The sequence below is a fragment of the Esox lucius genome, chromosome 9 (genome assembly GCF_011004845.1).
Source record: "Esox lucius isolate fEsoLuc1 chromosome 9, fEsoLuc1.pri, whole genome shotgun sequence".
NCBI classification, from domain to species: domain Eukaryota; kingdom Metazoa; phylum Chordata; class Actinopteri; order Esociformes; family Esocidae; genus Esox; species Esox lucius.
This window is the reverse complement of record NC_047577.1, coordinates 21,695,867-21,763,270: the sequence shown is the minus strand read 5'-3', so window position 1 is coordinate 21,763,270 and position 67,404 is coordinate 21,695,867. Positions and strand designations below refer to the sequence as shown.

The 67,404-nt window shown below is 39.5% G+C and overlaps 1 protein-coding gene and 1 long non-coding RNA gene across 2 annotated transcripts; both read left to right on the top strand.

Moving 5' to 3' along the window:
* The first annotated feature begins 17,297 nt into the window (after positions 1–17,297).
* Positions 17,298–26,468, top strand: rrp36 (ribosomal RNA processing 36). Its single transcript, XM_010873062.5, has 8 exons — positions 17,298–17,510; positions 18,118–18,559; positions 20,019–20,154; positions 21,728–21,794; positions 21,902–22,006; positions 22,154–22,231; positions 23,471–23,588; positions 26,016–26,468. The coding sequence occupies exons 2-8, from the start codon at positions 18,124–18,126 to the stop codon at positions 26,156–26,158; spliced, it is 1,083 nt and encodes a 360-aa protein (XP_010871364.2). The 5' UTR covers positions 17,298–17,510; positions 18,118–18,123; the 3' UTR covers positions 26,159–26,468.
* A 12,147-nt stretch (positions 26,469–38,615) lies between these two features.
* On the top strand, positions 38,616–40,104 carry LOC105012321. The gene is made up of 4 exons (XR_828147.3): positions 38,616–39,117; positions 39,418–39,508; positions 39,600–39,719; positions 40,085–40,104. It is a non-coding gene; the product is annotated as an uncharacterized LOC105012321 (long non-coding RNA).
* The last annotated feature ends 27,300 nt before the right edge of the window (positions 40,105–67,404 follow it).

The following is a 67,404-nucleotide window of genomic DNA, read 5'->3' as shown; positions in this document are numbered from 1 at the left end:
AATGGAAGAGGTTTAGAACCACCGACATTCTTCCTAGAGCTGGCTGCCCAGCCAAAATGAGCAATCAAAGGAGATGGAATGGGAGTCCACACTTATGGTACAGGAACCTCTCCTCAGTAAAAGGCACATAACAGCCCGTTTAGTGTTTGCAAAGAGGCACCTAAAGGACTAGACCATGAGAAACAAGACTTGGAGGTTTGATGAAACCAAGATGCCAAGCATCACATCTGGAGGAAAGTAGACACAGCTCATCACCTGGCCAATACAATCCATACGGTGAAGAATTGTGGTGGCACCATAATGCTGTGGGGTTGTTTTTTAGTGGTAGGAACTGGGAGACTAGTCAGGATCGAGTGAATGATTGATTACAGACAGATCCTTGATGAACACCTGCTTCAGTGCACTTAGGATCTTAGACTGGGGGGAAGGTTCAACTTTCAAAAGGACAAAAACCCTAAGCGCAGAGTCAAGACAACACAGGATGGCCCAGTCACAGCCCAGACTTCAACCCAATAAAATATTTCTGGAGAGACCTGAAAATGGCTGTGCAGTGACATTCCCCATCCAACCAGACAGAACTTCAGAGAATCCGCAGAGAAGAATGTGAGAAATTCCCCGAAATACAGTTTTGTCAAGCTTATAGTATCATACCCAAGAAGACCCAAGGCTGAAATAGCAGCCAAAGGTTCTTCAACAAAGTGGAGGGGTCTGAATACTTATGCAAATGCGATAGTTCTGTTTGTTTTTGCCAGACCGCTTAAGCGGAGCCAACTAAGAAGAGCGAATGTCTCTAATAGAATGAGTGAGTAAGTGACTGACTGACAGACTACCCCTTGTTAAATAGCGTAGTGGTTAGAAAAGTGGACTTGTGTAATTAAGGTCCCGAGTTTGTATCTCCTCATAGGCAAAGTGAAGTACGCATTATGAATTATTCCGTATAAACAATAACTTAGCTGGCTAAAACCGTTAGTATCTACAATATAGTAAGCCAGAAATAAAACAGTTTACGGTGGATTTTCGAAGTATGCATCTGTGCATGCGTTTTGGGTCAAGATAGCAAACACATTTGCTGCCTTAACATACAGTAGTTACATTATAGTAAGCCTTAACTGAAACTGTATACGGTTATATTGGGACTGTTTCTGGCATGGAAAAGTTCATCTTCAGTCTTGCTAGCAACTGCACAATTCTTATGATTATTCCTTTGGAAGTTAGTAGATACTAGTAAGCTTATAACTGGCAAAAGCAGTTCACAGTTCATAGACGCTATGGTGGAGGTAAACATAATAGGAAACATTAGTCAGTTTAACACAATCCTCAGTGGAGACTAGCCACTGCTGAAACGTGTAATGCCGTGGCATAGTAGTTAAAGACATATGCCTCTCATGTGGAAGATCTAAGTTCAAGTCTATTGAGAGCAACAACATTAATTAATTCTGGTAAATTCCACGATTCTCTTGTCTTTTCATGATAACTAACTACAAAGTTACAGTGGGGAGAACAAGTAAAAAATCCCGATAATCACACTGTATGATTTTTAAGTACTTAATTAGCATTCTTTTGCATGACATAAGTATTTGATACATCAGAAAAGCAGAACTTAATATATGGTACAGAAACCTTTGTTTTGCAATTACAGAGATCATACGTTTCCTGTAGTTCTTGACCAGGTTTGCACACACTGCAGCAGGGATTTTGTCCCACTCCTCCATACAGACCTTCTCCAGATCCTTCAGGTTTCGGGGCAGTCACTGGGTAATACAGACTTTCAGCTCAAAGATTTTAAAAATATTTGTATTGGGTTCAGGTTTGAAGACTGGCTAGGCCACTCCAGGACCTTGAGATGCTTCTTACGGAGTCACTCCTTAGTTGCCCTGGCTGTGTGTTTCGGGTCGTTGTCATGCTGGAAGACCCAGCCACGACCCAACTTCAATGCTCTTACTGAGGGAAGGAGGTTGTTGGCCAAGATCTCGCGATACATGGTCCCATCCATCCTCCCCTCAATACGGTGCAGTCGTCCTGTCCCCTTTGTAGAAAAGCATCCCCAAAGAATGATCTTTCCACCTCTATGCATCACGGTTGGGATGGTGTTCTTGGGGTTGTACTCATCCTTCTTCTTCCTCCAAACACGGCGAGTGGAGTTTAAACCAAAAAGCTCTATTTTTGTCTCATCAGACCACATGACCTTCTCCCATTCCTCCTCTGGATCATTCAGATGGTCATTGGCAAACTTCAGACGGGCCTGGACATGCGTTGGCTTGAGCAGGGGGACCTTGCATGCGCTGCAGGATTTTAATCCATGACAGCGTAGTGTGTTACTAATGGTTTTCTTTGAGAATGTGTTCCCAGCTCTCTTCAGGTCATTGACCAGGTCCTGCCGTGTAGTTCTGGGCTGATCCCTCACCTTCCTCATGATCATTGATGCCACACGAGGTGAGATCTTGCATGGAGCCCCAGACCGAGGGAGATTGACCATCATCTTGAAATTCTTCCATTTTCTAATAATTGCGCCAAAAGTTGTTGCCTTCTCACCAAGCTGCTTGCCTATTGTCCTGTAGCCCATCCCATCCTTGTATTATCCCTGATGTCCTTACACAGCTCTCTGGTCTTGGCCATTGTGGAGAGGTTAGAGTCTGTTTGATTGAATGTGTGGACAGGTGTCTTTTAAACAGGTAACGAGTTCAAACAGGTGCAGTTATTACAGGTAATGAGTGGAGAACAGGAGGGCTTCTTAAAGAAAAACTAACAGGTGTGTGAGATCCAGAATTCTTACTGGTTGGAACGTGATCAAGTACTTATGTCATGCAATAAAACGCAGATACCTGATGTACTTATGATAAAAAATTACAGACCTCTATATGCTTTGTAAGTAGGTAAACCTGCAAAATCGGCAATGTATCAAATACTTGTTCTCCCGACTGTAGTTATTGTCGCCTTTTTGTTGATAGTTACTGTATAAATGTCATTCACGAATGAAAGAAAAAAGTACATTGTTTTGCCATGATTGAAAAAATTTGTTCTTATGCCATGAAATGAAATAGCTTTGGCAGAATCGCTAGCAATTGCTCAATTATTATGACTATTCCAGTAAGTTAGTAGATACCAGTAAAGCTTATTACTGGCTAATACGCTGTTAAAACGGCCAGTGGCAAACATCATACATAGACGCTATTTGTGGTGGATGTAAACTCAGTAAGACACGTTAGTCAGTTTAACTGTATCAGTATCATTCATGAATGACCAATTAACTATTAAAACGGCCAGTGGCAAAAGAGGATTTGTTCAGGATATACAGATGCCAGGTGTAAGTATAGACAAGAGACTATACTGACAGGTGGCAAATGTACAGTTAGGTGATGTAGTGGTTAACGACACAGCATTTCATGTGGCCGACCCGGGTTTGAATCTTGAGGCGGATTGGCTACAACAGCAGAAGACCCCACCGGGTACCACTGATCTCCACTACAAATAGGAAAAGAGGCTACAATTTGCACGAGCTCACCAAAATTGGATAGTTGAAGACTGGAAGAATGTTGCCTGGTCTGATGAGTCTCGATTTCTGTTGAGACATTCAGATGGTAGAGTCAGAATTTGGCGTAAACAGAATGAGAACATGGATCCATCATGCCTTGTTACCACTGTGCAGGCTGGTGGTGGTGGTGTAATGGTGTGGGGGATGTTTTCTTGGCACACTTTAGGCCCCTTAGTGCCAATTGGGCATTGTTTAAATGCCACGGCCTACCTGAGCATTGTTTCTGACCATGTCCATCCCTTTATGACCACCATGTACCCATCCTCTGATGGCTACTTCCAGCAGGATAATGCACCATGTCACAAAGCTCAAATTATTTCAAATTGGTTTCTTAAACATGACAATGAGTTCACTGTACTGAAATGGCCCCCACAGTCACCAGATCTCAACCCAATAGAGCATCTTTGGGATCTGGTGGAACGGGAGCTTCATCTCCTGATAATTGGACACCGGATATAATAATGAATGTATTTCATTGTCACTTCCCAGGGAAGGCAGGACACCTGGAGCAGAGTGCACAGGAAAAAGTCCTTTATTACTACTGTCAACAGATAACAACATAATAAAGAAGAGACTGCTCACGTGAACTGACGCAACACAGCACACAATGAACCACAAAAGAGAAGGCAAACCAGGGTAACTTAAATAGGATCCACAATCAGAGGCAATAGGGAGCAGCTTAGGGGGATGCACATAGAAATGACAAGAGGCACCTCTGCCGTCAGGCCCTGGCTGTGCCCTCCAGGCACGAAGAGATGCCTTGAGGCACCCCAGCCATGACCTGACATTCCTTTGTTATTGATTGTTATGATAGATACAGATTTATACAATCCAAATCTACACCAAGTTTTGCTTAAGTTGAAAAGACTGGGGAACGATTGAACGATTTCTTCAATTTAATGGTTCATTTTTGTAACATTTCCCCTGGAGCTGCTCCCTCTCCTGGCTCCGGCGTTCCACGTCACCCCCACCTCACATTATTTGTTTTCCTTTTATAAATAAAGTCTGTCTCGTCATTATCCCACACTCCCGATCATCATTTCCTAATTGTCATGTGTTTAAGTGCTTCTCAACCTCTCAAGTCTTTGTGTGTTATTGTGTTTGTACTGTATGCTGTGTTAAGAGCTGCTGCTAATTCTTTACCGGCTACGTGTCACCATATTTTTTCCCAGAAACTGAAGTTAGTTTGCTGTTGTATTCTGAGCTTTGTGCGTCTGCGGTCTACAAATACACTCCTGACTCCTGCAACTTGATCCTTTACTGCGTTAACACAATACACATTTAAACCGCTGGTATGTTCGTTCGAACACCTGGCAGCAGAGTTTTAAAACATTACTGGTATGATTTAAACGTTGTTGTCCAGCTCATTTCAAAAGACTTGAAAGCTATAAAGTGACTTGTTTAATTTGATCATTTGTTGGCTTTATTGTATTGCGACAGAATACGATATCACTTGCAGGATTCAGTGTAGTTCAGGGCATCAACCAATAACTTGTCTCACGTATGCAGAGAAAAACAGATTGATCTGCAGGGAACAGTCAAAAACAAGAAACCAGGCGAGCCTAGTTCAGCCGGCCCGCAATAAAAAGTAATTGTTTTTATTGCCCTCCCTGGATTCAAACCCAGATCACCCACACAAGAGGCTGTGTCTTTAACCACTACACCACAGAGCAATACAGTGGCAAGAGTTGGTATAGCATATATAGGGATTTTGAATATTTCGTTAGACACCATTAACCATCGTGTTAAACTGAGTAACGTTTCTTATTGAGTTTAACTCCACCACAAATAGTATCTATGAACTGTATGACTTTTGCCACTGGCCATTTTAAAAGCTTATTAGACAGTAATATATCACTAGACACCATTACACATTGTGTTAAACTGACTAATGTTTCTTATTAAGTTTACCTCCACCACAAATAGCATCTATGACCTGTATGGCTTTTGCCACTGGACGTTTTACCAGCTTACTAGCCATTCGTGAATGACATTGATACAATAACTATCAATATACAATACAAAAACTGACTTTTTCATCAAGTGAGTGTGTAGCCAGCGAAGTTTTTGCCTATTCTGAACATATCAAAAATCCACCAAAAATAGTCGCAATATAACAGTAAACAGTTTTATTTTAGGCTTCCTATAACATAGGTACTGAAGGTTGTAAACAGCAAAGTTTTTGTCTATTCTGAACAAATCCTCTTGCCACTGGCCGTTTTAACACCTAATTAGCCATTTGTGAATGACGATGATACAGTATCTACCTACATAGGTGATGATAACTTACTTTTTCATCAAGTGAAGTGTTTGTCTATCCTGAACAAATCCTAATATCCATCAGAATATGTTTCATTTTAGGCTTCCTATAATGTAGCCACTGAAGGTTGGAGCCACTGACGTTTTTGTCTGTCTTGAACAAATCCTAAGGCATAATGTGTTGTGACTGACAGGAGTCAAATGCAGGACTTGTTGTTTCATAGTCTGCATCTCTAACCACGACACTATTTCACAAGTCAGTCAGTCAGTCAGTAGGAGACATTCCCTCTTCTAGGCCAGCTCCGCTTTCGTGGTCCAGCAAAAAATATACTTTTATGACAAATAACTGGACACAGGATGCAGTACATACATCCCATTATTGATTACCGAATACTAAGATAAACATAGATTTATAGAACTTACAAACAGAGCCACTGCTTGAATAAAAAATATTTTTGAATTATTTAGTGTTTTTTTTCAATATAATTTTTGGTTTGAACAATGAGCAATTTATTAAACTTCGGTTGGGATTTGTGGCAGGGTCTAAAGCAGCTTCAGTCCCACAGACCCACTACTCAATTTAAACTCAGTTTTGTCATTTCCCTTACATCTCCCAATTCGTTATTTCCTGAGGCAGTTAGTTGCAGCCCTGCCTCTCACTAAAACAACTCTGTCAATATTACACATACATCATTAGATAATACATAAATATACATAAATCATACATTTCCACTCAGAAATTAGTAAAAGGATGTCACGTTTGCATATAGAATTAATTTGCCCACAAACAATATCCCGTGAACCATTTAAGATAGACACACTAAATTACAATTAATATAAACTCTCCATGTGACAGTGCGAGTGCAATTTGGCAAAAGGGAAAGAAACCCCAAAACAATATCTCTTAAACTGTTCCAGCTACAGACCAAACCAACTTTGTTTCACAGGTTTAGAGTATTCCAATTAAAAATTTGTAAACTCTTTAGTGTGTGTATAAATAAGTGTATATGTGTACATGTACAGTTGTGCTCAAAAGTTTGCATACCCTTAAAGAATTGGTAATATATGTACCATTTGTAAAGAAAACATGAGTGAGCAGGCAAAACACGTCTTTTATTTCTTATGGGATTCATATTCAACTTTAAGTTAAACAGAATGGCATACATCAAATGAACTGACCCCTGTTCAAATGTTTGCATACCTTTACTTCTTGATACAAATTGTCTGCCAGTATTTTCTGCTAAAATGATTTCACCTTGCCATCAATTTTCACAAGATTCCTTGTGCCTTTAGAGCTCACACCCTCGCAAAACATCAGAGAGCCACCACAATGCTTCACAGTGAGGATGGTATTCTGTTCACTTTAGGCCTTGTTGACCCCTCTCCAAACATAGCACTTATGGTTTGACCATAAAGCTCTATTTTGGTCTCGTCACTCCAAATTATAGTGTGTCAGAAGCTGTGGAGCATGTCAAGGTGTTTTCGGGCATATTGTAACCAGACTTTTTTGTGGTATTGGCGCAGTAAAGGTTTCTTTCTGGCAACTCAACCATGCAATACAATTTCTTTAATGCACACTCACTAAAAAAGTACAAATCTATTGCATCTAACATTTTCTCTACAAGCTGTGACATTTAAAGAAGACTTCAGTGGATTTAAAAAATGGAAACTATTACATAATTGTAGGTTAAGGCCAATCATAGAAAAGTAGACATTCCCACCTAAGGTCTCCTGCACGTCAGCTTGGTGAGATAGCGGGTGAGCATCTTTAATGGAGCAAGCAATTAGCCAACAGAAGCCTGTACAGAGTCTCAGGCCTCCAAGCAATTAGCCAACAGAAGCCTGTACAGAGTCTCAGGCCTCCAAGCAATTAGCCAACAGAAGCCTGTACAGAGTCTCAGGCCTCCAGGCAATTAGCCAACAGAAGCCTGTACAGAGTCTCAGGCCTCCAGGCATTTAGCCAACAGAAGCCTGTATAGAGTCTCAGACCTCCAGGCAATTAACCAACAGAAGCCTGTACAGAGTCTCAGGTCTCCAGATTTCCTCCAGACAATGTGAGGCCTACTCACTACCATACATGCATATGACTTCATGTTCCTCTAATGCTTGCTTGAGCTTCTCATACTGATTGGGTGAAAAGTGTCGGCATGGCCATATAACACAGCACACCTTCAGAGGTCTAGTGGAGTCCATGCCTCAACTGGTCAGGGATGTTTTGGTGGCAAAAGGTGGACTTACAGAGGACAATGAGTTCATAGCAACATCATGGTGTCGCCTATAATGTATGCTCAGTTCCCAAAGATTGTGAAGACTAATGCTGACTAATTTAAATTTAAAAAAAATTTGGGATCGTAGAATTTGTGTGTTATTGCTGTTTCAATGTAGACAGTTATACAGTATGGCTATTTAAGCGATTGATGCATTTGTCTATTACATACAATAGAGTAAACTCTGACAGCCTATTCGCCAACTGTCATAAGATGTTTTTCTACCAGTACTTCAAAACTATGATCGTAAAGAATAGTTTTGCTTTGTATTTTATTATTTCTTAAGATAATTCAAATGTTCAAAGAAATAGTCTTTATCTCGGTGTAGGCTATTGGTGTATTTCTTTAATAAAACATTTTGTAATTATATCAGTGATAAAGTTACAAATAGAAACATTTTGCTTTTAAATTCGTTATAACCTGTTATTTTAGGAGAACATTGTGAACATTGCGTGTACTGTTGTTAAGAAAACGATTTTCGAGAATGAATAGCATTTTCAGCGTTCTAGCTCCCCCATGTGTTTGGGATAGTGCAATCACAGTTTGACACAATCTTTGATGTGTTTTCTGAAGTGATGAATCACACTTCGCTATCTGACAGTCTGTTGGACAAGTCTATGTAGGGCGGATGCCAGGAGAACACTACCTACCGGAATGCATCGTTACTGTTACGTTTGGTGGAAGAGGGATAATGGTCTGGGGCTGTGTTTCAGAGTTTGGGCTAGTCCCCTTAGTTCCAGTGAAGGGTTATCTTCATGCTACAGGATACAAAGACATTTTAGACAATTTGGTGTTTCCAATTTTTGTGACAACTGTTTGGGAAAGGCTGTTTCCTGTTCCAGCATGATTGTGTCCCCGTGCACAAAGTGGGGTCCATAAAGACATGGTTCGATGAGGTAGGTGTGGAGGAACTCGAGTGGCCTGCACAGAGCCTTGGCCTCAAACCAATTGAACATCTTTGGCATGAACTGGAACGGAAATTGCGAGCCTGGCCTTTTTGTCCAACATCAGGGCCTGACCTCACAAATGCTCTTTCGGCTGTATGGGAACAAAGAGACACTCCAAAATCTTGTGGAAAGCCTTCCCAGAGGAGTGGCAGCTGTCATATCTGCAAAGGGCAGGGGGCAACTCCATATTGCTGCCCATGGTATTGGAATGGGATATCCAACAAGCTCATATACAGTGGATATAAAAAGTCTACACACCCCTGTTAAAATGCCAGGTTTTGTGATCTTAATGAATGAGACAAAGATAAATCATGTCAGAACCTTTTCTCCTTTAATGTGACCTATAATGTGACCTACGTATAAGGCCTGGCAGAGCCCCCACAGGGAAGATACATAGACAAAAATCGGGAAATAAATCGGGTTTCATGATTGTCCCCGGCGGTCACTGTCCATCCTGTTTAAGTCCTATTAAAAAAAAATTATAATAAATCCCAATTACATCACTCTCATGTGGTGACATCACATCAGTGGAGGGAAATTAAACTGTGGTAAGCGTCACTTACAGATTTTTATGTTTTTAAGTGAGTTGTTAGGCCTAAATATATAAGAAATCAATCAAATTGAATCATGTTAAAACATGTTTTTGAAAATATATTCAAGATCATGCGAGCCATTACGCTAACACAGGAAGGCTAAAAGCTAACTTTAGCTCCAAATGTCCACCCTGTTAGTGTCCATCCTGTTAGCCTTATTCAAATAACTGGGTGGACAACAACCTAACAGGGTGGACATTTATATAGTAATGTTGACAAGATTTGTTGCCATATGCAGTGTTTCCCCAACATGCATTCAACAGCAAAGATTTTTGATCGTTATTTGATATTTCATAATCAACCAGGGCCAACCCAGGGCCCACTGCACCAGCCTAAGGTCTGACGATGGGTCTGAGGATTTCATCCCGGTACCTAACAGAAGTCAGGTTATCGTTGGAAAGCATGTGGAGGTCTGTGCGACCCTCGAAGGATATGCCTCCCCAGACGATCACTAACGCACCACCAAACCGGTCATGCTGGATGATGTTGCAGGCAGCATAACGTTCACCACGATGTCTCCAGACTCTTTCACGTCTGTCACATGTGCTCAGTTTGAACCTACTCTCATCTGTGAAGAGAACTGGGTGCCAATGGTGGACATGCCAGTTCTGGTGTTCTCTGGCGAATCCCAATTGAGCTGCACGGTGCTGGTCTGTGAGCACAGGTCCCACTAGAGGACATCGGGCCCTTGTGCCTCCCTCATTGAGTCAGTTTCTGACAGTTTCCTTAGAAAACATGCACACTAGTAGCTGCAGGTCATTCTGTAGGGCTATGGCAGTGCTCCATCTGTTCCTGTTGACTTGGTGTTATACTGTGTTCATTAAGTGTTCCTTTAACATTTTTTGAACAGTGTTGTTACACAGACTAGCCCAAAAAGGTTGCAATATTTAGTTGGACCGCCTTTAGCTTTGATTACAGCGTGCCTTTGCTGTGGCATTATTTCGACAACCTTATGCAACATCGCATTTATTTACAGCCAGAGTTGCATTAATTTTTGAGATCTTGTATTGACGAGAGGAAAGTCAAACCACTCTGTCAAGTCATCTCCAGCACAAACTTTCAGTGGGGCTAAGGTCAGTGCTCTGTATTGGCCTGAAAATTATTCCTCATGCTCCCTGAACCACTCTTGCACAATCTGAGTCCAATGAATCCTGGCACTGGCATTGGCATCTTAACATGACACGCCCAACAAGTGGTTTTCTTGCAGCCACACAGCTGTTTACTACTGAGTTCTCGTTGCAAGTGTGTGTATGGAAATGCTCCTACTTTCACTAATAAACATGGCCATTAGTTCTAATGCTGATTTTTTTATGGCTTCACCAAGCCACTTCAACAAGCGTAAGTAATCTTTGATTACAGTCATTCAAGATTCTTTTCTGGCCACATTCATTCCGAGAAGTTGACAGTTTACCATTATCCTTCCATTTTAAAAATGTGTTGGACAGCTCTTAACCCAATTCCAGTAATTTCAGCACTCTCCTGAGTTTTCTTTGCTTCATGCAGGCCAATAATTAATAATATATAACACAGTAACATCTTTTCCACAAGCAATGAGAAGTGAAGAAATTAGAAATGTTATGTCCACTCTGTTATGCTACTGTCCACTCTGGTAGACCTCTGTCCAGCCTGTTATGTTGGTATTTTTTGATCATAGATGAATGAAATGACCAAATATCAAGTGTGTATTTGTAGTTACACACTGATATAGAAGTGGTTGATTATACATGCTAGAAACTGAGTAATCTTTACCATATATATATATTTTTTTTAAGAAACAATGTGGATTCATTTGTCCCGTTCTCATAATGTGCACTTGTTTTTTTCAATATATGTTGTTAAAAATTATTTTATTGTAAAAAATAATATCTTATTAGATTGAGAGACATACGATTCCTATAAAAAAAGTTATTTTAATAGCAACCATGAACTTAAAACGAATTTAAACAATTAAGTCTATTTCCTTAACAGGGTGGACATATCCCGAATGTCACATGTTGTTTATATATTTAAGTATAATAAAATGTAGGTGCCTGAGCTCGACCAATATGTTTTTCAGCACGTTAGATTTGTCCTTTATATAACAGAACATTCAAATATAGGTAAATCAACTATTTATTTATCCCAAGTTATGTTCAAATGGCACCCTATAATTTTTTTTAACAAATAATAGAAAGCCACTACCCCTCCAAAAACCTTTCACTAGCACAATAAAAATATACTACAGAAATAAGACAGCGAAGTATAAGAACAATTGTGAACAGATTAACAGTGAAATTCAACAATCATTAATGAAAATTGAGATGGTATTTCCCTCTAGTGGCGATAGGGGTCAAAACAGCCCAACCTTATTCTAACAGTCTTTGCGGCAACAACAATAACCTTCTGAACTGCTCTGAACAGCTGTTTCAACGTACAATTCAGAAGAACATTCACGGCACAGTATTCTTCTTCTGGCATTGGGTTCAGTGTTCAATGAGGACTCCAGCATCTACCACCTGTGATTATTTTATTCTGCATGGAAATCGGATATAGGAATGCAGAGAATTCTGTCATGTAAGTCACAGTTGACAATCATCCACTCTGTGAACATGCTATTTATAAAATAAATAAAACCCTCCGTAAGATCTGCATACCCCCATATGGGTAGCTTGCATTACCTACAATTGGCCAACTGTAAGTGCTATAATTGTGAAGTGGAAGCAACATCAGCATGACCCTTATTTTTTAGGGGGACAGCTACAAAGATGATATGATACCATATCAAAATACAAAATGATGTTTGCAAAATGTATCTTAATCACTTAGCAAGCCACCACACACATCTACATGGGTTGCATATTGCACCATTGGTTATTTAACTGAGAATACTCATTGGTGTACCCTCAATGAGTTCTAATGATTTTGGTGTAAAGCGCATTACTGAGGATTGAAAACACGATGCCATCTATGAAGAAGGAAAATCATAGCTAGGAGCCTAGCTAAACCCTTTGTTGGTATTTTAATTTCATCAGATTGATATTAAATACAGTATAATGTGAGCTGTTTAGCTGTTTAGCAGTATAATGTGTACTGAATTAACTAGCTAAGGATTAGTGATGTGCAGTTCGGGAAGGATTTGTTCTTTTTGAAAAAATATTTTAGTGACTCTGGACTCATGAGTCCAGGATGGTGTTATTCTAAAGGGGAGACCTAAGAGTGTTCCATGATTTCAGTGGTGTGATTTGGATGTTCCAACAAATATAGATCTATATATCTGGAGTTTGCCCTAACTTCATGCCTGTCTCATGGCTAGTGATTTAACCTTTTGACTTTCTGAAGTTTGGCTGAGGTGTCTTCATAGTTATTAACTTTAGTCATGCCTTCTCCATGGCATTATTAAAACAGCTACATGAATTATGCTGTTAGACCCTAGCCCAGCACCAAGATTAAAAACAAGTTATTTTTAATGTAAAGTCAAACAACAGCAGCGTACCTAGCTTTCTAACCATTTTTGCAGTCTGCAATGTAAGACAAAAGTTACTGTTTACACGTGCTTCCTCCCACAGAGGTAAAAATTCAACAGACATTCGCCAACAGCCATTTATAGCTTTGAAAATCAATAACTTATTCATCGATTATCAAAAAACATCTGATTTATTCTATAATAGCCTGGCATTCCTTTACAACCTTTGTTTTCAATAGAAATTCTACTTAGGATTTAGTATAAATTCCTGAAATCAGCAATAATGCAATTACAGCTTTGAAAATAACTTATTCACTGATTGACATATACACCTCAAATAACGTCAGATGAATTCTGGAAATGCCTGGCATACTTTTACAACTTTTACAAATAATTATTTAATTTAATTCATAGAAATACATACAAGTACTTCTTGATAATGACTGATAATGGTCTTTCTGTGTGAGTTGTATTATGGACATCAGAAGGTTGATACCCTAGGCTTTAATCTATATAGTGTACCTCCCCTGGTAGGGATCTGCTCAAAAGTATTGCACAATATAGAGTGAACAGTGTGGCATTTTCGATGTAGTAATGTAATGAAAATGTAGATGGTATTTCCCTCTAGTGGTGATAGGGGTCAAAACAGGCCAAACTTATTCTTACACACTTAGCTGTGCCTCATGACCACTAAGCTGTAGGCTGCTAGGACTAAAGTGAGATGTTTTTGAGGGTCTGATGCAATCCAGTGGCAGAAGCGATACTTTTAATTCAGGATATCATGTAATCTCACCTGATGCTCACTTAGAATTACTAATAAATTACATTTAAAAAAATATTTTGTGAAAGAATCTAAGCAAAACATCGGAACGTTACACCATTTGTCTTCCCCATTTCTTGGTTTGACATAAATCATAACAATACTGGTAATTCCAAAAATTACTACATACTAAAAAAGATCAAATGAAATTCCTCTTGTTGGTATGTAGGTAATTTATTGTCACATGGCTTATATTTACATGCACATTTATATGCATGAAAGGTTTCTTCTTTTTTTGTTTACAATAAATGTTATGGCAAAGAGGCCACTTCCACTGCTTGTTTTGCTGTGGTGAAGTGTCTCTTGCTCATTTCCAGAGGTGTGGTACCATCTCTGGCATTTCGAAAATTGTATCTGCAAAATGAATCACAGAAACCCATATAACTGACAGAACATACACAGTACATTCTGTACATTTCTGTCTTTTTGAGATTATGATATATGTGACATGACACAACTCTACCAACCAAAATGACCATTAAATAACATGTGACAGAAATGTGTAAATTAAAACTAGGTGTGACATAATTGTGGATCCATGATTCAGTATTGAATCTCTGTAGAAATGACAGTATTCCAGGGATAACATGGCCACTTCCATTACACCATCTGAGGTATTCACCGCTCAGTTTTTCCATTTCATTCAGAGAGACCAACAACCAAGGTCATAATGATGCAAAAACTGTTTATACTTGTGTGGTACCAAAACTGTTTTTTATAGTTTTTTTATAGTTTTGTAACAGTATATGACAGTATATGACAGTATATGACAGAAACAGCAATAACCCATTGGGTGAATCTTTGGGAATCTCCTTTTGGATCATTGCTTGCACAAATCGAGCAGTCTTGACTTGCATCAAATACTAAAAAGATAAAACACATCGGAATGACCACCTTTTAATATGTTATTTACAAAATTAGAGATATAGATTATTATACACTCAGCTAAAAGGATTATTAGGAACACATGTTCAATTTCTCATTAATGCAATTATCTAATCAACCAATCACATGGCAGTTGCTTCAATGCATTTAGGGGTGTGGTCCTGCTCAAGACAATCTCCTGAACTCCAAACTGAATGTCAGAATGGGAAAGAAAGGTGATTAAAGCAATTTTGAGCGTGGCATGGTTGTTGGTGCCAGACGGGCTGGTCTGAGTATTTCACAATCTGCTCAGTTACTGGGATTTTCACGCACAACCATTTCTAGGGTTTACAAAGAATGGTGTGAAAAGGGAAAAACATCCAGTATGCGGCAGTCCTGTGGGCGAAAATGCCTTGTTGATGCTAGAGGTCAGAGGAGAATGGGTCGACTGATTCAAGCTGATAGAAGAGCAACTTTGACTGAAATAACCACTCGTTACAACCGAGGTATGCAGCAAAGCATTTGTGAAGCCACAACACGCACAACACGAACCTTGAGGCGGAAGGGCTACAACAGCAGAAGACCCCACCGGGTACCACTCATCTCCACTACAAATAGGAAAAAGAGGCTACAATTTACACAAGCTCACCAAAATTGGACAGTTGAAGGCTGGAAGAATGTTGCCTGGTCTGATGAGTCTCGATTTCTGTTGAGACATTCAGATGGTAGAGTCAGAATTTGGCATAATCAGAATGAGAACATGGTTCCATCATGCCTTGTTACCCCTGTGCAGGCTGGTGGTGGTGGTGTAATGGTGTGAGGGATGTTTTCTTGGCACACTTTAGGCCCCTTAGTGCCAATTGGGCATTGTTTAAATGCCACAGCCTACCTGAGCATTGTTTCTGACCATGTCCATCCCTTTATGACCACCATGTACCCATCCTCTGATGGCTACTTCCAGCAGGAGAATGCATCATGTCACAAAGCTCGAATCATTTCAAATTGGTTTCTTGAACATGACAATGAGTTCACTGTACTGAAATGGCCCCCACAGTCACCAGATCTCAACCCAATAGAGTATCTTTGGGATGTGTTGGAACGGGAGCTTCGTGCCCTGGATGTGCATCCAACAAATCTCCATCAACTGCAAGATGCTATCCTATCAATATGGGCCAACATTTCTAAAGAATGCTTTCAGCACCTTGTTGAATCAATGCCACGTAGAATGAAGGCAGTTCTGAAGGCGAAAGGGGGTCAAACACAGTATTAGTATGGTGTTCCTAATAATCCTTTAGGTGAGTGTATATTGATAGTTATTATATCAATATCATTCACAAACAAAAGAAAAATGAATGTTTTTGTGCCATGAAATAGCTTTGGCTGTGTTAAGTTCATATTCAGTTTCGCTAGCTCATTAAGAGTCCCCGATCACGCCTGCGTGATCAAATCACATAACTGGTTTAAAATGTCGAAGCATAGAAACAAAGTCACGTTGAGCACTGCCGTTGAAAGTGCTGGCTTGAAACTCCATTCTAGTTTTGGTTTTATGTTGATAGACCAAGTAAAAAATGGCAATAGGATCATTTACATTTGATATAAAAAATTTATTTATGCATAAAAGAATGCAAGTTGGGATGGAAAAGGTGTTGCATTTATTTTAATATATTCGTCATTTTTTGTCATAAAACCAAACCGAGAAAAATGGCTGAAAATAAATCCTTTTTTAAATCAGATTTTGTGTTTTAGGGTGTTTTTGTGTCAAGTATGTTTTACAAAAGTGAAAAACTGATTGTCAGGTCATATAGGCTGACAAAAGAGGATTCCAAACATTGGTATGGTAAAAAAAAAATGTATGTAGTATATAAAGGCATGATCAAAAGTACTTCAAAATTGCCAAAATAGCACAACACTCATAAGACAGCCACTCACGTGGGAGATCCGGGTTCGAGTGCAACAACATTTATCACTTTAAATTGCGGGCAGGCTGAACTAGGCTAGCCCGGTTTTTATTTTTTGAATAGATTCCTATAGAGATGACATATACGTCACTTGTATTTTGGTCACTGGCCTTTAGATTTGCCATTTAAAATGTTGGTGATTTTATCAGAATTTATCCTTCTATACAATATTTTTTTAATAGCTCACTATCCATATGAACCACAGATTTACAAACACGTGTTGTGCATTCTTTTACCTCTCTTCTGAAAGGTACACCTCTTATTTATTCCAAATTAATTATCTTTATTTTATTAATTTAAATATTTGTGTTATTATAACTCCAAAAAAATTTAATAGCTTGCTATCCAGATGACAAGTACCTCGAAAACCACTTGCATTTTGTTCACTGACCTTCCTTGTTTAGTACTATAGTACGCCATTTTATTCGGATCGAGAAAGGTGCGTTGAATTTGCAGACTGCTGTATTGTACATTTCAGATAGATTGTACTACAAACAGCAAGGTTGTTGGTGTTACAGCGACGTCCTATCGAATTGATTATGTCTCAGTATACGTCATAGGGTTGTTCCTTCATTCCGCAAAAAAACGTTGTATTTACTTCAACAGAAGTAGGGTGTGAACATTTCGTCAGATTGTCTGTTGGAAAGAAGTCAGTTCCGTTTGCCTCGGTTGAAGAAACGTTTCGCACGTGAAAAGTTTTGTTTGGTGGAATGAATACAGCCCGTACGCTAGTGATTTGTACTGTAACTTCAACATGAGCCCACGTGAAGTGCATTTTCTGTTGGGTGTTTGCTAGTGTAGTTTTTCTATAAGGATACCCGTATCGCTGTAAGTTCCCACTTAATTTGTTAAAATAAAAAGACCCACGCATTGTACAGTGCTTTATCGATTTGTCTAGCTATTTGTGATACTTGCGATCTAGCCGTTAGGACACATTTGTTAGTTGGCTAGCTGCTAACGCCAATGCAACATAAGCGGGCCTACTTAAAGCCTTGGACTCGAGTTGTTTTATTCAAGGGAGCAGTCTCTACTCAGGTTGAACATTTTGTTTTCTGCATTATATCAAACCGCTTACTGTAAATAGGCGTACTAGTTAACTACCAAACAAATATTCCATTCAGGACTGGCTTTGTGCTGGTCAGTACTTTTGTTTGTATTCTCTGTAGAGGTATTATTCGCCTAAATGTTTTGACTTAAAATTAGCTAGCTTGCTGTTAACAAGCTACGTCCCTATAATGCTTCTACTTTTCTGCCCATTGTTGTTTCTGCTATCTGACAGTGTAGAACGTACAGCTGTGGGTGTTTTACCCTTTGTTATTGTTAAAATTCCTTAACTTGGTTATAGAACTAGGCTAAATATATTTTAGACCGTAGTGACTTTGATTTACACAAAACCACTGCCAATAACAACTCTCTTTTTTTCTTTTTACATTAGCACACTATGTCATCAAGGCAGAATGCAACAATTAAGCAAAAGCAACAAGAAGTAGCTGGCTTTGTCTCTTGTGTCAGTAACAAGTCAGAAAAGAGCAAAAGCCTATCAAATAAAGCCATTGATAGCAGTGATGAAGACTCTGAGCTAGACCAAAATTTTGCCCTACTCAGTCGAAAGAGATCTTCAGGTATTACAGATGAAGACCAAGAAGAGTCTAGAAGTGAGGAAGAAGATGATGTTATGAGTGGCGATGGTCTTGAAGAGGATAGTGATGATGGTGTTGATGAAGATGCAGAGGGTGATGATACTGATGATGGTGATGAAGATGCAACAGGATCAGGTTGTGACACTCGTGAGGATGAGGAGGATGATGATGATGATGCAGCAAAACCGGCAACTGAGAACAGTGGTGAAATACAAACCGAAGAAGACATAAAAAAAGGTTAATCATTTATTTAATTTCAGCTTAAAGGGATTGTTCGACCTAGATTTATATTGGTGTGAAATTTGGTTAGAGTTGTTCTTGAAGGCCTATGGAGTGATTTCTCTCAATAAGCGGTTATTCACCTTTGTTCCAGCCTGGAAAACTGACCGGTAAACATAAGGAACATCATATTGGTCGGAAAGGAGATTTATAAAGTCAAAATGAAAGGAATGAGGCTTCCAATTTTTCAAAGCTAGCCATCCAAAAAAAGGAACTTTTCCCCAATGTAATTTTTATTTTTTTTATGCACCTGTATGATTCTAGGTCTAAATATCCCTCTAATACCAAATGTTAGGCCTTTCATTCATCTTTTAGTACACATTTTGTAACTGTTCTGATCTATGTAGCATCGGGTAGGACCCCCTTTTGCCTACATCCACATCAAGGTTTGACGGCCTATGCATTTAGATATCCCTTTCTGCATACCACTGTCATAAAGAGAGTTTGCGTGAGTATTTGTGGCCTTTCTGTCAGCTTCAGTCAGTCTGTCAATTATTTGACCTTTCTAACAAGGTGGTTTTGCACACAAAACTGCTGTTGCGTGGTTGGACTGTGCATTAACATAGCACTATAATCACCACCAAACCGGTGCTCTACGAGCGCACAGCAATCATTCAAATGTATGTTATAAAGACATTTTTACATTAGCAGTTGTCACAAAGTGCTCCTATAGATACCCAGTTTGAAACAACAAGCAACAACAAGACATGCACTTTGTTTAGGTCCGTGTTTCTCAACACTGCTCCTGGACACCCTCCTGCCCTGCATCTTTTAGATCTCTTCCTGCCCTAACATACCTGATGTAGCTCATGAAGGACTTGATAATGAGCTGATCATTTGAATCCGGTGTGACAGAGCAGGGAGAGATCTAAAATATGCAGGGCAGGGGGGCACCCAGGAGCATGGTTGAGGTACACTGGTTTAGAGCTGCGCCAAGTACTGTAACTAACAGCGTTAGGCTTACTGATCAGGCAATGATGGTTAGAGTTAGAGTGCAAATTCTATATTTATCCCCAATAGCATCTTTGGGGGAAAATGCCTCCCTGGTCAAACCATTCATTATAACCATTCCCTGTTTATACTTAGTCTCTATATTTTATGGTTTAATTAAGCACACCATGGAATTATGGATATATTTTAAAATTATGAATAAAACTGCTATTATACATTATTTTGGTTAGAGGCCTTGTGTAAGAATTGAAATAAAAATGAAAACATCAGTAAATGAAACACCTGCATTTAATGCTAGAATGTTTTTTGTACCTGATTAATCAATGGACAAATTGATTATTGAAGTAGTCGTTACTTTTCGCTAGTAACTTTTTTTGTTTATTGCAAAATTATCTGTAAGCCCAAGTGACTGCAGTGTTCCAAGGTCAGCTGTTTCCTCATTTGTTATATTTGTTATTTTTTACAGAGCTCTCAACAATGTCTTTTGAGGAAATCATGGCACTTCAAAACAAGGTGGGGACGAAGGTCTATAATGAAATAGCTTATGGAAACACAAAGTTAAAAAATGCTCCTGCAAAGAAGAAACGCCTAAACAAGAATAGGTAAGTCCAATTGTCCTTTAACTTTCATGCATTACAAAAAAATTACTTGATTTTTGTGTTATTGTTGCTTGATTCTATTGTGAATAATATTATGTATAATATTCATGATATTGTCAGGTCACAAAGTGTTGCACTCAGGCATGATGATCAGTATATGATGTCATGATGTCTATATCAAATAAATAATCCAAATACTGAATTATAGGCATGTAATGATGCATTCCGAGCCCATTGAAAATCGATGAAAATGTGACGATTCAAGTCTATGGAGATGTTAAATGAACCGCGAGAAACCTTTTAAAAAGAAGGGGTGCTGAAGCTTTATACTTTGACCTTGGTTTACAGGCACGATAAGAGCGAGAAAATTGTAGCGTTAAACCGTCGCAAACATGGAGGCGGCAAGTGTGAATGTTGAGTACGTGCAGAACTGAAACATCCATTTCCCTCTTCAGCTGTCCACTCAAGTGGTGGAAATAATACAACTTGGTTTACTTATTTACAGCCAATTATTTTACTAAGCCTTTTTTTAATGTTTGTTGGGATTGAGGTGAATGATGCGAACGGTTTTAGACTATTCCGCAGTCCAGAATCTTTGCAGATCCTTGATATCTATCTGTGCAGGACCATATTCTACAGTTCAATTCACAGGTTTGCAAAAGGTTTCGAGTCATAGATTGAAATTGCATTTGCAAAATTCAAACCCCAAATCCACCAATGGTGTGCAACAGCCAAGGAGCTTTATATTAATGTAATTTCAACATAGCACCTTTTATCAGACTCCAGGAGCTAGAGCCTAATGCAAATCCTAGAGTCTTAACGTGTAGATGTATGTAGTGTTAACACGATAAAGCTGTCCCTTTTTAGTCAACTGTTTGATTGTTTGGCTGTTATCAACTGGCTTATTTCTTGAGGAGAATGTTAGTCTGTCACTAGGCTAGGTTTGCGAGAGGAAACTTTCTGCATCTCGACTAGCCATCAGCATAGGCGTGCAAACTTTTGTGCCTACCCAGATTAGTGACAATAACTCACTTGCTTTTCCCTTTGGTATGGCCTGACAAAAATTGATTTGAAAAAGAACTGTCAAATTGCCGGTTTTCCAGTGGTCTCAGCCATTGCTTCCGATGCACATTGACTGCTTCATTGTGAATAAAAATTCAACCTACTGCACTCTTTTGTCCAATAAAGCAAAAATGTCATTTATTTGTCAGGGACAGCCAAAACACGTTTTTGAGAAATGAGGCTACATGATATTCTTGCTTGAAACCTGCCTGCCACTCCCTGGACCCTGAGTCTCTTGGATCTTACATCAAGACATCAAGATATTCCCAAGTGCACATGAAATACCTCTAAAAGTGTTCACCAATTTCATAAAACTTTGAGAACTGTTTTGTGCCTTAAGACTTAGAAGGAGATGGGTGCTGAAATTCTGAAATGGGGAAAAATGTTATGGCAACCAATCTTCTGAAATACTTTTTAACTTTGTCTGCCAACAAGTGAAAGCTCTCAACTTTAAAGTTGTTTATCTATTAAAACTCAAAATACCCCTCTCTCAAATATTGTATTTCCCTTTTAGGCCCATGGAAATATCAGCCAAGAGGCCTGCCCCATTTCTCAGACAAGTGGTTCAAGTCAAAAAAACAGTAAGCAACCTCTGAAGTCTTATGTAGATTAATTTAATTGCCAATTTGTTGCTGTTGACCATACAACCTGTCTTTGTCCATACACTTATTGTCTTATTTATTTCCAGGTGTCTAGAGACCCAAGATTTGATGATCTTTCTGGTGAATACAAACCTGAGATCTTTGAGAAAACATACAGATTCATCAATGACATCAAACAGCGTGAAAGAGAGGTACACAAACTATCACATTTGTGTTTGTCTTATCACTAGATTGTTTTCATTTAGACACCCTTGCTGCTGTTTTTTTTTTTGTCTTCAGGTGGACGTTACCTGATTAGACCATCACTAAATGTAACTGCTATTGTTTGTGGTGTATAGGTAGTCCAGAAAAGGCTAAAGAAACCCATAAAGAGTGTGCAGAAGAAAGATGAACTTCAGTTCCTGTTGAAAAGAATGGTGAGTTTACGTTTGCATAATTTAACAGGTGTTTTTCTCCACATGAATTCTTATTTAGATGGCTAGCTGAAAATCCCATATTACTGTCATAGTAATTTCTTAAAGAAAACTAAGCTTTCAGTCTTGATGGAAGATGACGACTCCTGTTTGAGGAAAGGTTCTGAAGATGTTGTAGAGCATTTACCTGCAGCAGAAAGTTACTCCTTTTAGTGAATAACCCTACATAAGGAAATGGCATTCTGTTTATTTACATTTTAGAAATGGTTTCAAAGTTACATGTCTTTGGTGTGATTTATTAACTTTGCATACCTCTATCATTTAATGAGGTTGGATCCTAGCTCAAATATCCATGTGTCCAAACCGAGAGCTCAGAATGCCCATCCCTAATTTTGACATGCTTTAGAATGTAATAATAGTAGTCATGTCAATGCAGGTGCCGTTGGGAAGGTCTTGGGAGAAAGTCTTAAAGTGCATATTGTTTTGGAGACTTTGCATATTCTTTCATTTTTCAACAAAAATGTAATTGTGGTCCTTGAAAAGTGCAATTTAGTGCTTGAAATAGTCATTAAGTCTGTTAATTTGACTATTTCATGAAGCTTTGCCCATAGGGGCTTCACTCCTATTGGTTTAACCCCTCTGCCAATCGGCAGAGACTAAAATTTAAATATGGAAATTTCACCCCTCGTGCACAGGGTTCAATTTTTTTTTCATTTAATTGATTTGCCATAGTTTCTTGTTCCCTTTTCAGTTGCTGCTATGAAATGCATATGTGTTTCAAATATACATTTTTAAGGGCCAAAATAAGATTTTTACTGCACTACTAGCATAAAATCAAGCAAATATGACCAGTAGACATTTGCGGTTAATGTTTTAACTAATATATTTCTGCAAAATTAATCATAATGACATTACTTGTTAAAACTTTCTCACCGGTCTATATATACTTGCTTTAGACACACTCCGTACTATCCTTCCCACTCTAAACCACACTGGACTAGCTAGTGTCTCGTTTGGAATGGGAAGGTGAGGAGACAAGTCGTGGTATTGTTTAGAGGCAGGTTTCTACACAGTACCCTTTAAGAAACATTACAACTATGATCTATCCCTATAGGCACATGATTTCCCGTGAGTGGAATGGGTTAAATGAGTAGAACTTACACCAAATAATTGGTATATTTGTATTCCTTGCATGGTGTTTTAATAACTTACTCACTTCTATTCCATGTTTTCCATTTTCAGGAGAACCAGGAGCGTGCCAGGAAGACCCGGGAGGAGCAGAGGGAGAAGGAGCTGGAGTTCAAGAGGAAACAAAGAGAGATGGCAGGACAGGGACTTAAACCCTTTTTCCTGAAAAAATGTAAGTGTATTGCCAGTCAGGATGTAAAGTATAAAGAATTGTTTTTATGGGTAATTTAGGGCCCTATAAAATCTGTTTTATTTTTTGTCCAATTCCGTTATAATTTTCCCCATAAAATGTTTCTGTGGTTACATTTTATTGTTGAAGAACAACAAAAAAATTTTAAGAAACCAAAAAGAATAATAAAAATAAACACTTATTGCATCTCATCTACCTGCCTGCAGTGATGAGATGCATCCTCTATCTACCAAGCAGCTGAAGCTTGCACATTTTTCTCTATGAATTCTCTCCTTGCATCACTAGATTTTACACTGTATGGGATACTCGTTTAAAGGGGCAAGATGTATTCCTTTCCTTGTTTTTCGTGTTTGAGGTGATTGCTACAGATATTTTTTCTTACCCCATCGATAGTGTGGTGGCAAAAAATGAGGCCATTGGCTTTGTGAAAATCATTACGGTATTACTTTTCTCTAATCTTCGCCGTTGATGTACAGTTGCATAGTTTTTTGGCACATGTTCCTGACTCGTGTTAAGTCACTAAAGTTACGTTATGCACAGAGTTCCACAAGACACGGCCATACAACCACCAGGGAATCTGTGCGTGCACACTGCATTTACAGCTACCAGAGCCTGAAGTTCTTTCAGATCCATTGCACTTCTAGAGTAGGCAAAATGCTGTGATTATTATTAGTAATATTAGGGCAATATTATGATTATGTAAACAAATTAGGTTTTTTAATCTTTCAATTCTGAGAGTTTGTCTGAATTCTGCCCTACTAATTGCTCTACTGCAAAGTATATTTTACTATGATGTAATTATTCAGTGTAATGTAATCTAAAAGATAAGCCTGGAAAAAGGCCAGATGACCCGGTGCCCATAATAACACGTGTCCAGCATGTGGCTCTCATCAGTCAATCTTCCTATGGGCTGGTCATTTTCTCTTTGCATTTTCAGCTATAAATGTATTTTCTGTTGTAGTCTACCATTGAGAATTGTTGAAAACAAATGACTAAATACACTTCCACTTCCAAACATCTCTATAAATAATGCAAAAGGAAAGCCTTGCATTCATACTTGCTTAACTTGTTGTGTGCTGTTGCTGGTAGAGGTACACCTGTTCGTATTCAGGTGTCCAAAGAGCAACATTGGCAAGTCTCACAGATCAGCGTGTCTACTGCTACCCTGTGCACATGAAAGAATTAACCTGAGATTCTCGCTGTCAACAAATACAGAAAAGAGCAGCTGTTTGTATTACTGAGTTACTCAGCAACATCACAGAATTGGTGAATGTTAGAGACCTTGTGCTATGCTTGGCCAGCTTGGTCGACCATGACGAGGCCTGTTCTGAGTGGAACCGGTCCTGTTAAACCGCTGTATGGTCTTGGCCGCCGTGCTGCAGCTCAATTTCAGGGTCTTGGCAATCTTCATATAACCTAGACAATCTTTATGTAGAGCAACAATAATTTTTTTCAGTTCCTCAGAGAGTTCTTTGCCATGAGGTGCCAAGTTGAACTTCCAGTGACCAGTATGAGGGAGCGTGAGAGCGATGACACCAAATTTAACAAACCTGCTCCCCATTCACACCTGAGACCTTGTAACACTAACGAGTCACATGACACTGGGGAGGGAAAATGGCATATTGGGCCTGATTTGGACATTTTCACTTAGGGGTGTACTCACTTTTGTTGCCAGCAGTTTAGACGTTAATGGCTGTGTTTTGAGTTATTTTGAGGGGACAGCAAATGTACACTTATACAACCTGTAGACTCACTACTTTACATTGTAGCAAAATGTGAGGGGTGTACTCACTTTTGTGAGATACTGTATGCCATAAAATTACTTTTCCACTCATGCGTAATCAGCACTGCAGCTTCATGCGTAGCAAAATGTATTGATAGGCTTGTGGGGTTAATATCAACAGCTTGTGTGCGTTTTAATAAGTAATATTTTAGTTTCTCTGGTTATTGTGGTAGTAATAGTATTTTGGGCAAGCTGCAGAAATAATACGCTGCAACAGGATTTTCTCATTTCAGGCCCCTTATTTTAGTCACGCTCAAGGAAGGGACGTAGTGTTGAGTCAATATTCTTTTATAATCAATTGGGCTTTGGCCTGCAGTCTACTCCTCAAACTTCTTTGCTGTAGAACATTTATAATGTAATGTCAGGTTTTCCTGGCTCAAAATTAGTCAACGGTGGTAACTATTACAGTGGTAAATCTGCCCTGCTGTCCATGTCCACTTAAACTGCTAATGCACGCTACAATTACCTCCCTAATAGTAACCAAAATACAAGCAATGTATTTATTCTTTAATTTTTTCTATACATTTGTTCTTATTATTTAGACACTTTTTTGACAGAATCAATATCCAAATGTCCATTATTGTCATCTTAATTCACCTAATGACCTGTTATTAACCCTCTCACAGCTGACAAGAAGAAGCTCGAGCTGGCAGAGAAGTATAGCGAGCTGAAGAAGAGCGGCAAGCTGGAGAACTTCCTGAGCAAGAAGAGGAAGAGGAATGCTGGCAAAGACCGCAGGAAGCTGCCTTACCAGAAGAAGACTCAGTGACCGTCCTGATTATGAGGGGACTTGATGTTTTCTTTGTCTTGTTGATGAAAATTGAAAACATTTTGCAGGAGTTGTTTGTCCTGATGAGACAAAATTTGTCTTCAGTGGGACAGTTTACATTGTTTTCACAAAGGGACATTCTCAAGGCTTTTCTTATTGAGAGGAATGCTGGGAACAATAACATTGTCAAAAACCCCAATGACAATTTAAGATTCATGTCCAGGTTGCCAGTGTGAGTCCTGCATTCTTTTGTATGTATGACATTGGTATACACAAGGTAATTTTATATTAAATTTAATGTATAATAGCATCATATCGTTGAGTGTAATGCCTCTCCTCAATCAAACCTTTGGCTAGCGTTGATGTAACCTCATCCCAAGGCTGTTCCAGATTCTGCTTGGAACAATCATTTGGTCTTCAATCAGTGGGGAGAACAAGTATTTGATACACTGCTGATTTTGCAGGTTTTCCCACTTACAAAGCATTTAGAAATCTAATTTTTATCATAGTTTGAATATAATATCAATATTAATATCTAAAAGATGAAAGCAGCACAAGAAAAATTTATCAAAAAAAAATGATATTGTATAGATCATTCTGAGGTCACTCAGCCCTCCAACATGCTATAAAAAAAATTCACTCAAAATATGCTCAATCGTTTGTGCCGGGTACAATATAGTTTTTGCAACGTTCTTACGAAATCAGTTGAAGTAATGAGCTATAGTGGAAAGAGTGAAGCCAAAGCACAATCCAGTAGAAAATGTGGTTATATCAGAAATGAATGCGTATCCTGTGTATTTAGCCAATGACAGATATTCCAGATTTGATCACATGGCCTAGACGCTTCAAATCACTCTTATAATTTTCAGAGGGAAGGCTCACACACTGCACTGCCTTTGGTATCCCAGTTAAGCACCTACACATTTTTAGGGAAGCATTTGAAAATTATAAATGTCAATAGCTTTCTCAGAATGAGACTGAGACACAATTTTCATGCTAGATTATTCCCTACATAGGGCAACATGTTGCACAGTCTTTAATTTTCCCAAAATAAGGATCCAGTTTTTTTTCCAAAACACATCAATGACAAAATTGCTTGTAAATTCAATAGCTCCCTGATCACATGACCTAGATGCTTCAAAGCACTGTTATAATCTTCAGAGAGATGGCTCACACATTGCACCCCATTTTTATTTCTTCTTGAACGGTTTAACACTAGTTTGAGGTTTGTAGGTGATATAGCCAAAGAGTTGTTGAGATTTGAAAATGTTGATGATGCACTTTGTTGACGCTCCCTTTGGTTGTGGGCAGACCGACTTTAATGTCACCATAAATTTCTCCCGCAGTTTGAAAACCACGATTGGAATCGAGCAAACGAGACCTGTGTGGTGTTTTTCCAATATATTAACATAATCACTCGTTTAAATGGGGTTTTGTTGTTAGTTTTTATATTAAATTAAACATAATGTGACAATTAGGACTTTTAAAAATAGGAAATGCAGACTTCTCGAGTGAGCAACGGATGGTATCCTCCGCCGGCTTGCATTACACAACATCACTCATCACCGTCCGTACTGCTCAACATTGTTGAGATAAATGAAGTTTAACTAATGCTGATTTAATAACCATGTATTTCTAGGTTTTTGTTGTATTAAATTGTATGCTGCAGTCAGGTTAGGAAAATATGATACAATAACCATCAAAGTTTAAAACTCAATGCTTTTGTAATTCTCACTCCTTGTCCCTCTCTAACTAAAGGTCTAAACAGCCTTCTGTCTCACACTCACCTTGATTTTCCTTTGTCTTATTTAGACAGATAGGATTAAAACCCAACAATTAACATGCAAAAGAAACCGCCTCCTATACAGCAGGAGGAAACCTTCTGTCTCCCACCCCCTGATGTTCTAGTCTAGGTTAGAACAATGGAATGTAAATTACTGTAACTTTGTAAAGATTTCACATCTGTATGCGAGAATCTGTTGGTCTGTGACCAAATATAACCCCATTGGGGAGAGTTTAGAGTATGCCCTTCTTCACTGGAGAGCGAAGAGGATAAGGATGTTTTTTTCTCACGAGAGTGAAAAGGAACCGTCCCTGTGGCGGGAGAAATAAAACCGGGAGAGGGAGGTAGATTCGGGGCGAATAGATGTGGACACTTGAGGGTTAATACAGCTATTTTACCGCTGCAGCGTAACTCATGTATTTTGACTTATTTTTTATTAATACATCTTTGTGTTAAATCTCCATTCAGACCAAAGCCTTGTCCTTCTTCAGAGATTCTGATACACGTAAATTCTTAACAACATCCCACTCATCATCCCTGATCCCCCGTCCGTCCTGCTAAACATCCATTCGTAGCGAGGACGTCCATGTGACCGTGGTAGAGGGCCCCTGGAGGATTGACCAGGGGAGGACTAAAGCTTAAACAGGGTGATGTTTGACAAGGGGAGAGCGGATACTTGACCAAGGGAGGGGTGACGGAGGAGGAGGAAGAACAGAATTTCTGGGGAGGAATAATTATGTTCCTAATATGGATGCTGTATATGCGAGTAAACTAGTCCTACTGGACCAATCAGAAATGTTCAGCACCGCAAGCCCCACCTCAAATTCTGGTACTCTGTGAAAGTCCTACCTCCCGAGCAGGGACTGTTTTGGGCAAGTATATCCAGCTGCAGCATGACCGTGACGGAAGTTGACACTTCCAAATATGGTTCATCCCAGAAGAGTCAGCGCCCAAAACATGATGACGTTTCTTTCGGACAACAAACTGATTTCACTTGAATAAACCTTAGTAACGTTTGGACACCATTGTTTACCATTTCATAATTTCCCATCTACCTCTTGCTAAAACTAGTTTGTTAAAACCATTATACCTTACATATAGCGGCACGATTAAGTGAATTATTGAAATGGCAATTCTGGCATGCAATTTCCAAATCACCAATTTACTAGATTTTCAGCATAAAAAAATTTGAATGAGTTGCGTTTCACTCCAGTTGTTCTTGCCGGTGCAGTAGGTTTTTAGGAGATTACTTAAATCCCCGGACAAAAAAAAAAATAAATGCTTGATGGATTTTCATTGTTCGTTTGAGCCAAGCGTGCCGCACAAGCCCTGAAAAGTGAAGCCAAAACGTCTCGATCGCCCCCTGGTGAGTGGTCCCAGTATAGGTCATAAACCCCGCCCTCCCCATGTTATTCAATGGGACGCGAGACCAACTAAACAATTAAATTACCTTTCAAATATCTTTTTTCCGAAGCTGGTTTCTGTCATTTACTGTAGTTTGTATCACACTAATGTAAATTCAAGAGTTTGTTTTTAAAATAAGTTTGTTTTTAGTTAGTTATTTAATGCTCTAAAAACGGTGGTGTGACGTCGTGATTCACAGCTGTGATTGACAGCTATCTGAGCGGAGGAGCCACTGAATCTTCGGAGGACTGAGGAGATTGGAACTTTACATTTAATCTCTAAATTTCTATAATTGATATAATTTCACACGGACATAATGGGTTGTCCTGCAGTACATTGTGCTAACCGATCTGGCATTTCCAATCGATCTTTGAATTTTTTTCAGTAAGTTAAATTTATAAGCTATTTAATTAGTAAATAAATGTAATGGCCTCATTAATAGCCATGTTAATAGCTAGCAGGTGATCGTTAGCTAGAAGTTACCAATTATTTTTGTATTAGGCCTATTCTAAATTAAGGTTAAACATGATGTAAGTTAGGCTATAACATATCGTCTAGGTTTAACAAGCAAAGGTTGTACTGTACTTGGACTTGCGATTGATTACGGTATGCGCATTCTGCGAGGGAGAGTGAGGGCGGGGCACAGGGGTGGGGCCGTTGATTTCGCGGCTTTACGGCTTTACTTCCTGCTCGCTACTGCGCATAACTACTGCGCAGAACTGGTCCCAAGATCGCTATCTGCGCAGACGCAAGTCCAAGACGTCAGCGCCGTATCGGGACACTGGCGGCTTCAGTTTTCACCAATGGAAAAGAGCGAAAGGGCATCGTCCATTTTTTTTTACCGTCTATGATTTGAGTTAATACTTCAACTACTAGCGAAGACGTATGCTTCAAGCGAGTGGCACCAATATATTGTCCCATACACAACAGCATAATTATTCTATGTAGGCTATGATCTATATTTTTAAGTGAAATTATCTAAGCTGTTTACACCCATGTTTAAAAATATAAAATCAACCGCAATTGCAATATTTGTCTAAGAAAATGCTATTCAATATTTTGTCAGACTCGTGCAGCCCAACTTACACATAATACAATTAAAAACAGTACATGTAAAACCTACAACAAAATTAGAACAATATTATTTAGAATACATTAGCATAGTTAAACAGTATTATTCAAACCACTAAGAATATCTAATCACTTCAAATAGACATAAACCAGTTTCCTGTGTTATGGCTATCCCAACTAAACATTCTGTAATGTTATTGGCTATGAATATTACATGTACATTACTAGTATTTGCTAACCAATATTATCTCTGTTGTTTAAGCTAAACAACAAAACTAATTTGTTTCATGTTTATATCATCCTAACTCAAACTATTAAAAGGCCATACCAATTGTTTTGTTGTACATCGACAATCATTATAACATTTGCATAGATATGCCTACATGATCAGACAAACAATCTCCCAAGAACTCACCAAATTAACTCTTAAAACTATTAACTCTTATAACGGTTATAATTTGTATTACAAGAGATTTTATCTCAAAGAGAAACTAAAAGCCTAAAAACACTGTCCACTCTCCTGCCCTAAAACTAACTTTCTCACAAGTTCTAAAAGTAAATCATGAGAACCCAATTAAACAAAATTACATTTATTCATTGAGACTATTACACGCCTTGCTCTTGGAGTGATCTTTGTTGGTCCATCACTCCTGGGGAGGGCAACAATGGTCTCCAATTTTTTCCATTTGTACACAGTCTGTTTGACTGTGGATTGTTAGTCCAAAGTCTTTAGAGATGGTTTTGTAAAGCCTGATGAGCATCAACGGCTTATTTTCTGAGATCCTCAGAAATCTGTTTGGTTCCTGCAATGGCACACTTCAAAAAACACATGCTGTGAAGATCAGACTTTGATAAATCCCTGGTGGCCTTGCAAATAAGACATAAGGCCCTGCCCTTTGACAAAATGGACACGGAAAGTGTCGTCTGAGCTCTGGGCATGCTCCATCTGGGCATGTTCCATCTGTGAATTATTATAAAATAATTCAAATTGTAGTTTCATATTTGAAATACTTAACTTTAAAACAAGCAGCAACAGACTAGACTGTATTAGCCTATGGGACGAAGCTGGTCATACTTCCAAATTTATAAAGGTTTAAAAAGAAAATAAGAACAAAAACTCACGATCATTTAAAACTGCAGGCCTCCAACATGATTTAATAGCACAAGGCTAAAACCGCATGGCTCAGAACATGGATATTCTAACCCAGACTCCACACAAACCCCATTTAAGAGGCTCTGTCCAAAGTACATAATTGCATCCACCTGGGTTACTTGGCTCCACCCACCAATAAATGTATTTAATGTTACTTTTTACACACTAAAATTAATAATTATAATAAACAAAACTGCATACAAACAGTATAACTACTAATAAATGTTTTAAATATCAAATATAAAAATGTGGAAGACTCCTTCACAGCCTACCTGTTTTGCAATTGATTAAAAAAAAAAAAGAATACACTGAACAAAATTATTACCTTCGCGCTTTCTGCCATCTGCCCTGTACAGTGAAAACCGGAATTCATCCGTGAAGAGAACACCTCTCAAAAGTGCAAGACACCATCGAATGTGAGCATTTGCCCACTCAAGTCGGTTACGACGACGAACTGCAGTCAGGTCGAGACCCCGATGAGGACGACGAGCATGCAGATGAGCTTCCCTGAGACGGTTTCTGAGAGTTTGTGCAGAAATTCTTTGGTTCTGCAAACCGATTGTTGCAGCAGCTGTCTGGGTGGCTGGTCTCAGACGATCTTGGAGGTAAAGATGCTGGATGTGGAGGTCCTGGGCTGGTGTGGTTACACGTGGGCTGCGGTTGTGAGGCAGGTTGGATGCACTGCCAAATTCTCTGAAACACCTTTGGAGACAACAGCAAAGGAGAAGTGCTCACTAACACAGATTCTGATATTTGTGAACAATATTTGAGAGAAATAGGCCTTTTGTGTACATAGAGAAAGTCTTAGATGATAAATGGAAGCAAAAACAAAAGTGTAGCGTTTATAATTATGTTCAGTGTATGTAAACACAAAATCTAATTCTTTTAAAAATTAAATTTCTTCATTTTATTTTTCCATTGTTCAAGCTAAAACAAATGTATGCTGAGATAAATAAATGACATGACACTGTTGTTGGTGACTCCAAAGAACGTTCAATTCCTTTAAATGGAATATTTAAACTTTACGTTACATTACCTTCAATTCATTATTATTTTTTTATATGTGACCTGAGCTCAAATTATTCAATATGCAACCTAAATACATCTTCTTGATTCCATTAACAAAGCTCGAAAACAGTATATAGTTAATATTTACCTTGGCCTTACTTGTTATGATAACGCTGAGGCTAGCTAAATTGTGAACTAAAGCACGGGATTCTGTAGCAAACCTAATTGATTAAAATACACAATTAACTAAATTAACACTATTTACAGTGAGCGAAACAGCCAAATCGTTAAAACCTCCAACAACCTAATAATAAATGTACATAATACAATAAATCTGTGTTTCCACCGCAGGAACTATACCCAGGAACTAGGAACTTTTCCAGGAACTTGCTGCGTTTCCACCGCAGGAACCACAGTATAGACTCTAGAACCAGGAATAGCATTTTACCCCCAAAACAGTCCCTGCTCGGGAGGTAGGACCATAGACATAATAAAGAATAGACGCCGCATTGGCTGCTGGGGCGCGAGAAATACGGCCGCCATGTTTGACCGGTCATACTCCTATTTGCGTAGCAGCAGAAGCAACGATGCCAGAGCACTGTGGAGCATACTCCTGCTCATATCGGCGGACCATCGAAAGCAGGGCTCGTGGGATTACTTTTCACAAGTAAGATTTAACATTACCGTATTATTGGTTGTATTTTGTGACTAGAATATTACCAGAGAGTTGAGAAGGAGCAAGGATCTTTGATATCACTGTACTGAAATCGTATCCAGCTAGCTAGGCTATGTTTACTGCACCAGCCGGTGTTCACCCAGCGAACTGAGACTGGATAAGTCATATTCTATAACACTGACTTAGATTACAACTGACTCAAGAATGCTATTGTAGAAATAAAGCAAATATTACTGGTATAACATTGGCCAGCTAATTATATATTCATATAAATAAAAGACGGTATTATCATTGTTGTGCAGTACTAGCTTAGCTAGTAACTTAGTATTTTGGTGGTAGCTTCACTATTTTCAGAATCAAGTAACTTTTTTCAGTAGTAGTAACTCCTTTATTTACCAAGTAGCTTGGCCACACAAGCTACTTTTCTTGTCATGTGAAATTAGCACAACTTAAAGTAGCTTCCTATGTAATGAACTAGCCTACTGCTGTGTTTGTGTAACTTTTTTTTTTTTAATATATATTTTTGTTTTGTGTTACTTAGCTTACTACATTTGACTGGGTGGTAGGTTTTGTGTAGTGAAGCTTATTCATGACAGAATAACTAATAGCTTAGCTCACTGCAATTTCCAAGTAACTTGCCCAACACTGTGTATTATTCACATGTAATTCACCCTAACAAAAGTAAGTTACCTCTCATGTCTCATACCCACCACACTTAAAATAAAGGCAACAGAACATCTGATAGTAGAATGGTTTTCAAACAAGCTTATTATTTAGTTCAGCGGTATGTGTTCACCTACAGGTTCAGCCAAGATCACTTGGAGCTCCTATTTAATTCAATCAGAGCGTCAGGTAGGGTTGGTGTTCTTTTAATTACAATTTTGAAAATATACCTAATGAATATCTTTATGTCTTGTGAGTAATGTATGTATTGTGTGCCTGTTTTCCATATAAGGAGGCTGGAATAACAATCCATCGGCACTTCCAGGCCATCTTCCGCCGCCTGATGGTTCGGTGTGGTGTCTCACCTGTGTAAAGCACTATATAAATTATAACGTATTTTTTTAAATTATTATTTTAATAAGGTGCTGAGTGCTGCAGAGAGGGTGATCCGCCAAGCTTCACCAATGCCAGCTCCTAAGGTGTCGACAGTCACAGACATCGTCCAGGAGGAGATTGGAACGGAGGATGTTTTTCTGCTTGGGGAACACATTGAGGAGACTCAGTTTGGCATCGACAACCATCATTCTGACTTGTTGTCATTGGTTGTGTCTGTGTTTCTCAAAATAAGGCTGCACCACATTAACAAACTCACCTTTCTTGAACTTAGAGCGTGTGCATGTGTGTGGTTCCACGACAATTCAAGACTTTAATCCTAAAAACTAATTCTAAGCTTTATCTGTACTTTAACCTTACTCATCACACATAGTATCTTTATGTCATATCTGTCATCATTCTGACAAGATTAACACTGAATCTGAAAGCAATGGCTTAAAACTGCCGGAAAACAGTGGTCTGTCACATTTTATGTGAATACTGCTGTAAGTGTTGTTGGGTCTGTAAATACCTCTGTTTGTTTGTGTTTCATGAACTCTAGCCTCATGGTGTGTGTCTCCAGGAATCCAAATGTTGGTCTCCTTTGCCTTACATTAAGTTTGTGAGCTTGTGTATAATGAAGTTTATCTTTACATTATGTCCTTGTTATTGTCTTAGCCCTGATCCCTTTCCCTCTGCACTTGTAACAGTGTTTTGAAAATTGCTACATTAATTAAGTTTGCAGACTTTTCAAGGGAGTTTCAACAAAGTAAATGTGTAGTTTAAATAAAAACAGTCACTTTTCATTTCATCCTGCTATTTTAGACTGGGACCCATGTGAGTATGTTGGGATGGGGGCTGTGAAATGAGAGAGAGAGAAATATATATTTCTGACTTTACTGCCACTATTTACACATTAGGTGTTTCAATCAGAATGATAGTCAAACTGGAAATGTTCCTGTTTTTCTCCCTTTTTGGGGATTATGTTCACAGTTTTGATGAATATAAAACTATGAATATTAAAATACGCTGAACCATGTATCCTGTATCATAGCTACATGTATGACCTTTGCAGCAAAAAAACCCGCGTGAAAATCAGTAAGGTATTCACTGAGGTATGATTAATTAAATGCGCTGACAGGTCGTTTCACCTGCCAAAACATTACATTGAGTGGAGCAGCTGACCAGTCCAAGATGGCGGTCCCACGGCTCGTCAGCGCCAGTAGGCAGTAGCGGTCGATGCGGCGTCTATTTTTTATTATGTCTATGGGTAGGACTCTCCCAGAGTACCAGAACGTTTGGGGTGGGGCTTGCAGTGCTGAACATTTCTGATTGGTCCAGTAGTAGTAGAGTTTACTCACAGAAGTTTTCAACCGACATTTTTTGAATGTTCTCAGCAGAGTAATGTACAGGAGTTATTAAAGGAGAAAATAAAAAATAAAAGAACATATTATGGAGAGGAAAGCGAGCGACAGATGGACCAACGACGAAGTCCAGGCCTTATTGGGTGTTTATGCTGATGACCAAATCCAGGCGATTCTTAATGATAAGGTGTCCTACAATTTAGGGGAGTTGAACATTATTCAACCTGGGAAACAGTGCCAGGAGAAGCTTAAAAAATGAAAACAAGATTACAAGAAGATCGAGTATCACAATAACAGAAGCGGTTCTGACCGGCGGAGCAAATAGTTTGACCGTCTAAATGCGTTGCTTGGTCACAGGAATTTCAGAAATGATAATTAGTCACATGCTAGTTAACATTTGTATGTATCTAATAATCACTAAACATTGACAACTTGATCAAATTATTACTCGGTACAAGATATTTTTCAAAACTGCTATTGGCTATGCTGACTGTGCTTGTGTATTGTATGGTGTGTCTGTGTTTATTTTTCTTCTAAGGAAAGAGGAAAAGAGACAGACGCACTGACGGACATGTACAACGCTAACCAGACCGTCCTGCAGCAAGGACAGGAGCAGCAGGACCAGTATATGCAGCTGCTATACTGAGGAAAGAGTCAGGCTGAGGAGAGCCGCATAAAGAGCAATGAGGAGAGCCGCGTATAGAGCGATGAGGAGAGCCGCGTATAGAGCGATGAGGAGAGCCGCGTATAGAGCGATGAGGAGAGCCGCGTAAAGAGCGATGAGGAGAGCCGCGTGAAGAGCGATGAGGAGAGCCGCGTAAAGAGCGATGAGGAGAGCCGTGTAAAGAGCTATGAGGAGGCGAGAGTTGGCATTCCTCGAGTCTCAGGCGGAAGAAACTGTGTTAACCATGTACATTGTTATGTATATTATTGCTTTATCTTCTTGCTATATATTTATAATTCTCACTACATAGTTGAAGTGGGCTATGCCACCTTTTGTAAGCATTTTACACATTATCATGTATCTATAATATTCAATAATGCTACCAATTGCTGCTACTTTACTTATGTTACTACCATATCTAAAAAGGATGGAGAAACACAACACATTCTGTAGTACTCGCATATCTGAAACATATACAAAAGGTGCCAATAATAAGTTGATGTAGTTTACTGTAATTCCCACTTTTTACAATAACTCATAAATCCGTTCACTTTATTCATATTGCAACTCGACTAGCATTTCGAGGATTTTGAACCCGATTTGCTACTACTGCTTGTCTCTTCCACCGTTGACTCAATGACCACATTTGTAAACCAAAAAATCATGATCAACACAACTTGAATCTCCTCCCTGATTGTTGTGATGTTGCAGTGTCGCATAAATAATAAAGATGCCTGTCTGTAGCTTTGTATGGCGTATGGTACATGTGTCAGTGGACTAATTAGCCTAATCTTTGTGGGTCTTTAGACCGCGGTGGAAACGCACACATCAATGGGCTGAAGGAACCCTTTAGATCCTTGAATAGCAGTTCCTGGGACTCAAAGTTCTGGGTACTTTTTGGTGGAAACGCGGCTTAAGTGTTCATTATCCATATTTTGGCATTCTCACGTGAACTGCTTGTAGCCATCTTTTCTTTTTCTGCATCAACATCATGTTTTGTGTGCAGTCTCTTCTATGACAATCCATATTTGGAAGTGTCAACTTCCGCCACGGTCGTGCTGCGACTGTAGCGTATTGGCTTCGATCTGTGATCAATTGTAGTCACTTCAATTAGTTCTGAATAAGAACAGTTGTTCATAGAGGACTGCACTGCTTAGTAGTGAAATTTAAAGCAAATAATCCATTTGGGCAGAATGATACTTTCAAAAGATCTATGAGATAAATTTGTGTAAAGGTACAAGTCAGGGATTTGTACAAAAAGATTTCTGGAAAACATTCCCTTGGAGTTTAGACCATTACTATTATCTTTCTAGATGGAACACTGATTATTTAAGCTTGTCAATGTAAATGTGCTTAAAGTTTTGAAATAAAATGCACTTAGAGCATCTGACTAACCAAAAGTTTGCTAGATTGAGTCTCAGACCCAGCAGGGTGAAAAATCTGTAGTTTTTTCCATTAAATACTGAATTACTCACATATCGTTGCGGTGAATTTTGTTCTTAGTCAATATTCCTGGCATAATAATGAGAATAAATCTATAAAAGCATAGAAGACTCTTAAAATATTTAATACAATTCCGATGGCACACTTCATGTCGATGGCACAATTCCAGCCACTCTGTATGAAGCTGTTATCAAAGTCAAATATGAATAATTAAAAGAGCCTTAAGAAGTCAGATATACATACTTATTTCTGTTCTCAATATCTAAAAAATATATTTGCTTAAACTCTCGCTGGCAGGTTCAGTTCGTTGATAGGTAAACTAGCCAATTTGGATAAAACTGGGCTAACTCTAACAAAAACTTGATCTTCATCCTTAGGCAACTATTCATTAAAATGTATTGACATGAAGAAAGCCCTTTAAGCAAGTTAAATTGTTCTACCTTTGCGTTCCAAGAAAAAAGTCATATTGCAGATGGATCGTCCAGCTAGAAAGGTATATCGACGATACCTTTCTAATAAATCCACTATCAGCCCTGTTCTATCTGCCTCCTTTTAGTCCCTCTACATATGAAACCCATGTGCACCCTTTAGTGTTAATTGAAAAAAGGTTACTACCGCCACCAGAAAAAGCCATCAGAACATGCGGGCAACTAAAAGTGGTGAGTGTAGCCAGTGACAGTCAGGTGCACCAAAACAGGTGTAAATGATAAGACAAAACACGGAAGACAAACCTAGGAAGGACCAGCCCTTCATAAAGGGAAGAAAACTAATCTGGTCTTTATCTTATGGATGTGTGTAACCAGTGTTAGTGCCATCACTCATAAAAAGTAGTCTATTACTCACACTCCTTATTCCAAAAGTGGCTAAATTAATTTACTTATTGCTTCCTGGGCATAGTAATTTGTTACTTTACTTTTACATTACTTTGCATTACGCACCCCAAAACTTTGCACACAATAGGCTAAACCAGGCACACACCTAGTGTCACACCACAGGGGGCAGATTTTTCTTTTATAAAACGAAATGGAATACCTGGTATCATAAATGAATAAATGTTCTCAGTTCGGAGAATAGGGTTGACAATTCTCTTGATATCATTCTAAGAAATTCCGGGGCAAGTTAGTTAGTTTTAGCAGTCACAACCATAATTTGGATTCCTTCTGTTTGACTGGAAGGAGGGAGTATACTCCAGGGTAGCGTGACTGCGAAAGGTGTGTCAAGGTGGGGCACTTAGAGACAGTTATATAAGACAGAGCTGGAGAGGCCAGAGAGACACTCAACTTCTTAAATATCGAAGACCAGAAGACATAATCAAGACAACCAGGCTTCAATCCATCAGCATATTTCTTCTCTTCGATGTAATTTTGCTTTTCTCAGTTGTATACACATGGGTAGATCTGTAAGAGTAGACTGGTGTATAGAGGATGGTACAAAGTTAATATGTGAACATAATATATTGGTAGAAAAGTATGTACATTTCCATAGGAGAGTATCGGTAGACAAGTGGATGAAGAGATGCATGTGGAAATGTGTATATTAAAGTGTAATTGGTGGAGTAATACTCAACACACCATAGTTTATTTCATTTGGTAGAGAATGATTACAGGGTGTGTGTGTACGTGTGTGTTTGTATTAACATGTATTGCTATGTGTTTCAGTAAAGGATGAAGATCCAGAGTGTGATACTGCTGTTCTCTCTAGTGGGTGTGCTGTTAGCAAGCTCGCTAAAAAAAGCTACATCGGAGCAAGGTAAGTGTTTGGGGTGTGTGTGCACAACACTATCCATCCTAGATATTAATCTGATAGAATTTTCTAAAAGAAAAAAACATTTGTTCCTCAGCACTACTGCAAGAGGACAATTGGAAATGTGACAATCAAAATTGTGGCATACCTAAAGAGGCTGTGGCCAGGTTAGCTGCTGCTCTGAAAACTGTCAAGGAGGCTGCAGATGAAGCACCAAGTGAGTTAGTTATCTGTTTATCTATCTTGTCTGCCTGGCTGTCTCTTTACAGATGTTAGTGCAAATGTATGAACTATCAGTTTATATCAACATCAGTAGAGAGAAAAAGTGAGGTAAGGAGGAAATAGGTGAGAAAGATACACTGTTAAAAGCAACTTTTTTATTGATTAGCATCACTGTTGAGGCAAAACTGTTTTATATACTACATATGTCTGTGTTTGTGTGTAAAAAAATATTATTTTTAAGTGGTAGTCAAATACTGGTCTTATTATGAAATGTTTCAAATTGTAGTAACTTAAAAATAAGTAGTAACTTATTTATTTAAAAGATGAAAAAACTTATTTAAAACTGTATTTATTCTACAGTTGATTGGGGTTTTTGGGCCAAAAAAGCCATGGACATGTTGGGATAGCTGCGAAGACAATGGGGCTGCAGATGACCATCTTCAGTCTCTGACATCATTCCTAACATTGCTTCAGTCAATTCTATCATCATCCATCTTCTTCAGAATCTAATGACATTATTGAAATATTCAGTTAATCATTCTTGAATACATCCACTGACTAATAAATACATTTTTAAATCAATAAAGTTGTTTTAGTATAGTTGGTAAAGAGAATCACATGTTGACGAATGTGTGTACTATGTCCTGATACAGTATAGAATATTGTAAGATTGTGGAGAAATGGTGATGATCAAAATCTATGACGGCAATGTTCAATGTGTATTTCTATCCTTCAATAAACTATAAAGCATTACACATGTTTATTGTTTGTTTCAATTTTTCTTACATGTTTCATAGTACTGTTTTATTGAGTATTCAGTGTATTGTTCAGTGTCAAAATCTTAATGAAGAATGTTTTACACCGTATCTGTATATTTCATAGTTCTTCAATATGCAGCAGTAATATTATTCTATCAGGCTCCAACATTCACTGAAAAAGGCAGTTTATGAACACACTATTACTTATTCTTTAAATATATCTTCAGCAATAGACCCCCTCAAGACACAGATAACTTTGATACTTTATAACAGGGGTCTCCAAACCATTCCACGGTTTTTGGTTTTGGTTTTTGGTTTTTCCTATAAATCGGTTCCCAGTTCACACCTAAGAAACCAGGTGAGGGTAGAAACTAACCAATTAGTAACCTAATTAGTCAATCACATACAAGGAGAGAGCGAAAACCTGCAGACACTCGGCCCTCCGTGGAATAGTTTGGAGACCCCTGCTTTATAATCACGTTTGTGTGCATTTTTAACAGTCTTTGCGGTGTGTTATCACAAATATTTTATTGTTTCAGTATGAAATCTAAATTAATATAATAAAAAACAATGACACAAATCAACACAAAAAAGTCCATGATGACAAAGTGAAACATACAGTCTACACATTTTTCTAGATTCATAAAAAAATATCCTTGTCACAGGATACAATTGATTTTGGATTAACCCTGCCAGCCTTGCACATACAAGACTCCCCTAAAGGCTATATTTGTAAAGCACCCAGGCTGTGGTTGCAGTATGCACCGAGTCTCCCAGCACAGTCCTGGAAGACTGGAACTCTTTTAGAGTTGCCATAGGCCTCTTGCTGGCCTGTCTGACTAGTGCCCTTCTCTGAATACACAGTTTTTAAGGGCCATTGTGCCATATTCGCTCTGTGTCTTGATAGTGAACTTGCTGTGCTCTGGGGGATATTCAATACCTTAGAGATGTTCTCAAATCCTATTGGTGATTTTTGGGAACTTTATTTTCCGGATTAGGTTTGAATGTTCCTTCTGTGACGGATTCCCATTCCTGAGTCACGTTAAAGCGGGAGTTAGACAAATAAGAGGCCGGACACAGTGTTGTTAGAACGAGAGTTTGCATTAAGGGGCGCAACCTATTAATTTAAAATAGCTCAAACAAGATAAGTACAAAAGATCAGTAATTCCTTCTACTGCTATAATTTCCCTCACTAATACACTTCTCTTTCATCTAAACTATCTGGGTATCACTCGCAGGCCGCTCGTCTCTTTGTCTCTCAGCGTACATCCAGCTTTGTTTGTTCAGAGCGGGCCTGCGAGTGCAAAACAGGTACGATCCAGTGACTCGGAACGAAATGTGTGTAAATGAACCTAGGGAAGCTAACCACAACATTAGCATTAGGACTAACCAAAATCAATGAAATAGCCCTAAAACCACTGATAGGACGAGGGAAAGAAGAAACTTTGCTAATTCTACATCTGATAAGCCAGATGCTACCTTGATTGGGGACAACATAACCAAGCATATCAGAATGGCAAAGACTTAAAACCTAACCATGGCTGACACATCGGTCAGAGAGCGATGTTGCCAGTTATTCTCTCTACACATCCAAGCAACATGCAGATGATTATCCACACTGGGTCTTTTGACATTCTACAATGGAAAACTGTCTCTGAGATCCTGAAAAATGATTTTTCTATGCTACTAGAGAAAATAAATAACTTTCAACAACATGTTTTCATCTCAGGCCTGATTCCAACCTTGGGGAAAGGAATTTAATCTTTTTTGTCACGTGATATTGAACGAAACCAGTGTCAGTTGAGTGTCCGACACCTGAATGTGTCTGGTTTTGAAAACGAGGTGGCAATACCAATGACTTTAAATGAGTTGTGTCCACTTGTTGCAAGAGAGAAATGTATTACTGACAGATTGTGAGAGTTAGCTGTGTGACAATTGTTCGCCTGGTTAGTATTAACTCCTTTTACAGTGCTTCAAAGTGCAGTTTTCCACAGTTCAAAAGTGCCTGAGCGCCCGTGTAAATCGGCTCTAATACATAGCTGATATAGCAATTGAAGTAGAAACGTTTCATTTTGCATTATTTCAGTAGTTGCGTACTGTGTAGAGTCACAGACTACTCAGCAAGAAGACCCTGGTTTGAATTTACATGTATTTATTTATTTTTTCATTAAAAACAATATTTATTGTTCAAATAATGTTTCATTCACAACAAAAGTAAAAGGAATGAAACACTTATAATGAAGGAATGGTTAAATGATAAGCAAGCTGGAAAGGCAAGAGAAAATCAGCATTTGAACACCACATTTTACTTTCACTTTGCATATACACCAAACTGTTGAGTTTGAGGGGAAAAAAACTGTATGAACATGAAACATCTGATTGTCACTGTCAAGTAAATGTTTTGAGGGTTTGGTAAAGTCCTGACACATATGTTTTGATTGTCTCAGTTTTCGCAAAGCTATTTGTGGCGGTGGTAAAATTAATGAGAAACAGTACAAAGTTTAATACAATGCGTAATGGCGTCTAGCGACATATTACTGACTAATATGCTTTTAAAATGGCCAGTGGCAAAAGTCATACAGTTCATAGATGCTATTTGTGGTGAAGGTAAACTTAATAAGAAACGTTACTCAGATTTACCTGATGGTTAATGGTGTCTAACGAAATATTCAAACTTGACATGATGTTAATGCATGACAATAGTATATAATATCAATGTGCTATACTGACACACAGGATGCTATACTGACACCTAGGAAATTGTCAGCTCTGTGGCGTAGTGGTTAAAGACACAGCCTTTCACGTGGGCGGCCTGTGTTTGAATCTCGAGAGTGCAGCCACAAATGACACTTTCTATTGCGGGCTGGCTGAACTAGGCATCTAGGGGAGCACTTTTGGGCCGGGTAATACAATTATTCATCATTGATAGTTCACTATCACGCCCTGCTTTATTTTCCATTTTAAGACTTTTTTGACAACAAAGTTGTCTTCGGATTGATTGATATATTTTCTAATAAAAGCTCATAAAACAATAACTTCTATAAGCCTACTTTGACACTAATTTCATGGCCTTAATTTATCCCACAAAAACTAATTTGCCTAATTTATTCTCAACAAAGAAGTTTCTTAATTGCTGTCTGTATTCTGACAATGTCAAGAAGTCATCTTTACTGGTCCAAATGGTTAACTATTAGATGAATGTAAAAGACACAGTTTACTAAAAAGCTAAACAGCTAATTCACACTTTGACTGGCCGCCTTGTCCAGTGCCGCCCTCTCCTGCTCCCCCGTCTCCTGCTCCTACGCCGGCTCCCGCTCCTCCGCCGGCTGTTGACCCTCCGCCGGCTCCCCTGTCTCCTGCTCCTACGCCGGCTCCTGCTCCTCCGCCGGCTGCTGACCCGTCTTGCGGTCGGGAGCCCGCGCCTTTGGGTGGGGGGGGTACTGTCACGTCCTGGCTGTGCCCCTAGCCATCTCTGCGCTGGGCTCGGGCATAGCCAGGACAGGACAGGAGGTGGCATCTAGCCACCTCTAATCCTTTTTGGTCTCCCCAAATGAAGGCAGGTGTTGGTCATTGCCTCCAATTGGGGACCCTATTTAAGTTCATTGTGTTGGCCATGCTATGTGGTTCATTTTGGTTTTGTCCCTGTTTTAGACAACCCCCGTCACTGGTTGCTGCTTTTTGTTGTGTTTGGTTTTTCCTTTATTAAACATGGATTATTGGAACTACATCGACTCTGCACCTGTGTCCTACCACAACCTCGTACGTGACAATCACAATTCTTCAAATATATATTTTTGAGTCAACCTAACTTTGATTAACTAATAAGTCACAACAAATAATTTTGCTTCAAGAATATCAGTGTGTCAAGTTGTGTTTCGGATGGGTTGGTGGGTGTCACTGAGCAATCACTAGGAAAAGGATGAATGTACACATCAGTCATTTGAATACCTAACCTGTTATGTAGGCCCTTGTGTCCTGGGGGGAGGTTGGGTTGGACGAGGTTCCTCCAGATACAGTGGGGCAAAAAAGTATTTAGTCAGACATCAATTGTGCAAGTTCTCCCACTTAAAAAGATGAGAGAGACCTGTAATCTTTATCATAAGTAATTATAAAAGATAAAATTAGATTATTTTTTTCAGAAAATCATATTGTAGGATATTTAATTTATTTATTGGTAAATTCCTCTGTAAAATAATTATTTGGTCACCTACAAACAAGCAAGATTTCTGGCTCCCACAGACCTGTAATTTCTTCTTTAAGAGGCTCCTCTGTCCTCCACTCGTTACCTGTATTAATGGCACCTGTTTGAACTTGTTATCAGTATAAAAGACACCTGTCCACAACCTCAAACAGTCACACTCCAACTATGGCCAAGACCAAAGAGCTGTCAAAGAACACCAGAAACAATATTGTAGACCTGCACCAGGCTGGGAAGACTGAATCTGCAATAGGTAAGCAGCTTGGTGTGAAGAAATCAACTGTGGGAGCAATTATAAGGAAATGGAAGACATACAAGACCACTGATAATCTCCCTCAATCCGGGGCTCCACACAAGATCTCACCCCGTGGGGTCAAAAATCCCAGAACCACACGGGGGGACCTAGTGAATGACCTGCAGAGAGCTGGGACCAAAGTAACAAAGGCTACCAATCAGTAACACACTAGGCCGCCAGGGACTCAAATCCTGCAGTGCCAGATGTGTCCCCCTGCTTAAGCCAGTACATGTCCAGGCCCATCTGAGGTTTGCTAGAGAGCATTTGGATGATCCAGAAGAGGATTGGGAGAATGTCAAATGGTCAGACGAAACCAAAATAGAACTTTGCAGGCAGACCAGTTTAGCACCCAGTCTCTTTTACAACAGAGCCATGCTGTTGTAATAGATTCAGAAGGCGGTTTGGCATTGTATTGCTGCACTAAGCAAGGCCTTCCCTGAAAAAGACATTGTCTGGATGGCGGCACATGTGGCTCTAAAACCTGTATAGAGAGCAGGGGTCAGATGCAGTGCCATCTGAGGGCCTGAAGATCACAGCCATTAATTGTTGTCAGCCTTGTCCCTTGCATACAGAGATTTCTCTGGATTTCTCTGAATCATTTAATGCTATTATGTAACATATTACATAATATGGTACATTTTCTTATCTTGGTACTATTTTCTATTGAATATAGGGTTTAAATGATTTGCACATCTTTGCATTCTGTTTTTATTTCCATTTTACACAGCGTCCCAACTTTTTTGGAACAGGTAGGTATGTACAGTATGATATATCTGCACAAAGAGCCGTGACAATATTTGCAGGGTCTAGGATTCTTGGAAGGCTCTGACTTCTTTGAATATATAACCTCAAGCAAGATCTGCTATAACAAAAACCCTTGCTAGGCGTAGTGTATATGACTGTAGGTGTGTTAGTCTATGCATGTGTGTTAATGGGTAATGGTGTAGTGTAACTGTACTCAGCAGCGTTGTCAACCAGCATTCTCCACCACTTGGTCAATTTTGACCCTAATCAAAACCTTTAAAGACATTTTGTAGAGACACTTCAAACTTCTTGTCACTTTTAGTATTGCAGTGGTTTTCAGAATGTACTGTGTTACAAATTGAAATCAAAATGGTTTTACTTAGGTTTTGTAACCAAAGCACACCTGTTTCTGGGAGTTCTCATAGTTAGTACAATTCCTAAAAAAAACATGGACATTTCAAAGCAAATCTGGAATCAGTCCCCTTAAAAAAACATAGGTTGTTTTTGTTGTAGGTCAATATTAACAGTGCTTCCTGGTGATGCCCTGTAATGCCTTGCCCAAAAGTGAGTGTTTGACCTGCTCATCTTTATAACTCATTTCCTTAAGCTCTGTATGAGGATTGTAGCTTGTTTTTGGTAATAAGCTTTAGAGCAACTGAAGAGCCAATGAAACTACTTTTATTTGATAACCATTAAATCAAGAAAAATTATTTGGGAAAAAAACAAATTAAATGGAGGTTCTCATTCAATGAGTTTAGGAACTCTTGGGATTCCATGCCTAAGTACCTGGACACATCATGTAATCAAAATATATTTTAATTATGAGCATTTGGAGAGAAAATAATTACCTTCTGGATTTAGCAGCCCCTGTTTTTCAAACATACATTGATACAGGTAAGTATATTAAGACGCAATTATGTTACCAATTGCTTTCCCTTTGGGAGAAATAAAACAAGTCTGAAGTTGGAGATAAGTAACAGTTGAGTCTTACAATACAGGTATTGCTGGGAAGTATATTGGGGTGGGTGTACAATTAGGTAGTACTTGAGAGCCTGTAGGCCATCCTGTTGGGAATGTTGGTATATAGATATGTGGTATTCAAAGTTGCCCATAATCTTTTGCAATCCACAGCCATTATGACATGGGTAAGTCAATATATACTCTGGTGTAAATTGTTAATGAGTTTGCCAGGAGTCAACAAAATAGAAGTGTTCTCAGTCAGAGATCTGTAACTGCTCATAATAGGTCTGCCTGGCATATTTGGCATTGTGGTCTTATGAATCTTGGGTATAATGTACAGTGAGGGAAAAAGGTATTTGATCCCCAGCTGATTTTGTACATTTGCCCACAGACAAAGAAATTATCTATAATTATAATGGTAGGTTTACAGTGAGAGACGAATAACAACAACAACAAATCCAGAAAAACGCATGTCAAACATTTAATACACTGATTTGCATTTTAATGAGTGAATTAAGTATTTTAATCAGAAAGATTTTTGGCTCCCAGGTGTCTTTTATACAAACTGAGATTAGGAGCACACTCTTAAAGGGAGTGCTCCTAATCTCAGTTTGTTACCTGTATGAAAGACATCTGTCCACAGAAGCAATCAATCAATCAGATTCCAAACTCCCCACCATGGCCAAGATCAAAGAGCTGTCCAAGTATGTCAGGGACAAGATTGTAGACCTACACAAGGCTGGAATGGGCTACAAGACCATCACCAAGCAGCTTGGTGAGAAGGTGACAAAAGTTGGTGCAATTATTCGCAAATGGAAGAAACACAAAAAACTGTCAATCTCCCTCGGTCTGGGGCTCCATGCAAGATCTCACCTTGTGGAGTTGGAATGATGGTGAGGAATCAGCCCAGAACTACACAGGAGGATCTTGTCAATGATCTCAAGGCAGCAGGGACCATAGTCACCAAGAAGACAATTGGTAACACACTACGCTGCGAAGGACTGAAATCCTGCAGCGCCCGCAAGCTACCCCTACTCAAGAAAGCACATGTACAGCCCGTCTGAAGTTTGCCAATGAACATCTGAATGATTCAGAGGAGAACTGGGTGAAAGTGTTGTAGTCAGATGAGACCAAAATCGAGCACTTTGGCATCAACTCAACTCGCCGTGTTTTGAGGAGGAGGAATGCTGCCAATGACCCCAAGAACACCATCCCCACCGTTAAACATGGAGGTGGAAACATTATGCTTTGGGGGTGTTTTTCTGCTAAGGGGACAGGATGACAGGGGATGGTCGGGGCCATGTATCGTCAAATCTTGAATGAAAACCTCCTTCCCTCAGCCAGGGCAAATCTTGAATGAAAACCTCCTTCCCTCAGCCAGGGCATTGAAAATGGGTCAGGGATGGATATTCATGCATGACAATGACCCAAAACACAGGGCCAAGGCAACAAAGGATTGGCTCAAGAAGAAGCACATTAAGGTCCTGGAGTGGCCTAGCCAGTCTCCAAACCTTAATCCCATAGAAAATCTGTGGAGGGAGCTGAAGGTTCGAGTTGCCAAACATAAGCCTTGAAACTAGGGGTGTAACGATCCATCTACTACATCGATGTATCGATTTATATTCCTATGATCCAACTACATCGATCTGTGCTCAGCAAGTTGGCCTTCCGGACAACATATATCGATCTAACATCGTTTTAAAATGTAATCAATCGATTGTATCGATACTAGGAAATAACCCATTGGATTTAAGCACGTCAAACTTTATAAGAATGTTTTTTCTTAGCACTTGTAAACGTTACTTGATAAACATTACTCGATTCAGTCTGCCTATCCATGACGTCATCGCCCCGCGCCATCAGCAGCGCAAAGACAACAATATATATCATGGCAGTTGGCAGAGGAGAAGCCGACGAGCGAGAAATTATCAAGCCACCATTGCGGTCCAGTGTGTGGAAAGTGTTGGTTGCACTTCATTCTTGATATTAATACTGTATTTGTATTATTTCTATGTTGATAAACAACAGCAAAAGTAGGAGGTAAACCTACTGTTAATTCAACCTGAAGAAATGTTGGTTGCATTTTATTTTTGATATTAATATAGTAGTATTTTTATGTTGAAAAACAAAAGCAGAAGTAGCAGGTAAACCTACTGTTGAAATGTTGGTTGCACTTACTGTACTTATTGAAAAAGTATTGAATATTGAAAATGAGAGCAGAACATTTTAATTTCCTGTTAATTCAACCTAAGGTGTTGGTTGCACTTTATTCAAATAAAATGTGAATGCATTTGCCATTAATTGTTGTTTACTTGTTTGTTTATATCCATTATTAATTGATACCTGATTCCCTTACAAGAAACAACAGGAATCTAGGAAACTTCACCTGTACTGTCCAGTATCCAGGTATTTATTTCAGTCACACTGGTTGAATTTTTGGCTAAAATGTTACTGAATCGATTTCAAGTCACTGAATCGTTTCGGATCGTATCGTTCTAAATGAACCAATATCGGCCTTGAATCGTATCGACAACCACGAATCGTGATATGAATCAAATCGTTGTTAAAATGAATCGTTACACCCCTACTTGAAACCTTAATGACCTGGAAGATCTGCAAAGAGGAGTGGGACAAAATACCTCCTGAGATGTGTGCAAACCTGGTGGCCAACTAAATGAAACGTCTGACCTCTGTGATTGCCAACAAGGGTTTTGTCACCAAGTACTAAGTCATGTTTTGCAGAGGAATCGAAATCTTATTTCACGCATTAAAATGCTAATTAATTTATAATATTTTTGACATGCGTTTTTCTGGATTTTGTTGTTGTTATTCTGTCTCTCACTATATAGTATGCAATGTGAGATTTGCATACTTGCATACTATAGCTAACGTTAGTGGTGGTTGATTGTTTAGCACATGCAAAAACATTTGTTTACACTCCATGCAAATACAGACACTTTTTAGCAATATTTTATTTATTACCACAATTAGTTTCAGTGCGAAATGAGATGTTGACATTAAAACTATCACAATCAACAGCGATATTGCCTACGTAACACCCATATTACATTCTCAGTTTTCCACATTTTAATACATTTGAAAGTAACTGAAATAAAGAAACAATACAGTGTTGGACATTGATTGTACCTACCAACAGAAGTCCAGCAACGGCTTCTGCTGGGGTACGGCAACACCACTTGGACAAATCACATGCAGAACTGCATTAAACCGTAATACTATTTGGCAATTTGTTAAGTTTAGTTATGATTATGCTTACATTTGCTAATGATTATTTCGAGCAGCGATGCATGGTTACCTATCGTAGGATAGTACATTTATATTTAATTTATTCTTTATATATCAATATACACTCACCTAAAGGATTATTAGGAAAACCTGCTAAATTTCTCATTGATGCAATTATCTAATCAACCAATCACATGGCAGTTGCTTCAATGCATTTAGGGGTGTGGTCCTGGTCAAGACAATCTCCTGAACTCCAAATTGAATGTCAGAATGGGAAAGAAAGGTGATTTAAGCAATTTTGAGCGTGGCATGGTTGTTGGTGCCAGACGGGCCGGTCTGAGTATTTCACAATCTGCTCAGTTACTGGGATTTTCATGCACAACCATTTCTAGGGTTTACAAAGAAGGGTGTGAAAAGGGAAAAACATCCAGTATGCGGCAGTCCTGTGGGCGAAAATGCCTTGTTGATGCTAGAGGTCAGAGGAGAATGGGCTGACTGATTCAAGCTGATAGAAGAGCAACTTTGACTGAAATAACCACTCATTACAACCGAGGTATGCAGCAAAGCATTTGTGAAACCACAACACGCACAACATTGAGGCGGATGGGCTACAACAGCAGAAGACCCCACCGGGTACCACTCATCTCCACTACAAATAGGAAAAAGAGGCTACAATTTGCACAAGCTCTCCAAAATAGGACAGTTGAAGACTGGAAGAATGTTGCCTGGTCTGATGAGTCTCGATTTCTGTTGAGACATTCAGATGGTAGAGTCAGAATTTGGCATAATCAGAATGAGAACATGCATCCATCATGCCTTGTTACCACTGTGCAGGCTGGTGGTGGTGGCGGTGTATTGGTGTGGGGGATGTTTTCTTGGCACACTTTAGGCCCCTTAGTGCCAATTGGGCATCGTTTAAATGCCACGGCCATTTCCATCCCTTTATGACCACCATGTACCCATCCTCTGATGGCTACTTCCAGCAGGATAATGAACCATGTCACAAAGCTCGAATCCTTTCAAATTGTTTTCTTGAACATGACAATGAGTTCACTGTACTGAAATGGCCCCCACAGATCTCAACTCAATAGAGCATCTTTGGGATGTGGTGGAATGGGAGCTTCGTGCCCTGGATGTGCATCCCACAAATCTCCATCAACTGCAAGATGCTATCCCATCAATATGGGCCAACATTTCTAAAGAATGCTTTCAGCACCTTGTTGAATCAATGCCACGTAGAATTAAAGTAGTTCTGAAGGCGAAAGGGGGTCAAACACAATATTAGTATGGTGTTCCTAATAATCCTTTTGGGGGGGACATTTTGAGCATATTTGAATACTGGGGGTGTGTGTTCCCCCAATATATATTATAATTATGGCCTTGATTTGAAGAATACAAAGAACAATTATTCAGGGTATTGTATTTTCATTTGTTTATTAGGCCCTACAAATGTACAAAATGAAAATTACACACCCCTTAAATTATTAAGGTAAATCCATTAGAATTTTGTTTTCATTTTGATCTCAGTTTGATGATATAAAAGGTAAATTAAGAGACATCGACCAGATTGCGAAGATCAAAGGATATACACATGAATATCCGTACATAGGCCTAAAGCATGTTTGCTTGGTAAACACAATACATACCAAAGGATGAATAACACAGGCTACAGCCTATTCATAGAAATACAATTTGTAGGCTACAGCCTTCTCTTCAAGTGAAAACATGACAATGTTTCATTCAATACATTTTATTTGTAAATTCGATTAGCAGAGTAAAATGAGAATCAAAGGATGATTTAAAGTAGCCCACATAAATAACGAAATTCAGTATTTGATCAAATATAGAAAAGTAATTTGTTGATTGTTTTGGATAATGTGGACTATAAATATGTCACGTTTTATAAATGGAGACGGAGGCAGGCGCAGAAGGTTGGGGTGTTTACCCTTTTTAATGAACAAAAACAATGAAAACAAAATGCCGGGCACTGCAGAATACCCAGGGATTCAGGAGTTCAGGGATACACAAAACACGACAGGCACACGAGCACAATGAACAACAATGACAGAGAGAAAATGGCCAAACTAAATATACAGGGTAACGAGGAGAACAGAAACAGTTGGGGGCTAAACACAGGTGAAAATAATATACAGATCAACAGAAACAAGAACAGGAAAGACCAAACAAGGGCAAGACAGGGACAAACAGAAAACACAAAGCGAAACCGTGCACTTTATTAACTGCCTTCACATTTGTTAATACATTATGCAGTATAATGCTAATCACCAGCATTATACTCAGTTGTTAATTTGATCGGCATGGTTTTAAAATAAGACTGGTTAAAATCAATCAACAGTAACTAGTCAAATGTAAAGAGTAGCCTATACATTTTCCAGAATACTAGCCACAGATCTAAATAGTTAGCTGTAACCTAACCAAAAAGAAACAAGGCACATATCAATAGAATTAACTTATTTGCCTCTTTGATCATGTTAAACATCAAAATGACAAACATCAAAAAGTCAAAAATTACACTCTTTGGAATGGATTGTTGAACGAGGGACATTGGGAGGTTGTATGTACAGCTCCGGAAAGAAATAAGATACAAGTGCACCATTTTCTTTCCTTTCCAAAAAAGTTGAAAAGGAAAGTTTTGAGTGTGGAACAAAAGAAGTCTCTTAATTTTTAACACTTTTTTTGGAAAGAAAAGAAAAAGGTGCAGTGGTCTCAATCTTTTCTGGAGCTGTATTTTCACATGGTATTTTGGTTGCCAACTTCACTTATTTGGATTGTGTTGATTGCAAAGTGCTGTGTGGTAGGTGTGTCAACTGTTTCCATGGTCTAATTTACTAATGAGGACCAGCTATAGACAAATTCCACCTAACCCTTCCAAGCCAATAAAAGACAGTTGGACCTTGAGTTCAGGAAGAAGACAAACATAACACCCGACAGCAGCAGAGTTCATACCTAAACCTGTTAATGCCGAAACAAGGCGCCCTTCTAGAGGTGCCAGCTAGTGATGGGCAGAACGACACTGTTTGAAACACTGAGTCATTCGAAACATTTGTGTAAAGGCTTCACAAAACACTCGAAACATTCAGTCGATAGTGGCATCTGCCAATTAGAAATAAAATCAGATATTCAATGTTCATAGATGTATTTTCCCACATTGCTAGGAAATATTTCGTGACACAAATATTTAGGGCATGTGTCAATTGAAGGGTGTCAAAAAGATCTGAACAGTATCCAGCGTGTGTGCATAGCAGCCCATTGCTACTTGAGATATTGTTCTGATACAATGTGTCGAAAAGGCCGGAACAGCTTTCACAAATTGGCAATATGCATTTTTTACAATGCCATCCATCCATCTTCTTCCGCTTATCCGGGGCCGGGTCGCGGGGGCAGCAGTCTAAGCAAAGATGCCCAGACTTCCCTCTCCCTAGACACTTCCTCTAGCTCTCAACACCGAGGCGTTCCCAGGCCAGCCGGGAGACATAGTCCCTCCAGCGTGTCCTAGGTCTTCCCCGGGGTCTCCTCCCGGTGGGACGGGCCTGGAACACCTTCCCAGGAAGGCGTTCAGGAGGCATCCGGAACAGATGGCCAAGCCACCTCAGTTGACCCCTCTTGATGTGGAGGAGCAGCGGCTCTACTCTGAGCTCCTCCCGGGTGACCGAGCTTCTCACCCTATCTCTAAGGGATTGCCCAGCCACCCTGCGGAGAAAGCTCATTTCGGCCGCCTGTAACCGGGATATTGTCCTTTCGGTCATGACCCAAAGCTCATGACCATAGGTGAGAGTAGGAACGTAGATTGACCTACTCTTGGGTCTTTCTTCACCACGACAGACCGATACATCGACCGCATTACTGCAGAAGCTGCACCGATCCGTCTGTCAATCTCCTGTTCCATCCTTCCCTCATTCGTGAACAAGAACCCTAGATACTTAAACTCGTCCACTTGAGGCAAGAACTCTCCACCAACCTGAAGTGGGCAAGCCACCCTTTTCTGACTGAGGACCATGGCCTCAGATTTGGAGGTACTGATTTTCAGAGACGGAATCGTATGGTCCCCAAACCTGACACCCTCCGGCCCCTGGCTGCGCCTAGAAATTATGTCCATAAAAATTACGAACAGAACCGGCGACTTGAATTACTCCTTCCACCGCCCGACGACATCCCCAGTTGAGGTCAACAGCTCCACTGTAAACAGCGTTGGTAGGGCACTGTTTCCCTCTCCTGAGGCGCCGGACGGTTTGCCAGAATCTCTTCGAGGCCAGCCGATAGTCCTTCTCCATGGCCTCACCGAACTCCTCCCAGGCCCGAGTTTTTGCCTCCACAACCACCCGGGCTGCAGTCCGCTTGGCCTGCCGGTACCCGTCTGCTGCCTCAGGAGTCCTACAAGCCAACCAGGCTTGATAGGACTTCTTCTTCAGCTTGACGGCATCCCTTGCTTCCGGTGTCCACCACCGGGTTCGGGGATTGTCGCCTCGACAGGCACCGGAGACCTTACGGCCACAGCTCCGAGCAGCCGCTTCGACAATGGAGGTGGAGAACATGGTCCACTCGGACTCAATATCTCCAGTCTCCCTCGGGATCCAGTCGAAGCTCTGCCGGAGGTAGGAGTTAAAGATCTCTCTGACAGGAGACTTGCCCAGACGTTCCCAGCAGACACTTACAGTACGCTTGGGTCTGCCGAGTCTGTCCAGCTTCCTCCCCCGCCATCGGATCCAACTCACCACCAGGTGGTGATCAGTTGACAGCTCCGCCCCTCTCTTTACCCAAGTGTCCAAGACATATGGCCGCAGGTCAGATGAAACGACAACAAAGTCGATCATCAACCTGCGGCTTAGGGTGTCCTGGTGCCACGTGCACTGATGGACACCCTTATGCTTGAACATGGTGTTCGTTATGGACAAACTGTGACTAGCACAGAAGTCCAATAACTGAACACCGCTCGGGTTCAGATCAGTGGGGCCGTTCCTCCCAATCACGCCCTTCCAGGTGTCACTTTCGTTGAAGTCCCCCAGTAGAACGATGGAGTCCCCAGTCTGAGCACTTTCCAGCACCCCTCCCAGAGACTCCAAGAACGTCGGGTACTCTGCACTGCCGTTCGGCCCGTAGGCACAAACAACAGTGAGAGACCTATCCCCGACCCGTAGGTGCAGGGAAACGACCCTCTCGTTCACTAGGGTAAACTCCAACACATGGCGGCAGAGCTGGGGGGCTATAAGCAAACCCACACCAACCTGCCGCCTATCACCATGGGTAACTCCAGAGTGGTGAAGAGTCCATCCTCTCTCAAGGAGTGTGGTTCCAGAGCCCAAGCCGTGCGTAGAGGTGTTCCCGACAACCTGTAGTCGGAACCTTTCAACTTCACGCACAATCACAGGCTCCTTCCCCGCCAGCATGGTGACGTTCCACGTCCCTAGAGCTAGTTTCCGAGTCCAGAGATCGGGTTGTCTAGGCCCCCGCCTTCGACTGCCGCCCGATCCTCTCCGCACCGGCCCCTTATGGTCCCTCCTGTGGGTGGTGAGCCCACGGGAAGGCGGCCCCACGTCGCTCCTTCAGGCTGAGCCCGGCCGGGCCCCATGGGGAAAGGCCCGGCCACCAGGCGCTCGCGTGCGAGCCCCAACCCCGGGGCCTGGCTCCAGGGTGGGGCCCCGGCTGCGCCATACCGGGCAACGTCACGGAACTCAAAATTGTACTCATCATTAAGGGGGTTTTGAACCGCTCTTAGTCTGACCCGTCGCCTAGGACCTGTTTGCCTTGGGAGACCCTACCAAGGGCATATAGCCCCAGACAACATAGCTCCTAGGGTCACTCGGGTACTCAAACCCCTCCACCACGTTAAGGTGGCAGTTCATGGAGGGGAATGTGAAACTTGTATAATGTATACATTCATTCCTCACAGACTGACATATTTCAAGTGTTTATTTCTTTTAATTTTGATGATTATAACTAATAACTAATGAAAACCCCAAATTCAGTATCTCAGAAAATTTGAATGTTTTGAAAAGGTTAAATATTGAAGACACCTGGTGCCACACTCTAATCAGCTAATTAACCAAAAACATCTGCAAATGCCTTTAAATGGTCTCTCAGTCTAGTTCTGTTTGCAACACAATCATGGGGAAGACTGATTCCTTTTAATTGTGATGATTATAACTGACAACTGATGAAAATCCCAAATTCAGTATCTCTTAAGACCAATACAAAAAAGTATTACTTACGACCAACACAACATTTTTTTTTTTTAGAAATGTTGGCACACTGAAAAGTATGAATATGAAAAGTATGAGCATGTACAGCACTCAATACTTAGTTGGGGCTCCTTTTGCCTGAATTATTGCAGTCGATCAGTCTGTGGCACTGCTCAGGTGTTATGAGAGCCCCGGTTGCTCTGATAGTGGTCTTCAGTTCTTCTGCATTGTTGTGTCTGGCGTATCGCATCTTCCTCTTGTAGATATATTGATTGTATAAGTTAGTGAACTGTTGTAAGCTGTTGTAAGTAATGAAGCAAAATATTAAGTGTTTGTAACATTAGCTGAAACTGAAGGTGATAGTTGGAGAACAGGAAACCCTGTTCAAGCGGTTGCCGGGGAGAGAAAGATTTAGTATGTCTGTCTTTTGAGAAACAGGACACAGGTTAGAGAAACACACACATAGTCTGACAGACAAGACAGAAACCAGAAGGGGGCAAGAAGATGTTTGCATTTATCCTTATAACGTTAGAACTGGAATTGGACCAATGACACACTTGCTTTGCTAACTTGACGCCTCTATCTTTTGGGCGTAGTTGAAGTATAAAATGCTGTTTTGGCTGTTGATCCTTAGACATTGTGCGGCGACACTTGTCTCCAAAAGCTTTTGTAATAAACGGAATATGCGGTACGGTAATTGACCTGACTCCTGGTGTTTTATTCTCCTTTCCAACAAACCAACTCGGGGAAGTGTTGACTTCAACACTCTTCACAATACCCCATAGATTTCCTATAGGGTTAAGGTCAGGCGAGTTTGCTGGCCAATTAAGAACAGGGATACCATGGTCCTTAAACCAGGTACTGGTAGCTTTGGCACTGTGTGCAGGTGCCAAGTCTTGTTGGAAAATGAAATCTGCATCTCCATGAAGTTGGTCAGCAGCAGGAAGCATGAAGTGCTCTAAAACATCCTGGTAGACGGTTGCGTTGACCTTGGACCTCAGAAAACACAGTGGACCAACACCAGCAGATGACATAGCACCCCAAACTGTCACTGATTGTGCAAACTTTACACTGGACTTCAAGCAACGTGGATTCTGTGCCTCTCCTCTCTTTCTCCAGACTCTGGGACCTTGATCTCCAAAGGAAATGCAAAATGTACTTTCATCAGAGAACATAACTTTGGACTACTCAGCAGCAGTCCAGTCCTCTCCCAGGCGAGACGCTTCTGACGCTGTGTCTTGTTCAAGAGTGGCTTTAAGCAAGGGAATGCGACAGCAGAAACCCATGTCTTGCATATGTTTGCGTGGTGGTTCTTGAAGCACTGACTCCAGCTGCAGTCAACTCTTTGTGAATCTCCCCCACATTTTTGAATGGGTTTTGTTTCACAATCCTCTCCAGGGTGTGATTATCCCTATTGCTTGTACACTTTTTTCTACCACATCTTTTCCTTCCCTTTGCCTCTATTAATGTGCTTGGACACAGCTCTGTGAACAGCCAGCCTCTTTAGCAATTAACTTTTGTGTCTTGCCCTCCTTGTGCAAGGTGTCAATGGTCATCTTTTGGACAGCTGTCAAGTCAGCAGTCTTCCCCATGATAGTCTAGTTCTGTAGACTACACAGAGAGACCATTTAAAGGTCTTTGCAGGTGTTTTGAGTTAATTAGCTGATTAGAGTGTGGCACCAGGTGTCTTCAATATTGAACCTTTTCACAATATTCTAATTTTCTGAGATACTGAATTTGTGATTTTCATTAGTTGTCGGTTATAATCATCAAAATTAAAAGAAATATATCAGTCTGTGTGGAATGAATGTATACATTATACAAGGTTCACTTTTTGAATGAATAAACACTTGAAATGTAAGTCTGTGTGGAATGAATGTATACATTATACAAGTTCCACATTTTGAATGGAATTACTGAAATAAATCAACTTTTTGATAATATTCTAAAGTTTGCATATGCTTAACAGGTAGGTGGATTGTATTACAACATGCAGCGACTGTTGGGTAGCAAACTGTATGTGAACCATACAGGATGTCACAGGTGTGATTGAACTGCACAAAGACTGAAGTTTCTCTTCTGGTAAGACAGGAATGTGGCCCTGTCCTGTGAGCCACTGGAGAAACGTCCTGGGGGACAGGTGACCTGGATAGCCTACTGTGTCACCCGCCTATGGATGTTCACCTTTTCAGAGACAGAAAGCAAACAATCATGTTGAATATTTGGTTTACCTTTACCAGCACAGAGGTACATAAGTACTCACAATGATAATGAAATCTACATGGAAACTTAAATATTACCAAATAAAAAAATTACAAAGTGGGATGTTTTCCATATTCCAAAGAAAATGTATTGCAAAAAGTTATTCAAGTAAATGGCTAGCTATATCAATATAAAACAAAATATTAATACAACAGGCACTATATAGACCACAATACCATATGCACTATTACATTTAATATAAACATGACTGTTTTTACACTAAGTTGACAAAATATGATGTTATTATATAGTGGCAAGCACGGTTTTCTAGCTACTAGCCCATATTTACTGTAGCGCTAGCTAGATAATGCTCACAACAAAATAATGAAAGCACTACTGGATTGCTAGTTTTAAAAACCATCCCTTTTTACTTTCCCTGCAAATACGGAGAACAGCCAGCTTTCTTTCGAAGAGTAAATGTGCTATTTTTGTGTTCAAGTCAACCGGAATTAGCTATGCATTCAAGTAAAATGAATAGGGCTAGTGCTATGGTGTAATTGCCCTGAAGTTTATGGCCTTACATTATGCTAGCACCTGCCAAACACAGCGACCAGACACGCTTACTACTCTCCCTCCCTCCCTCTCAGTAAGCAATACCCTGACGGTGTCAATGACAATTACAAGGAGTAGTTAAACAATCACGCTGAAGACATGACCAGTCTACTTGGCGGCGGCTAGCACTAGTTACGTTTGCAACAACATTTTCACCGAAAGAAGAGGCAAACGTTTAGAAATAATAAACACCAGGCAAAGATGTTACCAGAGCTAGTAGGCTACCATAAAAACCCGGGATATTAGCTACTGTGTTTGCAACGTCGAGAGAAATTTAATTTCCCCTGTTTCTACAAAACAGATATATCATTAACGACAGTTAAACAAAAGATCGTAGATATGTTAAATTGTAATTACCGTATTTGTCCCAGCCGAATCCATGGTGGTCACACCAGTCTGGGCGTTCTGGGTCAAGGCCGGCCACTGGCAAAGCAAGAGCTTCTTCCTTGTTTCATGTACTATGCTCCAAAACGTATGTGCTGATTTGCCCAAGAGGAGTCCTATGCGCCAATGAACGCTATCTATCGATCTGCGCTCGATTGCTCTTCCTTCATCCTCCAACTACCCGGATGTCTGTCTCAGTAACTTGAAATTGAATTTGAGAACTGAATCTGAATTGTGAGAAGTGAATGTGAAGATATATAGAGAGTTTAATTTTCAGTGAGGATCACATTTTATTGGACTTCGGATCCAAACGAATAAATTCAATTTCAAATTATAAAATTCAGATTCAGTTTTTCAATGCAATTATTCAAGTTTAGCAATTCAAATTCAAATATAAATAATTCAAATTCAGTTTCTGGTGGCACATATTTCAGCCCATAGAATATAGAATAGAATATATAGAATAGAATATATATATATATAATGTTAACATTCCTACACAGAACAAAATCTGAATAAAACAATACAAAACACTTATAAACATGTGTAATGCTTGGTAGTTTATTTAAGGAAGAACATCATGTTATCCATACAATATTGCCAAAATCAACATGATTTCTCCACTAACTTTAACAATCATCTGCCACTTATTAGTAAATTAAGAAAATAGCTTTGAATAAAACATTTAACAGTTTTATTAAATATAACAGTAATTTTTTTTTTACTAAGTTAGTCAATTGGTAATAGAAGGATGTTAAAATGATTGATTGAAATAAGGTTAGTGTTGCCAGACCCAAGAGGTGATGAATGGATTATTCATTGACTAAAGCAAAGATAGTAATGATATCAGAGTATGGAGAGGTTCTTCAGCAGTTTCATTTTGGTTGCTTCTAACCGAAAAGGTGGCTGACTGCATTCATCAATCCTTTAAAAACTGAAAAATAAAAACAGTTTTAAATATGCTTTGGGGGAAAAGGCTTTCATGAATCTGAAATATTTTAGAAAATTACAAAACCATTTTAATACCACTACCAATTTAATTATAAATTACTATGAGTATTAGACTAACCCTTGCAAATAATTCACCTATATTCAAATGGTTTTACATTTAAAAAATATATTTAAACTAAACATTGTACAAGCATAGAGTAAATTTGGATAGAAACCCTTGTTATTGCAAAAACAATTCCTAAACAAGATGTAATGCTAAAATCATGTTCAAGTTCACTTTTCCATGGTTAACAGCTATTTTAACTTTGGCTTAGGAAGCATGTCACTGATCATAATGCTTATTTTGACAGAGAGATAGCTAGAAAAATGTCTCACATGGTGCTTCATCTTCAGCAACCTGGACAGCTTTCAGAGCATCAACCAACTTTGCCACTGCCTCATTTGACATGACAGGTTTTAGGTCAGTCTCTTGCACAAGAGCTAAAGAAAAATAAATGTTTTTCATTTTAGTAAATTATATCAGATTAATACCCTCCAGTTATACTAGTAAACACAAAGTGGTTACCTTCCTCCGACATAGCTTTATTTAGTGAGCTTGCTAACAGCACACCCACTAGAGAGAACAGCAGTATCACACTCTGGATCTTCATCCTTTACCTAGCACAAAAGCAAAACGTTAAAACCCACATACATGGTAATGACTCTCTACCATATCAAATTAGTCTACCAGTATACTCCAGTACACACCTTTCGGCACACCTGTCTTTTTAATAAACCTGTACATCTATTTACATGTCTGCCCGTATAATATTGTGGTTCATTGATAGATATGTTCACCTGAGTTAACAGTAAAAGCAAAAGTACTTCTAAGAGTTGGAAAATGCTGATTGTTTGCCTCTTGGTCTCGGTGATGTCTTCTGGTCCTTAGTAGTAGCTTATTAGTGTCTCTCTGACACCTACCGCACTGTCTTATATTCCTTCTGCCCCTAACTCCTACAGCTGACACACCTCTCACAGTCAAATAAGAAACAAGAAAATCGTGTTATCATGACAATAACTGCATTCACACTACCCTGGAGGGTATTCCCTCCTTTAAGACCATAAAAGACTGAATCAACAATATGGTTTCCTGATAATTTTAACTGATATCATCTATGTAATCAAAAACACGAATTGTAGACAGTTGCAAAAAAAGTGAATGTGTTTTGTAACAGAAATTAGTGCTTGAGTCCAAAGTTCTATCGAGGTCTATTTAATTTTTACGCATGGGATGATCAAAATACAGCCACCTGCTTATGACTGCACATTGAGTAATCAAAGTATTTGGGTTAAAAAGGCTAGTTTTGTGCGTTACTCCACTGGCCAACACCCATAAAACCACAAATCACCTATTTTCAGCCCACTCACCCTACTTCTATTCCTTACACATTGAATGACAAACCTTTCACAGCATAATCAATGGTAACAAAAGAATAGAAAATACATAACTGACAAACTTAATCCCACTCATCAGATGAGATTTCACTTTTTCACTATGTACTCTGTATTTCCTTCTAATTATTAATAAGATCAGTAAAATTTGAATCTTTGGAGGGGATAAAAGTACAGCAATACTTACCTATTAGAGTACAGACAGCCCCTTCTTTTGCCAAAATGTAATCTAACGCCGTACAATTTGCATAGAAACTAATTGGTTGACTTTAACAGTTGGGGCCAATGCTTCAAAACATTTATTATCACAGGGCCATTTATTATCACATATTTGTTTGGCTCCTTTCTAAATCACAATGATAACAGAAATCACCCAAATGGCCCTGATCAAAAGTTGACATACCCTTGAATGTTTGGCCTTGTTACAGACACAGACGGTGAAACACACAGGTGAAAATGGCAATAAAAGGTGAATTTAGTGTCTGTGTATGCATAGTCAATGAGTTTGTTAGCACTCACATGGATGCACTGAGCAGGCTAGATACTGAGCCATGGGGAGCAGAAAATAACTTTCAGAAATTGAAATTCATAAAGATGTAAAAGGATGTAAAAAGACATCCAAAGCTTTGCAAATGCCAGTTATTAAGAAGTGGAAAATTCTGGGAGCTCTTGATACCAAGGCAAGGTCAGGTAGAACAAGAACGATTTCAGCCAAAACTGCCCGATGAATTGTTCGGGATACAAAGAAAACCCCACAGGTAACCTCAGGAGAAATACAGGCTGCTCTGGCAAAGACAATGTGGTTGTTTCAAGGAACACAATACGACGAAACTTGAACAAAAATGAGCTGAATGGTTGAGTTTCCAGAAAGAAGCCTTTACTGCACCAATGCCACAAAAAAGCCTGGTTACGTTATGCCCGACAACACCTTGACACGCCTCTCAGCGTCGGGCACACTGTAATTTGGAGTGACGAGACCCAAATAGAGCTTTATGGTCACAACCATTCTGTAAGTGTTATGTTTGGAGCGGGCTCAGCAAGGCCAATAGTGAACAGAATACCATCGTCACTGTGAAGCATGGTGGTGGCTCACTGATGTTTTGGGGGTGTGTGAGCTCTAAAGGCACAGGGAATCTTGTGAAAGTTGATGGCAAGATGAAGCCATGTTATCAGAATACTGGAAGACAATTTGCATTCTTCTACATGAAATGACAATGCCATTAAACACTAGGCCAAGTTGACCCTCCAGTGGTTACAACAGAAAAAGGTGAAGGTTCTGGAGTGGCCATCACAGTCTCCTGACATTAATATCATCAAGCCACTCTGGGGAGATCTAAAACATGCGGTTCATGCAAAACAACCACAGACTTTGCATGATCTAGAGGCATTCTGCCAAGATGAATGGGTATCAAGAATGTATGGCCTCATAGACAACTGTTACAAAATACTGCACGCTCTCATTGATGCTAAAGGGAACAATGCACAGTATTAAGAACTAAGGGTATCCAGACCTTTGAACAGGGGTCAGTACATGTTTTTCCCTTTGTTGAAATTTTTTTGTTTGATGATTGTGACATTCTGTTATGACCTACAGTTAAATATATGAATCCTATAAGAAATAAAAGACGTGTTTTGCATGCTCACTCATATTTTCTTTACAAATGGTACATACAGTGGGGAGAACAAGTATTTGATAACCTACAGTTTTCCTACTTACAAAGCATGTAGAAGTCTGTCATTTTTAACATAGGTACTCTTCAACTGTGAGTGACGGAATCTAAAACAAAAATCCAGAAAATAACATTGTATGATTTTTAAGTAATTAATTTGCATTTTATTGCATGACATAAGTATTTTATACATCAGAAAAGCAGAACATAATATTTGGTACAGAAACTTTATTTGCAATTACAAAGATAATAGGTTTCCTGTAGTTGTTGACCAGGGTTGCATACACCACAGCAGGAATTTTGGCCCACTCCTCCACACAGACCTTCTCCAGATCCTTCAGGTTTCGGGGCTGTCACTGGGCAAAATGGACTTTCAGCTCCCTCCAAAGATTTTCTATTGGTTTCAGGTCTGGAGACTGGCTAGGCCACTCCAGGACATTGAGATGCTCCTTACAGAGCCACTCCTTAGTTGCCCTAGCTGTGTGTTTCAGGTCGTTGTCATGCTGGAAGACCCAGCCACGACCTATCTTCAATGCTCTTATTGAGGGAAGGAGGTTGTTGGCCAAGATCTTGCGATACATGGCCCCATCCATTCTCCCCTCAATACGGTGCAGTCGTCCTCTCTCCTTGTCCCAGCTCTCTTCAGGTCATTTACCAGGTCCTGCCGTGTAGTCCTGGGCTGATCCCTCACCTTCCTCATGATCATTGATGCCCCACGATGTGAGATCTTGCATGGAGCCCCAGACCGAAGGAGACTGACCGTCATCTTGAACTTCTTCCATTTTCTAATAATTGCGCCAACAGTTGTTTCCTTCTCACCAAGCTGCTAGCCTATTGTCCTGTAGCCCATCTCAGCCTTGTGCATGTCTACAATTTTATCCCTGATGTCCTTACACAGCTCTCTGGTCTTGGCCATTGTGGAGAGGTTAGAGTCTGTTTGAATGAATGTTTGGACAGGTGTCTTTTATACCGGTAACGAGTTCTAACAGGTACAGTTAATACAGGTAATTAGTGGAGAACAGGACAGCTTCTTAAAGAAAAACTAACAGGTCTGTGAGAGCTGGACTTCTTACTGGTTGGTAGGTGATCAAATACTTATGTCATGCAATAAAATGCTAATTAATAATATGAAAATCATACAATGTGATTTTCTGGATTTTTGTTTTAGATTCCGTCTCTCACAGTTGAAGCATACCTATGATAAAAAATTACAGACCTCTACATGCTTTGTAAGTAGGAAAACCTGCAAAATCGGCAGTGTATCAAATGCTTGTTCTCCCCAGTATACACGTTTTACAATGGGCATGTAGCATGGTGTTTTTCCACAAGCACGGAATTTCGTTTGGGGAGCTTGCTTTTTTGTGTAAGATATAAAGAAGGGTTCAGGACTTACGATTTTGGAGAGTTTCTGCCCATTTTTCATTTTAACAAGATGATCAGATCTGCCCGTAGTAACCACTAGTACAAACTGTAGTATATGCAGGTTGGAAATCATCCCGTGTTTCACACAGGGTTTGTAGTCCAACACAGCACTACAGTAAACATTGCATGAGCAATGCTATTATTTTGAAGGACCAAGCAAAAGCCTAGGCCGACCACACATCAGGTCGATTAGGTTGATTCTATCATGGTTTGGGTTTAAAAAATTGTTAAAAATAAAAACAATTGATTCTGGTACATGTGTATATATGAGCAATGGTGATTTTGTAATCCATTTTTTGTAATACAGCATTATCTGTGAAGTTTTTTATTATATGGCAAAACGTTACAAAGTTACCCGGAAAGTAGCGTATACATTTGCATGATCAACTGTGAATAGCTGATAGGTAAAGATATGTTATTTCAGGTAATCAAAACATTTGCAAGCCATCTTATGAAATTGTACAACGGGGATCAACGCAAGATTGTTTTCTTCGCATTGGTATAAATGACAAGCTAGTTAAACGTTATATAAAATTTTAATCATTGTGTCCGGTATAGTTGTAACGTGAAGAATGATGACATGTAACCAATGACAAAGTTAAGAGGCGTGACCTACTGGAGGTGCCCCAGCTGCAATGTAAAGACAGTATTAAACCCCGCTGCATCCACAGAAGTCAGCTGTTGTTTCAAGGTATGTCGTTTACGTTGTAAGTACAAGTTATTTCATTTGAAGTAATTTAATTGAATTGTGTTGCAATTACAAACGCTAACAAACGACACATTTTAACTTTTTAAGAATGTGTAAATCCATTTTACAATTGAGCAATTCATGCACTTTTATCTGTCTTTCATATTGCCTGTTTAAATCTCCGGTTTAGGTTGAGCAGCTTTAAACCCCAGCCGTGTTTGGTAAAAAAAATTTGGGCTTTCAAATCTAGACTATTGACATTATTGTTAATCAGCTTTAATTACCTGTATACGCATGTTAACCCTCTTGGTATTCATTTCAGAACAACTGACCAGCATCTGTGTCAGTTGGACTGGGCGATTGTGATCTTGCACAACCTGAGCAGATACTTTATGTGCAAGTCTAATTATTTACAGAAATGTTATAGAGAACATCAACATAATGGCCTCAGTTACGGACACCCTACATTGTGGCTGCACAGCATCAGGGGACTTTTGTTTCATTGTTTTCTTTCATGCTTGAAAGCTGAAGGTAATACATATTTTACCATCAACTCATCAAAACTGTGATCAATGTAAATGTATGTTTGAGTTATAATATTTTAACCTGTAAGTGGATCGTTATTCACACGTTAAGCTAGAGAAATGCCGAAAGATAATGCTAACAACAGACCAGACGCAGAACAATCAACAACCTCTACACATAATCAACAGACCACACCCCAAAATACAAATGAACTGACCATTACTTTGTTACACAGCAAAGCACACAATAATCCTCAGATGCAAGGTTTGTTAAGCGAGCATAGTAGCCCACTTTTTTCACATGATCTAGTTGACTCTCCTCTGAGCTCTCTGATGCAAACTCATTGCAATGATGGCAATGTTAACGTAATGTGATTGACAATGTTGAATTACGGCAGTTGATACATTTACAAAATACTGGTGAAGTTGGTGATTTTTGCACATTCTATACAATCATTGTGGCAAGCTTGGATACTTTGATTGTTAGAGCTTCAGACTTTGTTCACGGGCCTGGTGATCGTCGGCAGATTGAGTTGATTGGGAAATCTCTGATAAAAGTTGGTGTGAATTATGATTCTACATGTTTTTCAGTTTGTTTGAACCCACAGTACACATATGCTGAGGCCATGGTTAGTGGTCGTGAGTTACATACAGGAGCGGGTTTAGCGTTAGATGATTGTGTGGCATTCACAGATATTGTTCGGTTTGAAGAAATAACAGGGTGTAGAATTGTTGTCTTTCATCGAACACAGGATGCACACTAAGTTTCAAAACAGCAAGGCCCCTTTTACCGCACAGGGTCGGTGGTAAGCTGTTCTTTCCCTTGTGTAGATCATGTGCAGAGTCTGAAAACCAGGTAATTGATTGTTCACATACTGATTCAGAAAGATCTTTAACTGGTACCTGGGTTTCTATTGAGCTGGTTAAGGCTGTTGAGAAAGGTTATCGCATTGTGAAAATATTCTAAGTCTGGGATTTCACCAGGACATCAGATTATCTTTTTGCAGATTACATGAGAACATTCTTGAAGCACAAGCAAGAAGCTAGCGGTTGTGTAATGACAATCTGCTACTGATTCAGAAAAACAATAATGAGTTTGGATATGGAGAGAGTTTTCACACAATATTCACACCACCGTAACCTGAGTGCAATTTACCTTGTCCAAAACATGTTTGTTTGAGGGAAATCTAGTAGAACTATTAATTTGAACACAAACTACCTCATCCTGTTTAAAGATCCCTGTGACAATCAGCAGTTGAGTATTTTAGGCAGACAGATATACCCCGGTCTTTCTCGATTCTTCATGGAGAGTTTTAAAGATGCAACACATCCGCTTTTTGGTTATTTACTTATTGATTTTAAAGCTACAACACCAGAACACTACAGTCTGAGTACGGG

Coding starts and splice junctions, on each gene's coding strand:
- rrp36 (XM_010873062.5), top strand. CDS start 18,124: ATGTCATCAAGGCAGAATGCAACAATTAAGCAAAAGCAACAAGAAGTA. Junction 18,560..20,018: donor CGAAGAAGACATAAAAAAAG/GTTAATCATTTA, acceptor TATTTTTTACAG/AGCTCTCAACAATGTCTTTT. Junction 22,007..22,153: donor TCAAACAGCGTGAAAGAGAG/GTACACAAACTA, acceptor TGTGGTGTATAG/GTAGTCCAGAAAAGGCTAAA.